General features: G+C 38.0%; 2 protein-coding genes and 1 pseudogene across 7 annotated transcripts in view; 1 reads left to right on the plus strand and 2 right to left on the minus strand.

The window, feature by feature from the left end:
- Nucleotides 1-26,213, plus strand: part of PIK3CA (phosphatidylinositol-4,5-bisphosphate 3-kinase catalytic subunit alpha) — a gene marked incomplete at its 5' end in the record, with an annotated part of 36,147 nt that extends 9,934 nt beyond the window's left edge. Inside the window, 15 exon segments of the mRNA NM_001260668.1 lie at nucleotides 883-988; nucleotides 1,783-1,935; nucleotides 2,046-2,180; nucleotides 9,781-9,905; nucleotides 10,760-10,841; nucleotides 11,143-11,307; nucleotides 11,525-11,628; nucleotides 12,564-12,735; nucleotides 15,641-15,747; nucleotides 16,259-16,380; nucleotides 17,519-17,597; nucleotides 20,829-20,999; nucleotides 21,560-21,677; nucleotides 21,786-21,937; nucleotides 25,655-26,213. Of these exon segments, the coding sequence (NP_001247597.1) occupies nucleotides 883-988; nucleotides 1,783-1,935; nucleotides 2,046-2,180; nucleotides 9,781-9,905; nucleotides 10,760-10,841; nucleotides 11,143-11,307; nucleotides 11,525-11,628; nucleotides 12,564-12,735; nucleotides 15,641-15,747; nucleotides 16,259-16,380; nucleotides 17,519-17,597; nucleotides 20,829-20,999; nucleotides 21,560-21,677; nucleotides 21,786-21,937; nucleotides 25,655-25,925 (2,062 nt within the window). The 3' untranslated portion in view covers nucleotides 25,926-26,213.
- Nucleotides 26,214-31,391: 5,178 nt separating this feature from the next.
- KCNMB3 (potassium calcium-activated channel subfamily M regulatory beta subunit 3) lies at nucleotides 31,392-57,221 on the minus strand. 5 transcript variants are annotated; one of them, XM_001108937.5, is made up of 4 exons: nucleotides 56,751-57,221; nucleotides 41,950-42,141; nucleotides 36,019-36,217; nucleotides 31,392-31,608 (listed from the first exon to the last, which is right to left on the minus strand). In XM_001108937.5, exons 1-4 carry the CDS (start codon nucleotides 56,810-56,812, stop codon nucleotides 31,540-31,542), a joined length of 522 nt encoding a protein of 173 aa, XP_001108937.3. In that variant the 5' UTR covers nucleotides 56,813-57,221; the 3' UTR covers nucleotides 31,392-31,539. The 5 variants fall into 5 exon arrangements, with proteins under 5 accessions (XP_001108937.3, XP_014987056.3, XP_014987057.3 ...); XM_015131570.3 differs by lacking the exon at nucleotides 31,392-31,608 and adding an exon at nucleotides 32,136-34,801; XM_015131571.3 differs by lacking the exons at nucleotides 31,392-31,608; nucleotides 56,751-57,221 and adding exons at nucleotides 32,136-34,801; nucleotides 50,441-52,847.
- On the minus strand, nucleotides 50,512-52,724 carry LOC709765 (leucine-rich repeat flightless-interacting protein 1 pseudogene; annotated as a pseudogene). The gene has a single exon (XR_013626.5). The product of XR_013626.5 is annotated as a leucine-rich repeat flightless-interacting protein 1 pseudogene (transcript).
- Nucleotides 57,222-58,303: the final 1,082 nt, after the last annotated feature.

Below are 58,303 nucleotides of genomic sequence, written 5' to 3' on the forward strand. Positions count from 1 at the left end.
TCATTAAAATTTGAATAATTTTTTTATCTTGTTCACTTTTTGTAGCAGTGTTTTATTCTTCCCTTATGAATGCGAAGTTTTATTACCTTTTATAAAATAATTATTCTTCAATTCAAATACTTTATGTATCCATCACTTTATTTACCTACTGATTTATTTAGATTAGTGGATTCCTTTGGATAAAACTATATTATGTATGAAAGTAACTAAATATAATCATAATAGGAAATCTCATTTTACCTTGTTTAGTTTTCCTTTTCTATTCGACTTTTATGAGCAAAATTACATATATATAAATAATATATATTCATAATATGTATTTATATTATGTATATATTATAAATATAAATAAGTTTTTTAGTGACGTATATAGCACACATGCATAAAAGTATACAAACCATAGTTGTATAGTTCAGTCACAAAGTAAATAAATACCCATGTCTTCTGCTTTTAACAAATGCACACATTTCTGTGGTTTTATTCCTAGAATTGGAGCTGGGTCACAGGGAATACATATGCTCACTTTTATTTGATTATGCTTTCCAAATTGGTTGTAACAAATTATACCCCCATACTCTTTAGTGTATGAAATTTCCTATTACTGCATGACTTTACCACCCCTTGGCATCATCAGTCTTTATAGTTTAGCCATTCTTATGTATAGTGATATCTCCATAAGATTTTCATTTTCTGTATGACTAATAATGACTCCCTTTTCGTGTTTAACTATTTGAATATGATCGTATAAAGTGCCTTTCCAAACAGTCTCTTGCCTGTTTGTCGTTTGGTTGATCTTTTTCTTGGTGATTTGTAGGAGTCATTTATATACTTTGGATGAAGACTTTTTTTGATACATTATTTTTTCTTTAAAATTTTACATAGGTGGAATGAATGGCTGAATTATGATATATACATTCCTGACCTTCCTCGTGCTGCTCGACTTTGCCTTTCCATTTGCTCTGTTAAAGGCCGAAAGGGTGCTAAAGAGGTAAAGTATTTCAAAAGGAACAATTATGTTTACCTTTATCTTTTTTTATTTATTTATTTTTTTTAGGTAAAGATAGATGTTTATTTGACAAATAAAACATGTATAAATAAAGTAAATCTTTTTTTTTCTTTTTTTTATTATACTTTAGTTTCTAGGGTACATGTGTACAACGTGCAGGTTTGTTACATATGTATACATGTGCCATGTTGGTGTGCTGCACCCATTAACTTGTCATTTACATTAGGTATATCTCCTAATGCTATCCCTCCCCGCTCCCCTCAACCACGACAGGTCCCAGTGTGTGATGTTCCCCTTCCCATGAATTATGTTTACCTTTAAAAACTCCTGATTATACCACTGATTGAATTTTTTGACAAAATGGATGTTATTTTTTATTTAAGAAAATATTAATAAATCAAACCTATTTTTAAATTTTTAACAAATATAGAAGAATACCTTGGGAGAGCTTCAGGAATTTATTTATGATGAATATGTTTTGAGTTCTTATTGATACCATTTTTAAAAATGCAAAGTGACTATATAACAGGCATTGTATGCAAATATCTCATGCTTGCTTTGGTTCATATTTTCTGTTTATAATTAAAATACATGTAATTTCAAATGGGGAAAAAGGAAAGAACGGGCTTAAGCTTTGAAAAATCAACTTTTTTTTTTAGATATTATATTCCCATTATTATAGAGATGATTGCTGAATTTTCCTTTCTGGCGAAGAAAAGTGTTTTGAAATGTGTTTTATAATTTAGACTAGTGAGTATTTTTCTTTGTTTTTTAAGGAACACTGTCCATTGGCATGGGGAAATATAAACTTGTTTGATTACACAGACACTCTAGTATCTGGAAAAATGGCTTTGAATCTTTGGCCAGTACCTCATGGATTAGAAGATTTGCTGAACCCTATTGGTGTTACTGGATCAAATCCAAATAAAGTAAGGTTTTTATTGTCATAAATTAGATGACAGTCTAATTTATATTGACTATAGTGGCAGTCAAGCCTTCTCTCTTATGTATATATAATAGCTTTTCTTCCATCTCTTAGGAAACTCCATGCTTAGAGTTGGAGTTTGACTGGTTCAGCAGTGTGGTAAAGTTCCCAGATATGTCAGTGATTGAAGAGCATGCCAATTGGTCTGTGTCCCGAGAAGCAGGATTTAGCTATTCCCACGCAGGACTGGTAAGGCAAATCACTGAGTTTATTAAGTGTCAGTCATAATCTGTGGATTTAGGTACATACTTTCTTTATGGAAAAGGATCCATGTATTTTACTGGCATAGATACTGTGAGCTCTAGGACCAATATTGCAATATAATTAAGTTCTCTGTATGCTAATATTTTACTGCAACTCTGCTTTTTTAAAGCCTTCATTCATTTAATGAACATTTATTGAGTGCCAACTCTGTGTAAAGCACTGGGAAAGGCACTAGGTAATAAAGTCATGAACTAAACAGACTTTCACTGAGTATGCACTCTAATGGTGAAAATAGATATTAAGCAGATAAAAGCAGAAATATAAGATTACGGTTGACCCTTGAACAACGTGGATTTGAACTACACTGATCTACTTATATGTGGATTTTTTTCAATAAATACATTGGAAAATTTTTTGGAGATTTGTGACAATTTGAAAATACTTGGAGACAAACTACATAGCCTAGAAGTATTAAAAAAAAAACTGAAGTTAGGTATGTCATGAATCCATAAAATATATGTAGATACAAGTCTATTTTATCATTTACGACCATAAAATATACACAAATCTATTATAAAAAGTTAAAATTTATCAAAACATACACACACAAACACAGACCATACATGGTACTACTCATAGTCAAGAGAAATGCAGAATACATAAAGATGCAATATTAAATTGTATCTGCATAAAATTAACTGTAGTACATACTGTACTACTGTAATAATTTCATAGCCACCTCCTGTTTCTATTGTAGTAAGCTCAAGCGTTGCAGATATACACTTAAAATGCTATGTAGGCTGGGCGCAGTGGCTCACGCCTATAATCCCACCACTTTGGGAGACCGAGGCAGGTGAATCACCTGAGGTCAGGAGTTCGAGATCAGCCTGGCCAACATGGTGAAATCCCGTCTCTACTAAAAATACAAAAAGCCAGGTGTGGTGGCATGTGTCTGGAATCCCAGCTACTTGGGAGGCTAAGTTAGGAGAATCGCTTGAACCCGGGAGGCAGAGGTTGCATTGAGCCGAGATCACGCCATTGCATTCCAGCCTGGGCAACAGAGCAAGACTCTGTCTGAAAAAACAAAACAAAACAAACAAACAGAAATGCTGTGTAATGCTGATCATCTCTACATGAGCACTTCATCACTTCAGTAAATTGTTTATTGCAGTAAAAAGTGATCTCTCTCAGTTCTTGCATATTTTTCGTCATGGTTAGTGCAATACTGTGAACACTGAATAACACTATGAAGCCTGTGAGGAGAGCCTCTAGTGATGCTGGAGGTGCTCTCAAGAAGCAGAGAAAAGTCATGAGATTACAGGCAAAAAGTTGAATTGCTTGATGTGTACCATATATTGAGGTCTGCAGTTGCAGTTGCCCTTATTTCAGACAGACAACTCATCTTGTAAACAGACAACATACACTTTTGTTTGTTTGTTTTTGTTTTTTTGAGATGGAGTTTTGCTCTTATTGCTCAGGCTAGAGTGCAGTGGAGCGATCTTGGCTCACTGCAACCTCCGCCTCCAGGGTTCAAGCAATTCTCCTGCCTCAGCCTCCTGAGTAGCTGGGATTATAGGCATGCGCCACCATGCCCAGCTAATTTTTGTATTTTTAGTAGGGATGGGGTGTCTCCATGCTGGTCAGGCTGGTCTCGAACTCCTAACCTCAGGTGATCCACCCACCTCAGCCTCCCAAAGTGCTGGGATTACAGGCGTGAGCCACCGCACCCAGCCAAACTTTTTTTTTTTAATAAGAGGTTGGGTAAGTGGCTCATGCCTGTAATCCTAGCATTTTTGGAGGCCGAGGCAGGTGGATCACGAGGTCAGGAGTTCGAGACCAGCCTGGCCAATATGGTGAAACCCCATCTCTACTAAAAATACAAAAATTAGCTAGGCGTTGTGGCATATGCCTGTTACCTACTTGGGAGGCTGAGGCAGGAGAATCGCTTGAACCCGGGAGGCAAATGTTGCAGTGAACCGAGATTGCGCCACTGCATTCCAGCCTGGGCAACAGAGTGAGACTCCATCTCAAAAAACAAAAAACAGGAGAGAGAGATGGGGTCTCACTATGTTGCCTGGGCTGGTCTCGAACTCCTGAGCTCAAGTGATCCTCTCTCCGCTACCTCCCAAAGTGCTAGGATTACAGGTGTGGGCCATTATGCCCGGCCAAAAGACAGCATCAATGTACAGTATCAGTAAACACAGTATAGTACTATAAATGAATTTTCTCTTCCTTATGATTTTCTTAATGACGTTCTCTTTTCACTTTCTATTCCAAGAATATAGTGTATAGTACATATGTACCAAATAAGTGTTAATCAACTGTTTATGTTTCTGTTAAGACTTCCAGTCTACAGTAGGCATTTGTAGTTAAGTTTTTGGGGAGTCAAAATTTATACATGGATTTTCAATTGTACAGGAGATCAGTGCCCCTATCCCCTATATTGTCCAAGGGTCAGCTGTATAAATCATGTTAAGTGCCAGGAAGGAAAAACAATAGTGAGCTAAGAATAACTAACTGAGGATTTGTGGGGAAAAGCAAATATATATATATATATTTCAGGAAAGACCTCTCTGAGATAGTCACCTTGAAGTTGAGACTGAAGTACAGCTATACCTCTGAGGTATTGTGAGTTTGATTCTAGACCACTGTACTAAAGCAAAAATCACAAAAGAGTCACAAATGTTTTGGTTTCCCAGTGCATATAAAAGTTCTGTTCACATTATACTGTCATCTGTAAAGTGTGTGATAGCTTTATGTCTAACACAACAATGTACATACTTTAAAAATACTGCTAAAAAATGCTGATGATCATCCAAGCCTTCAGCAAGTTGTAATCTTTTTGCTGGTGGAGGGTCTTGCCTCAGTGTTGATGACTGCTGACTCATCAAGCTGGTGGTTGCTGAAGTAACGTTAGACTGGCTACAGCAATTTCTTTAAGACGACAATGAAGTTTGCCACATTGATTGACCCTTCCTTTCATGAAAGATTTCTCTGCAGCATGTGATGCTATTTGATAGCATTTTACCCACAATAGAACTTCTTTCAGATTTGGAGTCAGTCCTCTCAAAACCTGCCATTGCAGTTAACCAGCTGTATTAGCTCCTAACAAGAGAGTCAGCCCGAAGCTTTGAAGCCAGGCATTAACTTCTGTTCTCTAGCTGTGAAAGTCCTAAATGGCATCTTCTTCCATTATAAGACTCTTTTGTTTACATTGAAAATCTATTGCTTAGTGTAGCCACCTTCATCAGTTATCTTGGCTAGATCTTCTGGAGAACTTGCAGCAGCTTCTCCATCAGCACTTGCTGCTTCACAGCTTCTTTTTTAAACCTCTTAAACCAACCTCTGCTAGCTTCAAACTTCTCCTCTGCAGCGTCTTTGTCTCTCTCAATATTCATAGAATTGAAAAGAGTTAACGGCCTTGCTCTGGATTAGGCTTTGACTTAAGGAAAAGTTGTGGCTGGTTTGATCTTCTATCTAGACCACTAAAACTTTCTCTATTTCAGCATTAAGGCTGTTTTGTTTTCTTATACTTCATTCACTGAAGTAATACTTTTAGTTTCCTTCAGGAACTTTTCCTTTGCATTCACAACTTGGCTGTTTGGCACCAGAGGCCTAGCCTTTGGCCTGTATGGCTTTTGACATGCATTTCTCACAAAGCTTTATCATTTCTAGCTTTTGATGTGAATGAAGCAAGAGACACGGCACTCTTCCTTTCACTTGAATACTTAGAGGCCATTGTAGGGTTATTAATTGGCCAAATTTCAATATTGTTGTGTCTCAGGGAATAGAGAGTCCTGAGAGGAGGGGGAAAGATGAGCAAGGGTTGGTTGGTGAAGAAGTCGGAACATACAACACTTAATCGAATAAGTTCACCATCTTAATTGGCTCATAGTGCCCCCCAGTTGCATCAATGATCTTTGATCACAGATCATCATAATGTATAATAATAATGAAAAGTTTAAAATATTATAAGAATTACCAAAATGTGACACAGAGATAAAAAATGAATACATGCATTTGGAAAAACAGTGCCAGGAGACTTGCTTTATGTAGGGATACCACCACAAACCTTCAGTTTGTTGGAAATGCAATATCTGTGAGGTATAGTAAAGCAAAGCACAATAATACAGGGTACGCCTGCATAAATACATTGTTAGTTAAGCTTGGAAGCAGAGAAAACAGCAGGTCTTCACCACGTTATCCCAGGTTCCCCAGGAAAGAGTGTATATAAGGTGGAATTTAAATATTGATCTGGTTGTCTAATCTTGGCCATAGCTTTGGAACCACAGTATAACTAGGTTCAGGAACCATTAACTCTCCCTGATTTCTCAAGGGCAAAGGTGTCAATGCCAAGAGAAGATGTTTGTGTTCATTGGTGTTTCCAAATGTATTACTTTTTCTTTGGCCTTGTTGGCTATAGATAAACCAGCCAATTAATTTTGGGCCAAGAAGTCCAAAACACATGTATCCCATTAACAGTAACAGCAGCACCAAGACCTGGTATATTGCACTTAGGAATCCTGATTTATTGATTCATAGCTGTGTTCTCAGTAAGGCGTTTACCACTACTTTTGGGAAAATGAATTATCTTTTCTGCATATATAATTTAAAATATATGACTTTATTTTTTGAACAATTCTAACTCTTTGTAAGGATTGATATTTGATGACTATTCTTTCTTAAAAGAACTTTTATTTCAAAGAAAAGAAATCTGCTTATTTTATAGTAGAATAAAACTTCTATTTTTCAGTTACAATTTGTATCTATTGGAAACTTGTGAATCTAAGATACGACATGGGATCTTAGTTTTTCTGTATCTTAAATATTTTACTATTTCATCATTCTAGAAATTATTTTATCCATATTCATTGTTTCCAACTATGCTAAAAAAAGACTAAAATAATATGAAAATATAAAAGAAGGATAGAATAGCCTAGAAGGATGATAAAATAGTGAAGTAAATCATCACGTTACATCATCCTTCAGTTTTCTTATTGCATTGCCCAGTGTCTTGCATCATCTTTCCAGAAGCATAGAAGAAATCTGCAGACACTGTCTTTGTAATTTTTTTGTTTAGTTGGTTGGTTTCTTTTAGGCTTTCATTGGACACTTGAGAATCAGAATTTTTCACTTTTCACCCAGAATGATGACAGATGAAAACTGATCGAGGAAGATATTTCACAAGCATTAGAGAAATCGTAATATGAATGCAGATAGATAGTAGCAGCCTAGAGCAGTTTCCCAACCTCAGCACTATTGACATTTTGCACCAAATAATTCTTTGTTGTAGGAGCCGTTCTGTGTGTGCAATCCAGGATGTAGCATCCCTGTCCTCTACCCTACTGCAGGCCAGTAGTGCCATCCTGCTAAGTTATGGCCATCAAAAATGTCTCCAGACATTAGCCAAGGTTCCTGGGAGGTCAGGAGGACATAAAATCACCCTAGTTGATAACCACTACTCTAAATGCTAATCATGCTGAAGTTTATTATATAAATGAAATGTCAGATGACAGTACCTAAACTGTCTCTTAGTTATCTTAAGTCTTCTCAAACTCAAGATAATGATGAGTAAAGAATATATTTCTAACAACAAAAAGGAAATTTGGTAGTATTTCTAAAGACAAAAAGGAAATTTGTATTCACATTCAGTTAGTCATTCCACCAGAATGACTTCATCACACAGTATTTTGTGACAAGAACCTGAACAGCCTCATGTTTTACAATATTCTTTTCATCTTTTCCTATATGCACCAAAAATTTTTTTTAATTTTCTTGAACCTCTAAATCTACTTTAACAATTTACCTGATACACTGTTTAAATGGACAAATGCTGAAAGTAGCTGTGTCTACAAATGTGACTAGAAGGAAAAAGATGATGTAGAAATAAAATAACTCCTTGAGCGACGACTCATTCTGATTGGTATTTATAGAGTAGTAATGTTTTGCAGTTACAGAGGAAAAAAGATGGCCCTTCCTTCAACAGTTATGAGCCGTCAAGAGTTTTCAAAAATATTGCATTTTGACAATGTAGTTTCTAGTTTGACAATGATATATTTATCTTCAAAACCAGAAAAATGTAGATAAGAATTTGGTTTTATAATATTTAAATTCTTATTAAAATGTCTAATAAAATTGTTTTCCCCATCACTTTATTCTTTAAGTTATTTTACATTTAAAATGTAAACAAATAAAAATAAGTAAATAAACAGTAGCAACTTCTTTTCCTGGTAAATCGAGGATTGAGTATGTATTCTCTCTTTCCTGGACTATTGCAATAACCTCCTAACTGGTCTCCCTCCTTTCACAGAGAAGCCATAATAATCTTTATGAAGTACAAATCAAATCAAGGTATTCATTCTTTAAATAGCTATCAATAAAAATAAAATCCCAACTTTATACACTGGCCTGCAAATTTTATGTGGTCTGAATTCAGCTTACATTTCTTCTCTCCCTTGTCTATTGCCCATCAGGCTCACTGGCTTTCTTCCTTCACACCAAACTAGTTATTTCTGGGGTGGGAGGAAGGCTTTCAGTGTTTTCTCCATCTGCAATAGTCTTTCCCTAAGTAGTGTGGATAAAGGTTCCTTCTTGTTACTTGAATCACAAATACTGTGTTCTCAATCATTCTCTGTTACATCATCCAGAGTACCTTATATCAATTTTCCAATATTTTTATTTATTTGATTTCCCACTATAACTGAGGCTCTGTAAGTGCAGAGTCTTTTACTGTTTTGTAATCCCAACAGCAAGAACAAAACAAGGTACATAGTACATATTTAATAAATACTTGAACAAATATGTGCCAGTAATATTTCTTCATCCTGCTGAATAAGTTAACAGCATATAAACACATACAAACCAGGTGGCATGGGTGTCTGCTTTCATTTTTAGCTACTTAGAAATATATGTAACCCATCCTAAGGGGTTTATATTTGTTTTGCATAATACATTAATATGTACTCATTGTTCATTACACAGTTAATATATCTATATTTGCAGGGAATATACATTGCTTGGAATTATACAAAAAAAATTATTTTTAATTTTCTAATATTCAGGATACAGTGTTTTAATGGGGGTGTTTTTCATTCTTTTTTTCTTACTGATTTCTACTTTTTAAATTTGAAAGCCTTGCAGTGATCATAAGGATTTGTTTAGGCAAAGGACATGAAAGAGTTTACATTTTTATTATTTTAGTGTTTCTTAGTCTCTTATATCAAAAACATTCACAGATAAGTTAACAAGATCCTCGTCAGGAGGAAAAGTAAATTGTTCACTACCATCCTCTAGTATCCTAATCTGGTCTTGTTGTTGGCTAACTTCAGCAGTTACTATTCTGTGATTGGTGTAATATTAACCAAATAAATTACTGGATTTGTTCCACAAATATTATATCTTGGATTGGCTCTTTCCTGTCTCTGAAAATAAAGTCTTGCAATGAGAATAAATTATTTTACAACAGTTAATTAGCGATGTAAAGTTTATTGAAAATTTATTTGCTTTTTTTGTAAATCATCCGTGAATCCAGAGGGGGAAAATATGACAAAAAAAAAACTACATAAGATATAATTTTATTTTACAGAGTAACAGGCTAGCTAGAGACAATGAATTAAGGGAAAATGACAAAGAACAGCTCAAAGCAATTTCTACACGAGATCCTCTCTCTGAAATCACTGAGCAGGAGAAAGATTTTCTGTGGAGCCACAGGTAAGTGCTGAAATGGAGATTCTCTGTTTCTTTTTCTTTATTGCAGAAAAAATAACTGACTTTGCTGATCTCGGTATATTTTTACCATACCTATTAGAATAAATAAAGTAGAATTTACATGATTTTTAAACTATAAACATTGCCTTTTTAAACACAATGGCTGTAAATTGATACTTGTAGAAAATCATACTACATTGGTAGTTGGCACATTAAATGCTTTTTCTTACTCTGAATTCCTGATACGACTTTCTTTAGGATTGTTAAAATAGTAGTTTTAGGTCAATTTAGATATGATTTAGTTGGTCTAGATATTATAATTTTTAGGGTTTCCCTTTCATTTTTCTTTTTTCTTACGTTTCTTCAAATAGTATAATGCCTTATTTTCATTTATGAAGAAACTACCCTGCTGTTGGTGATACTGGTATACTTAAATAAACCAGTTGCAGTGCATTTCTGCAGAAAGTCCATTAAGACATAAATTTTGTCCAGTAATCATAGTAGAAGTGGTGACTCTATGATTCATTCATATTGCATAAGTAGATGAAAAATATGAACTATATGAAGAGTGGTATAACATATATTCATAATTTTTCTTAACTATTAACTAAATTTAAGTACTTTATAATCCATTTGCATTTTCCTTTTGTGTTCTTTGCCATTATAACTGTGCCTAAGTATGTATGTAAATATATTTCCAACTGTAGTGTTAAGCACTGATGTCCTTTGAATTTTAAAAAGGCTAGTAATGTAAGAAGTTTGGGACTTCTTACAGATTGCATATTGAGAAGTTAGACATGTAAACCTTTTGAATAGCATGCAAGAGTGTTTATTTTTATTTTGTTTCTCCCACACAGACACTATTGTGTAACTATCCCCGAAATTCTACCCAAATTGCTTCTGTCTGTTAAATGGAATTCTAGAGATGAAGTAGCCCAGGTAAATGTATGTTTGAGAATACTAGATAACTGTTGTACAAATTGGTATGTCACTTAAAATTGTTTTCTCTCAGAAAGTCTGCATAAATAAAAGAAATGAAATAGACTAATAATAGTAATATAGTGTAGAAAAAATACCCTTAACATTATTTCCACAGATAAAACTAATTAGAACTGTAAATTCTAAGGAGGTTATTTATCTAAACTAATTTTAAAATCAGAAGTTAAGGCAGTGTTTTAGATGGCTCATTCACAACTGTCTTTCCCCTTTAAATATGATTTATTGTCTTTCTCATATACAGATGTATTGCTTGGTAAAAGACTGGCCTCCAATCAAACCTGAACAGGCTATGGAACTTCTGGACTGTAATTACCCAGATCCTATGGTTCGAGGTTTTGCTGTTCGGTGCTTGGAAAAATATTTAACAGATGACAAACTTTCTCAGTATTTAATTCAGCTAGTACAGGTAAAATAATGTAAAATAGTAAATAATGTTTAATTAAAATAGTAATTTATTCTAGATCCATACAACTTCCTTTTTAAAAACCTGCACTAACTAGTTTTATGCTTTAGAAAAAAAAAATTTATGACCAGTAATAGCCACTTTCTTTCTGAAAAAATTTTCTTTAGCTCAGCCATGCAGAAACTGACCCTGATTTGTTTTTTGTTTTTGAAACACCTAGGTCCTAAAATATGAACAATATTTGGATAACTTGCTTGTGAGATTTTTACTGAAGAAAGCATTGACTAATCAAAGGATTGGGCACTTTTTCTTTTGGCATTTAAAGTAAGTCTAATTATTTTCCCATTAAATTCTTAAGGTACATATTACTTGCTTTCTTAATAGACTTACAAATATGTATTACTTGTATACTTTTGTTTATGTTTGGCTGGAAGAGTTTTCCATACTAAAAGTATTTTGTACCAGTGATGAGCTTCTCAACTTTTGCTCTTTGAAATTTAAAAAGTAATAAATTCAAAACTAAATTTTAGTCATGAATGAGAGCTGAAATATTTTTAAAGATTTTTGTTCTACTTAAGTAAAATTTTCTAGGTCCAGATGAGTATTGCTGTAGGTTTCACTGCGTGTGTGGATTAAAATATCCCAAAAAAAAGAAAAAAATGTTTTACCTTGAAATTCAGAAAAATAATGTCAAACTCCTATGGTTCTTATTGAAAAACAAGCTAATTAAGAATAAAAAATATTTTGTAGAATGTGATATATCTAGTACTCAAAAGTTACAGATCATAAACCATATAATTTTGCATAAATTTAGAAAGATTTATATCTAATATGATTTTTTAAGTGTTAAAATTTAAAAATGGAACCCAGAAGTTAAGTTGAAAACAAGAAGCATAGGCGTGTGTCAGAAGAATCAAATAGCATTCATTGAGCGCTTTGTTCCCTCCCTCTTCATTTGATTATTTTTGTACTCAATTTCCTTTTTTCATGTTTTTATATCTTGTACTGAGATTAGTAAATGAAAACTAGTTGAAATAAATCTAAAAACTAGATGTTTATTTAATCACATATTCAGGAACTACCTGAAACTCATACTGGTTTTGCTTCTAAATTACAGGTTTTGAATAATTTTGTTATTAGTGTGATTGCAACATTTATTGGATTTCGAAAATGAGTGTTTAAATTGTTCAGCAAATATTATTTGTATACTCAGTTAAGACTATTATATATATATTTTTAATTTTGCATGATTCTTTTAGATCTGAGATGCACAATAAAACAGTTAGCCAGAGGTTTGGCCTGCTTTTGGAGTCCTATTGTCGTGCATGTGGGATGTATTTGAAGCACCTGAATAGGCAAGTCGAGGCAATGGAAAAGCTCATTAACTTAACTGACATTCTCAAACAGGAGAAAAAGGATGAAACACAAAAGGTGTGTACTCTAGTTTGTGTTTGAGACTCTTTTCATTGCAATGGGGCAGAGTTGTTTAGAAGCTCAGTGTATATACAGATCATGGTCCTTGGAATCAAGCATATTAGGATTTGGAACCAAGTTCCACTGCCTTTCAGCTGTGTAGTGTTAGACACATTATGTAGGCTCTCAAGACTCATTTTCTTTGTCTGTAAAATGGGAATAGTACCTGCTTCGTAAGGCCATTGTGAGAATTAAATTACATGAGTTATGCAAAGAACCTTTCACAATCCTTGGAACATAGAAAGTGCCCAATAAATGTTAGATCCCTTTACTTTCCCTTCCTTTCTCTTATTCAGGTCCCTAAGTATTTACAGTGATTATTTCCTTATTCTGTCATTTATTGTCTCTCAGTAATGACCCTGAAAATGAGTGGAAAGAAGTTAGTTTTTACATTTCCAAGTTTAAAATGGATTTCGAGTCACTCAGTAAATATATCACACACTCTAGTCATCTGCAGTCTAGCTTAGTATAACTAAGAGTAGGAAATATAACGTAAACTTTTTTTTTTTTTGAGACAGAGTCTGGCTCTTTTGCCCAGCCTGGAATGCAGTGGTGCAATTTCGGCTCACTGCAGCCTTGACCTCCTGGGTTCAGGCCATCCTACCACCTCAGCCTCCCGAGTAGCTGGGACTATAGGAGCATGCCACCACTCCCAGCTAATTTTTTTATTTTTAGTAGAGACAGCGTTTCGCCTTGTTGCCCAGGCTGGTCTCCAACTCCTGGACTCAAGCAGTCCGCCCACCTCGGCCTCCCAAAGTGCTGGAATTACAGGCATGAGCCACTGTGTCTAGCCCAATGTAAACTTTTTTATGACCTTTTCCTACACCCTAATCTTTATTCAATCCAATCCACCACATCCTAAATTCACCACCTCTTACACTTAAAAGGAAGCTCATTCCTCACCTCTAGTGAAATGAAAACAAAAAAAAATCGTTTATTAGTGAGTCCCCAAAGGACAGAGAATGTAAGTTAGCAGTACTGAATGAATTTTTCCAACATCTTCATTACTAGTACTTGAAGGAAAAAAAAAATTTAAAAGAAAGTTACTGTATTAATGTAAATGTCATACAGTGTATGAGTTGATTTTATTGAAGTGTGATATATAAATTCAAATATAGGATGTTAGAAAATAATTGTACTCTTTCTGATACTGGAATTTGTGGGCAAGAAGGGACTAGATTGCCTTGGAAGAACAAAATTTATTGTATTTATATATTGTAACTGAGCTAAGAAAAAAGAAACTAAATTTTAGATACATTTGTAAATACAGATGTCCCTCGACTTATAATAGGGTTATATCCTGATAAACACATCATAAGTTGAAAATATCTTAAAGGCAAAAATGGGCATTTTGTAGATGTGTTGGGATGCGAAAACACAAAACACAGTATCCAAAATATGCTGGCCACACAGTACACTGTAGAGTATTGGTCAATTACCCTCATGACTGCATGGCTGACCGGGAGCTGCGGCTGGCTGCTGCTACCCAGCATCTCAAGAAAATACTGTGTTGCATATCACTAGCGTAGGAAGAGATAAAAGTTCAAAATTTGACATATAGTTTCTACTGAATGCATGTAGGTAGAGATAAAAGTTCAAAATTTGAGGTATAATTTCTACTGAATGCATGTTGCTTTCACACCATCACAAAGTTGAAAAATCGTTAAGTTGGAGACCATCTGTATAGGCATTTCCTCTAAGCTGGAGTTTTTATGTCACAAATTGGCTATGATACAGTGGATTAATTAGGAACATGAAATTCATTACTCAGATCATTATTGGCTTAAATGAGATTTTCATAGGGAGCCAAGATTGCAGTCATAGAAACAAGAGCAGTTACTTTGAGTGGCTTTGTGTTTTGTCCTAACAATGAGTGATAAAATACATGAAGCACTGTGCTATTAGAGTTGTCAGTGATAGAAATGCCTTTACATGAACAAGAGCTATCTAGTCAGTGATGACTAGATTTTCTAACCATTTATATGTAACAAGAAGAAAAATAAACCTTATTATTTAAATTCCAGCATGAAAATTAATTTATTATTAATTCCTGGCTCCTAACCACTTTTTCCCCCTACTCACATTTTATATTTTCAAAAGGTGAAGGTTTCCTAAAATAAAATCCCAGCTATTGCGTGATAATTCAGCAGTCTGGGCTCTGATTTGAATTGATTAAAAAGAGATATTGTTTTGTAGCCACATACTAAAACCTGATTATAATATGAGACTCCATGTAACAAATGTTTTTATAAGTCCTTTTCCCAACAATTTCTTTTAGCCTCACTAGACCACTTTTACCTAACAATGAGAGTATGAATGCTGTGTTTTCTTAAAAGCCTAAAAGTAAGGTTATTAAGCTAATACAACATGGTCTCCTTAGTTTTTCCTCGAGAACACAGATCAGCAAATTTTCTTAAAGGGCCAGATAGTAACTGTTTTAGACTTTGCAGGCCCATGTGGTCTCTGTCTTAACTATTCAACTCTTGCTATTCTCGTAAAAGTAGCCAATATGTAATGAATGGGTATAGCTGTATTCTAATACAACTTAACTTACAAAAACTGGCAGCTGACCTGCCGGCCATAATTGACTAGCCCTGCTCTACAGCCAAAAGCATTGCCACTATCACCAAGTAGATTTCATCTTCTTACAGGAAGGGGTACACAGTGCTGCCAGTCTTGCTTCTGTCTCTGAGTGTTGCTGCTCTGTTGTTATAGAAACCCTCTTAATTAGAAGGCAGCCAGTCTAGGATGTAGATTCAGAGACTGTACAGTACTGAGGTTCTCATGTATAAAAGAGATTAGCAGTTAGTTTTACCTTTTATTAAGTCAGTTTCTTACTGTTACTATCCTTTTTTTAAATCAGGTACAGATGAAGTTTTTAGTTGAGCAAATGAGGCGACCAGATTTCATGGATGCTCTGCAGGGCTTTCTATCTCCTCTAAACCCTGCTCATCAACTAGGAAATCTCAGGTACTTTCTTGGGGGTTTCATTGATATATTTAAATAAATACCTTTTCTGGATAAAATCTTGAGAAAAGTCAAAATGTCTATTATAATTAGAATGTTCAATAATCTATGCTTCTCGCTGTCATTCTCCTACCCTCAAAATAAGAGTAGTAAATTATCTTAAGTTCAGTACTGCCTTTATTCAGAATGAGTTTTTACTACTTAAATAATAGAATTTAAAACCTTCTATGGCCAGAATTTCTGTTATCATAGGATAAGAAATGGAAATGTAATATCTGTAAAACTAATGGTATATTTCCATATATTTGTTGGAAATTCATATGCAATTATATAACTTCTAAAACTTAGTATTTTTTTATACTCCTTAGAAATGGATTCCTAAATAAAAATTGAGAAAGTTTTAAATCTTTATAACACTTCAAAAAGCTGTATGGTATTTATATTTTAAAATAAATTTGAGGGTAAAGGAATAATAAAGCAAAGGTGCCTAATAAAGTTTTTAAATATTTTAAAGGCTTGAAGAGTGTCGAATTATGTCCTCTGCAAAAAGGCCACTGTGGTTGAATTGGGAGAACCCAGACATCATGTCAGAGTTACTGTTTCAGAACAATGAGATCATCTTTAAAAATGGGGATGGTAAGGAAGAGTATTAATGAGCTTACGATGCATGAATTTAGCTATCTTTTTATACCCAGGATATTTATGAACCATGAAAACTATTGAAAGCCATTTAAGGAATACATACATGTGATAAAATACATAATATTAATCAGATATCTTGACCTTTGAAATATGCATATATAATCAATGAAAAGAAGAGAAGTACTAGGCTTAGATCAGAAGTCCTGAAATCAGTTTTTTGTTTTTTCTTTTTCCTATTCCCTGCCTCAACCCCCCTCTCGTGGACCTGTGTAGAGAAGTATTTTTTGTTGTTGTTTTGGTTTTTTTTTTTTTTAATCAGTTTCTAATTATCATTTGCTTAGCTGTGTGAGTATCCATTCATTCCATAAATATTCTATGTGCTAGGCCCTGGGGTTTTAGCAGTGAAGAAAACAGAATCCCTGCCCTCTTGGAGCTTACAGCCTAACAGAGAAAAGAGGGACATTAAATAAATAATTATAAAAATGAAATTACAAGCATGGTACAAAGGAAAAGTGTAATCTGCTTAGGAACCATATAAAAGAAGGTACTTATTTGGAGGAAAAGGCTATCGGGGGAGTGAAGGAGGATCCATGGATGGGTTTTCAATAGGAAATGACATTTCAGCAGTGAATTCTGTTGATCCCAATATTTTAATGTAAACATATGTTCAAATTTAAGGATTCAGAAAAATAATTACTATAAATGCTTTAATTAAAAATTTTTATGAGATACATGCTCACTTATCCTACATTGTTATTCAAATATGTTTATGCAAAGACTTTAAAAGTGGATTTAAGAATCAGAATATTAAGAGCCATTTGTAGTGGTGCATGCTTGTGATCCCAGCTACTCTGGAGGATTACTTGAGCCCAGGAGTTCGAGACCAGCCTGGGCAATGTAGCAAGACCCCATCTCAAAAAATTATAAATTAATAAAGCTATGTAAAGGCTTTGAGTGGACATACACACTCATTTATACATTTTTTTAAAAGAATCAGAATATTGCTTTCCTGTAGTTTCTTTTGAAGATAAATATAGCTGTATTTGTTTTTCATTTGAAAACTATGTGATGGCGTGATCCCCAAATTTGCATCTGTGGCATTAAATGGTGATACATATTATTTGAATTTCAGATTTACGGCAAGATATGCTAACACTTCAAATTATTCGTATTATGGAAAATATCTGGCAAAATCAAGGTCTTGATCTTCGGTAGGTAACCAGTAAGGCAACCTGTATGTTGAAAGTTATCCTGAAAAAGTGAACTATTAATAATTACAGAAGCATATAGAGTCATATATCTAAAAAGAAATGTATGCAGTAGTAATTATCAATAGTTGATTACACTATAGTACTTTGACATATCCTCCTCTTACTTGACTTAGAATAGCTAAATTATATTCAGCTAAGTAAAAAGAGCTAAGAAGCTAATAAACACTCTGCAACTGCCTCTGGAGTGTGACCATTAGGAACAAGACAAAGGAGACACACAAGACCCCTGGTTTCATTCAGAAGTTAAGAGTTTAAAAGAAAGTTTCATAATAGAAATTTTCTAATTCTAAAGTTGTATAAATCCTCAAATACTGGAATCAGTTTTTCAGCAAAATTATGCAACCAGCTAATCTTAGAGTTTTTACCAGTCTGTTGGTTTCTACCCAACTTTCCACAGTATCAGTATTATCACCAAGTTTTCTGTTGTGCTTCATCTTCTCCTAGTCATTGTTGCTTCTAAAATGTTCTTCCTTATCTTACTTGTCTTTTTGCAAATCCATAGTCATTCAGGCAAAGCCCGCTCTCTCCAAAGTACTTTGGCCTATAAGTGGACATAGAGTCAAGTCTAGCTGCGACAACAGGGTACATTTAGTAGGAATTGCAGGTAACACCAGACAAGGGCTTATTTGTTTGCCTCTTATAAATTTTAAGAGTAGCTAGTATACAAAAATGTGTCACTGACAAATAGTAGTACCTTTGTATTGGAAAGAAGAAAGTGGACATTTCAAGTGATATGCTAAGGCACAAAACTGTTATCAACTTCAGATTCGTAACTCGTGATACATTGCTTAACCCTTGCTGCTTTCCAAAGACGGTTAAGGTTATATGAATCTAATTTCATTTTTTGGTATTATTTCCTGTGTCGTGAGAGATCCACATTCCACTACTACCACGTCCCCCAAAGGAATAGACTGTAAAAAAGATTGTAGAGCCAAGAAAGAGTAAAGGAGGTAACTATGTAACCCTAGTTAATTACATTAATTGTAAATTAGTGACTTTGCAAAAAAGATTCTAAAGTTAAGATGATTAGAATTATTAACGGTTTTTTAGTCTTATATTTTCTGAATATTTTTTAACAAGTAAATGTAAGTAAAAATTTTATTTCAAGTTTAACTTGAGATTAAAATTATTTAAGTAAAATCATAACAGCATTTTTATTTATACTTGGCAAAACTATAATTCATAATCGGGTTAATTTTAACCCTGCTTTTTTTTTTTAATAACAGGACTTGGAAGACAATTGAATTCTTTGAACTATGAGCATGTTCAACAGTGATAAAAACATAAAATAAGAAAGAATGAGCAGGAGTACAACCTTAAGAAATTTCCCTATTTACCAGGGCAGGTAGAAGAAAAGATTGTGTAAGAGAAGTCATCAAAAGAAGTAGGAGTACTAGAGGAAGTGATTGACAATTTGTAGGGCCAAGGGCTTCAAGGGGTTTAAAAGAATGAGGTCTGTGAAAAAGCACTTGAATTTAATGACTCATGATTATCTTTAAGAGTTTACTCACTAGAATGGTAGGTGTAGAAGCTAGGCTACAAGGAATTAAGTAAGAAAATGAAAATAAGTATAGACTGTATTAGGAATTTAAGAAGTAAAGGAAAGGTGGAAAGAGTGGAAAGTAGCTTATGAGAAGAACAGAGCAAGGAAAACCAAACTTTGGATACTCACGTGTCAATCTGAATGTTAGGCGCTTTTTTTCATTGTCTCTTTAAATCCTCACATCTGCACCCTTGACTACATGTCCTATTTAATTTTCTATGTTAATAAGTGAGAGGTATCCTAAAAAGCATTTGTGTCACATCCCCAAGTATTATAGTTGTATCAAAGGGAAACATTTGTGAGATTATTTGAGTTGTGAGCTGAACTAGCTGCTGTTTTGATGGAACACGATTTTTACTTAAAAAATAACTAGTAGGCAAGCTATGGTTATTCAGACATGGATATTTGGCAGACATTTTCTTAAAAATGAACAATATGTGCCTGTCTCTTTGACGAAAACAACTGTGACAGTATTTGTTGCCAATGATAAAATTCAAGCTTGCAACAAAAATTTCATTAGAAATTCAAACTTAGAATTTTGAAAATTCTAATTTTCAGTATCTGCCACTGAACCTAATAGAGTCCCTAAACTTAACATCTTTCTAATGAGATTCTTGGTTATATTAACAATTGTGGTTTTCAGTATGGTATAATGAAAAGTATCAACATTTGGAACATCTACAAATGGCCATGCGCAGGATACTATAAAATCATGTATGGGTAAAAGATCCATTAAAAGGCAAGAAAGACAAATTGATTTTAATGTAACTGAGTATGAAAAGTTTATTGATATGGTTTTAGATTACATATTGCAACTTAAGAAACTTACCAAGTTTTGGAATAGTATCAAAGAAAAATACCACAATTATCTGAAAAGTCTATTGTAATACTCCTTTTTCTACCTACCTATCTTTGTGAGGCCAGATTTTCTTTATATACTTCAATTAAAACATTGCATTAGATTGCATACAAAAGCATATATGAGAATCCAGCTGTGTACTATGAAACCAGACATTTAAAAAAATGTTTAAATGTGAAAGAATGTCACTCTTCTCACTACATTTTTTAAATGCATTTTCTTGTTTCATGAAATACGTTATTTATATTAACATGTCATGGTTTGTTGCTTTTAAATGAATTAGTAACTATTTAAAATTGTTACTTTCCCTATTTCAATTTCTAATATCAGTAGTTGTAATTCACATAACTAAAAGCTCTTTGGAGTCCTCAGTAATTTCTACAAGTGTAAAGGAGTCCTGAGACCAAAAATTTGAGATCTCCTGCCCTATAGTTTTATTTCGATGTCAATTAAACATCTTTAAATTCACCCATATTTTTAAAGTCATAAATGTAAAATTTTAATTGCCACAATAATTTTCTTAATGCTTTTCTGATAAAAGTTCAGCACCTTCTCAGTTGAAGGTTATAATAAATGATGACAGGTAATTTTGAGGATTATTCCAGGAGTATATTTATCACACCATAAAAAAGAAAATTAAAATTGGGGAAAGGCAGTAAAGGTCATGCATGACAAATTTACTAATAAAATACTCATGTTTTGGCCTATTAAAATATTTGCTATTTTAAAATTCCATCATTTAATTGTAAATGTGTTGCTCCTCTTTCAGAATGTTACCTTATGGTTGTCTGTCAATCGGTGACTGTGTGGGACTTATTGAGGTGGTGCGAAATTCTCACACTATTATGCAAATTCAGTGCAAAGGCGGCTTGAAAGGTGCACTGCAGTTCAACAGCCACACTCTACATCAGTGGCTCAAAGACAAGAACAAAGGAGAAATGTGAGTTGTATTATTCTTTCTTCCTATGTTAGTCTAAGTTTTTGTTAGATGAGTCTGTCAGTGTTTGTGTATTCCTCTGACTTAGACCAGAGAAAACAATTGTACTTTCTATGGAAAAAACTATGCTCAGCCTTTGCAATATTTGACATTAATGGATTTAAATGATTATAATTACTTTTGATTTGGTAAAATCTTAAACATTCATTTTATGTATTATCTAAAATGTATTGTTACTGCTTATTCTTTTTAAACAAATGAATATTGCACATTCAAAATTTTATTTCTAATTCATTGTTAAAATGATTAGAAAAAAATAATTTTAATGAGATGGTATTTTTTCACTATAATAAGAATTACGCTTTGGTCAGGGAACATCTGGAAATTTCCTTAGAAACCCATGAAAACTTCACAATCTCAAAATCTTTCGACATAATTACCTTATTCCCTGTTAGTGATTGTTTTCATTGTTTAAATAGACGCTTGTACCCTTTTTTCTCAAGTTGGCCTGAAGCACTCTATATTTCCGTACTACTCATGAGGTGTTTACTTCTTCTTTGTAGATATGATGCAGCCATTGACCTGTTTACACGTTCATGTGCTGGATATTGTGTCGCTACCTTCATTCTGGGAATTGGAGATCGTCACAATAGTAACATCATGGTGAAAGACGATGGACAAGTAATGGTTTTCTCTGTTTAAAATGTTTTTGGTGTTCTTAATTTATTAATTCAAGACATTTTGTATCTGAATATGTCAAACTATAACATAATTTCTTATTTTTGAAAGCTGTTTCATATAGATTTTGGACACTTTTTGGATCACAAGAAGAAAAAATTTGGCTATAAACGAGAACGTGTGCCATTTGTTTTGACACAGGATTTCTTAATAGTGATTAGTAAAGGAGCCCAAGAATGCACAAAGACAAGAGAATTTGAGAGGTGAGCTTGAGAAATTAAAAACACAAAATAAAGAGTTCTGGCTGCTCTATTAGAAACAATCAATATTTTTCAAGCAATTTCAAAATAATAAATGTTGGCCGGGTGTGGCAGTTCATGCCTGTAATCCCACTCTTTGGGAGGCCGAGGCTGGAGGATCATTTGAGCTCAGCAGTTGAAACCAGCCTGGGTAACACAGTGAGAACTCATGTCTACAAAAAAAATTTTAAAAATAGCCAGGCGTGGTGGCATGCACTGTAGTCCCAGCTAGTCAGGAGGCTGAGATGGGAGGATCACTTGAGGCCAGGAGGTTGAGGTTGCAGTGAGCCATGATCACGCCACTGTACTCCAACCTGGGCAACAGAGTGAGACCCTGTATCAAAATAAATAAAATAAAAGAAGTTATTTTACCACTTTAACAAAAACTATTTTTTGTTTGTTTTTTATTTTATTTTATTTCAATAGCTTTTGGGGTACACGTGGTTTTTGGTTACATGGATGAATTAAATAGTGGTAAAGTCTGAGATTTTAGCGTACCTGTAACCCAAGTAGTGTGCTTTGCCCCCAATATGTACTTTTTTATCCCTTACCATTCTTCCCATCTTCTCCCTTCTGAGTCTCCATAGTCCATTATATCACTCTGTACGCCTTTGTGTACCCATAGCTTAGCTCCCACTTACAAGTGAGAACATAGTGTATTTTCAGGTTTTCCATTCCTGGGCTCCAGCTCCATCCCAGTTGCTGCAAAAGACATTATTTCATTCTTTTCTGTGGTGTAGTAGTATTCCGTGGTGTAAATGTACACTTTCTTTATCCACTCATTGGTCAGTGGGTACTTATGTTGGTTTCATATCTTTGCAATTGTGAATTGTGCTGCAATAAACATACGATATGCATGCAGATGCCTTTTTGATATAATGACTTCTTTTCCTCTGGGTAGAGGGATTGCTGGACCAAATGGTAGATCTACATTTAGTTCTTTAAGAAATCTCCATACTGTTTTCCATAGAGGCTGTACTAATTTACATTCCCACCAGGAGTGTATAAGCGTTCCCTTTCACCACATCCATGTCAACATCTGTTGTTTTTTAAGACTTTTTAATTACAGCCATTCTTGCAGGAGTAAGGTGGTATATCATTAATCATCAGGGAAATCATCAGCATTTCCCTGATGATTAATGTTGTTGAGCATTTTTTTCATGTTTTCATGTTGTTACATATCTTCTTTTGAGAATTGTCTATTCGTGTCCTTAGCCCACTTTTTTTGTTTTCATTTTTGTTTTTGTTTTGAGACGGAGTCTCACTCTGTCGCCCAGGCTGGAGTACAATGGCATGATCTCAGCTCACTGCAACCTCTACCTCCTGGGTTCAAGCGATTCTCCTGCCTCAGCCTCCCAAGTAGCTGGAACTACAGGCACACACCACCACGCACGGCTAATTTTTGTATTTTTAGTAGAGACGGAGTTTCACCATGTTGGTCAGCCTGGTCTTGAATTCCTGACCTCAGGTGACCCACCCGCCTCAGCCTCCCTAAGTACTAGGATTATAGGCTTGAGCCACTGCGCCCGGCTTTAACCCACTTTTTGATGGGATTCTTTGTTTCTTGCTGATTTGAGTTCCTTATAGATTCTGGAAATTAGTCCTTTGTTGGATGCATAGTTTGCGAATATTTTCTCCCATTCTATGGGTTATCTATTTACTTTGATGATTATTTCTTTTGTTGTGCAAAGGCTTTATAGTTTAATTAGGTCCCATTTATTTTGTTTGTTTTTGTCGTATTTGCTTTTGGGGTCTTAGTCATTTATTATTTGCCTAGGCCAGTGTCCAAAAGAGTTTTTCCTAGTTTATCTTCTAGAATTTTTATGGTTTCAGGTCTTAGATTTAAGTCTTGGATCCATCTTGAGTTGATTTTTATATAAGGTGAGAGACAGGGATCCAGTTTCATTCTTTTACATGTGGCTAGGTGGTTTTCCCAGCACCATTTATTAAATAGGATGTCCTTTCTCCAATTTATGTTTTTGTATGTCTAAAATCAGTTGGTTGTAAGTTTTTGGCTTTATTTCTGGGTTCTCCATTCTGTTCCATTGGTCTATGTGTCTACTTTTGTGTGTATCTGCTGTTTTGGTAATTATAGTTTTCTAGTATAATTTGAAGTCCAGTAATGTGATGCCTCCAGATTTATTCTTTTTGCTTAGCCTTGCTTTGGCTATTCAGACTCTTTTTGGTGGATTTTATATGAATTTTAGGATTTTTTTTCTAATTCTGTGAAAAATGATGTTGGCAGTGTTTTGTAGTTTTCCTTGAATAGGAAAGATACCCCCTTGGTTAGGTATATTCCTAGGTATTTTTTTGAAGCTAAAAGGGCTTGTGTTCTTAATTTGATTCTTTGCTTGGTTGGTGGTGGTGTATAGCAGTGCTACTGATTTGTGTACAGTGATTTTGTAACCTGAGACTTTACTGAATTCATTTATCAAATCTAGGAGTCTTTTTTTTTGTTTTTTTTTTTTGAGAGAGAGAGACAAAGAGTCTTGCTCTGTCGCCCAGGCTAGAGTGCAGTGGTGCAATCTCAGCTCACTACAACCTCCATCTCCTGGGTTTAAGCAATTCTCCTGCCTCAGCTTTCCAAGTAGCAGGCGTGCACCACCATGCTCAGCTAATTTTTGTATTTTTTAGTAGAGATGGGGTTTCACTTTGTTGGCCAGGTTGGTCTTGAACTCCTGACCTCAGGTGATCCTCCCGCCTCGGCCTCCCAAAGTGCTGGGATTATAGGAGTGAGCCACCACACCCAGCTGAAATCTAGGAGTCTTTTGGAGAACTCTGGGGTTTTCTAGGTATATGATTATGTCATTGGTAAACAGTGATAGTTTGACTTCTTTTCCAATTTGGATGCCAATGTGGGCTTCCTTGTCTTGTTCTAGTTCTCAGGGGGAGTGCTTTCAGCTTTTCCCCACATTCAGTATGATATTGGCCATGGGTTTGTCATATGACTTTTATTATTTTGAGGTAAGTCCCTTCTATGCCTACTTTGTTGAGTGACAAACTATTTTAATGTTTTTATTTTTTTGTGTTTATTTGTGTGATGCTGTGAAGGAAGATGGAAAGGGAATACAATTTAATTTGTTGAGCTAATTAAGGTCTAAAAAGAAAGTAACCCTTAAACTTCATAACACATTAAATGTTTTTATTTACTGAGCTTTAAATAGTTGGACTCCACCTCTATATTGATAAATAATGTATAGTGCTTAGTACGACATTTTTTGCTCATACAATTTGATGAAAGTCCGTCAACCATAATCACCTTGTTTATTCATAACTCACCTTATGGTATCTCATTAGACTATATCAGACTTTAAAGTACTTTTTACAACCTTCTATAAAATTCTGCTTTGTCTATAACTCAGTCCTGACTCTAGCTTAAGCACAAAAGGATTTAGTATGGACCAATTCATACATTTAATACTTATTAAACTGCTGACATGCCAGGCATTGTTGTAGGTGCTGGTAATAAAGCAGTTTTTAAAAAGTCTTTATTCTCATGAAGTTTATATTCTAGTGGGGTAAAGGGAATCAAAAGATGTTGGTAAGGTAAGTGAGAGAGGAATGCTATTTTTTATAGCTTTGTCTACGAAAGCCTCTCTAATTGTGTGACATTTGAGCAAAGACCTGAAGGTATTAACATCATTTGCTCCATACTAATCAAACTGTTCTTATTACTTATAGGTTTCAGGAGATGTGTTACAAGGCTTATCTAGCTATTCGACAGCATGCCAATCTCTTCATAAATCTTTTCTCAATGATGCTTGGCTCTGGAATGCCAGAACTACAATCTTTTGATGACATTGCATACATTCGAAAGACCCTAGCCTTAGATAAAACTGAGCAAGAGGCTTTGGAATATTTCATGAAACAAATGAATGATGCACATCATGGTGGCTGGACAACAAAAATGGATTGGATCTTCCACACAATTAAACAGCATGCATTGAACTGAAAAGATAACTGAGAAAATGAAAGCTCACTCTCTGGATTCCACACTGCACTGTTAATAACTATCAGCAGGCAAAGACCGATTGCATAGGAATTGCACAATCCATGAACAGCATTAGAATTTACAGCAAGAACAGAAATAAAATACTATATAATTTAATGTAAACGCAAACAGGGTTTGATAGCACTTAAACTAGTTCATTTCACAATTAAGCTTTAGAATAATGCGCAATTTCATGTTATGCCTTAAGTCCAAAAAGGTAAACTTTGAAGATTGTTTGTATCTTTTTTTAAAAAACAAAACAAAACAAAAATCCCCAAAATATATAGAAATGATGGAGAAGGAAAAATGATGTTTTTTTTTGTCTTGCAAATGTTCTATGTTTTGAAATGTGGACACAACAAAAGCTGTTATTGTTTTAGGTGTAAGTAAACTGGAGTTTATGTTAAATTACATTAAGATTGGAAAAGAATGAAAATTTCTTATTTTTCCATTGCTGTTCAATTTATAGTTTGAGTGGGTTTTTGACTCCTTGTTTAATGAAGAAAAATGCTTGGGGTGGAAGGGACTCTTGAGATTTCACCAGAGACTTTTTCTTTTTAATAAATCAAACCTTTTGATGATTTGAGGTCTTATCTGCAGTTTTGGAAGCAGTCACAAATGAGACCTGTTATAAGGTGGTATTTTTTTTTTTTTTCTGGACAGTATTTAAAGGATTTTATTTCCCAGGGAAATTCTGGGCTCCCACAGAGTTTAAAAAAAAAAAAAAAAAAAAATCATAGAAAAAGAATGAACAGGAATAGTTCTTATTCCAGAATTGTACAGTATTCACCTTAAGTTGATTTTTTTCTCCTTTTGCAGTTGAACTGAATACATTTTTCATGCATGTTTTCCAGAAAATAGAAGTATTAATGTTATTAAAAAGATTATTTTTTTTATTAAAGGCTATTTATATTATAGAAACTATCATTAATATATATTCTTTATTTACATGATCTGTCCCATAGTCATGCATTGTTTTGCACCCCAAATTTTTTATTGTTCATAGCAGCATGGTCAGCTTTCTTCTTGGTCTGTAGATGAGGCTCAGGCACTATCCCATTTATGCCAATACCCAGTGTATAACTACTTAAGGAAAACATAAAACTTCATCTTTCCTTTTATTTCTTATGTGAATCCCCCGTCTTCCATTCTCTTTTGTAGTTGAGAATGTCTCAATCATATGAAATTAGTTACCAAAATTAACACAATTTAGACTATCTTCCTGATTCCTTAAACCCCTTTACTGAAGTATACTCATGAATGATACTTTAAAATATGGGGGAATAGAAACCATGAAATTTTTACCTTTTTAAACTATTTATCCATATCTCCAAAGTAGAACATTAAACCATTTTAAGATCATGTCTCATTCCCAAGTAGTCAGAGTCAGAGTTAACTCTCCAACTTTATTAAATACTATTTGAGCACAGGACATATCTTAAACATTTTGAAAAACATTAACCCAAGATGTAGAGGCTACTGCTAGTCATCATTCTAGAATCTGATATTTTACTCTGTATTTGAAATGAATGATTAATGTCCTAGGAAATTAGCTTTAGATGTTCAGGTGCCACATCAAAAAAGTGCAATAATTATTGACAGTTTTTTATATTAGGCATATTATTGGAAAACAACTTTATAAAGAGTGAACATTGTATACTGTAGTAAAACAACATCACTTTAAAAATATTCATTTATGAAATCTGTTACCTATAGTTGAAGTCTTGAGTAGTGAACAAGGGACTCTAATACCAATACTCTTAATATCTGGCTATTTTAGATCCCTTAAAGGGCATAATTATTGGAAATTTAGGTATTTCACTAAAGCATGTATATAATATTGCCAACAAGAAAAATAAATTTGAAGATTAAGGGAACTTACTTCTGCAAACTGTCTTGCAGTAGTTAAGCAGAATTTAAACTCTGTTTTAAGCAGGCAACCAGAAAGATTATTTTGCAGTTATAGAAGATTTCATAACTTATTAAAACTTACTAACATTTTGTGTTGTTTAGATATAGGCAGTTGATACTAACATCCCAGCCTTTTCAATATCAGGGTTAAATTATAGGAAAACTCAGTAAAATGGTACAAATCTGAAACTTTGATGGTAGAAACTGAAGATTTAACAGAGAACTGTGTTTTACCCGAGTGCCAAAAATGCCTTGAGCCTCCTTGCACAAAATTTATACCATTTTTTACATTTTTATCACATCAGTCCAGATACTTGTCTCCCCTCCTTCTCCCAGAACCTCTCCACTATTAACACGCACAAACCATATGGCCGATTTCATCATTTATATTTATTTTCAAAAGTTATTACAACCAAATTATATTAGAAGAAATGTAGACAAATTCTATAAAGACTATAGATTGTGATCTAAGAAAGAAATGAGGCAAAGAACCAAACATTGAATTAAATGCTACATGGGTGACTAAGATCTGTTTCAAGTCAGCGATAATGTAGCCAATTCTGGGTACTTCAGTATCAGAGATCAGTTCCCACGGTTTAGACAGTTCCTATCTATAGCTGACTATCCTTGTCCTTGAATATGGTGTAACTGACTGTTGGCTCTGCAGTTTTATTGGGCCACTTAAGAAATATTTCCTTGAATAATTGTTTTGAGAAAAAGTCTAAAGAAAATAATAAAAATAATTTTAAACACACTATAGTAAGAAATGACTGTTCGAAAATTATGCTTTCACTTTCTACCATATTCTCAGCTATACAAAACCATTTATTTTGAAGATTTTTAGACTACTGTTAATTTGAAATCTGTTACTCTTATTGTGGAATTTGTTTTTTTAAAAAAGATGTTTCTAATTGGATTTTTAAAAGAAGAATGGAATTTGGTTGCTATTTTACAACAGAACCTAAGCTTTTTGTGGTTCTTAGTGTCCTATGTAAAACTTAGTGTCAAAGTAATCAACTTTGAGATTTTTCCCTTCTATTCTGCTTTATATTAAAAGCCTATTAGAAAATGGGAACCTGGTGAATATATAATGAATTGTAAAATATTTTAATGTGTAACTTTTTCAACTGTGAAACTATTGATTTTTTTGATGAAAACAGCTGCTGATAAAGTATTTTGTGTAAAGTGTAGTTCTTATTAACCAGGAAAATGATGACTTGATTAGACTGTATATGCCCTCTTGGATTTTATTTTAAATGGATTGGTGATTTTCACATAGGTAAAACACAGTCCATCTGTATTCTTTTTTCCATCAAAAATCGAGTGATTTGGAATTATAAAAAAAAATTGTGAGCAGCCTATTTGAAAGGCATCATGGAAATTTCACAGCACATAACATGGATTTATTTTTTTCTTGATGTAAATCCGCTTAATTCATATTTTGATCAATAGCCCATGCTTGCCAACTCTGAAGAAATTTAATTTCCAGCAGTATTTTAAAGCTAGCCTGTTAACTTTTTCTGAATATTTAAAGTTCCTCTTTTTTCTATGTCTGCACAAACTGCAGACCTGGGCTGGACCCACATACTCAGAGTCCACCTTAAGAAATTATTTTGATGTCCAAGACATCACTAAAATATTTAAGTTTAAAGATAATATGTGGTGTTAATAGATTGTGGTGCTTTACTATTTAAAGACAACTTTCATACTTCAGATGTTTTTGAGAAGAGGGGAATGTGAGGGGAGGGGGCAGAACAGGGAGGAGCTGTTTGAATGAATTACATTCTTTATATCCATCCTGCTCATTTGGGGCATGTCTAAGAGAAGGCTGAAAGTTGTGAGAGTATATTGTATACCGTAAGAGAATTAACTCTTCATCATGGATGGGATTGTGAAGCTGAACTATAAAATTCAGCATTGACAGCATCCTCAATTAATAATTCTTGGTGACAGAATAATACAGCTGGGCTGTTTTTTAAAATACAAACTCAATACCATTTTTAATTATTACATTAAAAATTGTAAATATATCTATGTGCCATGGCCTGGGAAGCCTGTTTTCTTTTTTCATAAAAATTATTTTTACTCTATGAAAAGATTATGGGGTTTAGCTCAAAATATCTATGGTCGTGATAAAATTGGATTGGTAACTCTACCTCAGAAGGAAAATGGGGGAAAAATAGATGAGTCACAATTCAATACTTCAGGCTCAGAAATTGTGCAGATCACTGAATTTTAGATTTATAAAGTGAGAGTTGGCATGCGTTGTTTTTAATGATATGGAAGACCTTAAGAAAAAAACTTGGCTGAAGTTTAATCGTTGGTCCAGCCATTTGAAAAAAGCAATAGTTCGAGGAGGTTCCCGAATTCGGCGTTTGAAATTCATTTTGTTCTCTTTTCTTCATTATTAGTGCATTTGGTGTGTGTATACTTGCACACAATTCTGTCTGTATACACACTGCTTGCTTAGCCCTAGTCAAAAGGCATCTTTTATAAAAGGTGTAAAGAAATATCAAGGTTCTATAATTCTGAAGAGTTTAGAATTTATTAGGAGTTTCCCAAGTTGGGATGTTAGTCTTTAAATAAACTTACTTCATTCATGTATTCCACTTACGGTTTTGCACCTCCTTTTTATTAGTGCAGCGCCATTTATTTTGCTTGATTTTAGGTATGTTAATATTCCAGCCTTGCTAGTTAGCATAAAGTGACAGGTGTGAGCCATGAGGAAATTTTCTGACTTAATTTTTACACAACTACATATAAGAGTTTTAGTGGAGAAAAAAAATTAGTCCCTTGTGCATATATAGTAGTTAGATAAATGATTTTTCTACCAACAGTATACTACACTCATGTAGGTAAGTACAGAAAAGGTTTCAAAATATATTTTGTTAGCCAGTTAAAGTCTATGAATTATCTGCAACCTATTTAATCTGTCACTACAGTAATTTTGTGGTTATGCCAAGAACCGTGTATACTTTTAGGTTTTCTTAGTTTTTCTAGGTTAGCAAGGAGGCAGCAAACTTTCATTGTTTCATATTAAAATATAATTAGACTAAACTTAATTCTAGTATGAATTTCCAAAATCGTTATCTATTTATTTCATTTTTATTTAATTTTGTTTTTATTTCACTTTTAAAAGTCCCTTGTTCGATGTAATTTATGTTCCTAAGAGTGGTTGGAGAACTTGGCCTTCATCTGATTTCAAAAGTGTTTTTGGCTATGGAACCCAAGTTTCAAATGAAGTTGATGGTTTCAGTGTGATTCAGTCTTCAGACCTAATTGGGTTGAATAAAATCTAAAAGAATATACCCTTTTGGAGCATAACACTTTAATACTTTGGGGAATGTGGCACTACCAAAAGAAGACTACTAACATGTCAAATGTTCACCTGGAAGAAATTCGAACCACCCTTTTGGCCCCATTAATTGTAGCAAGTTTATTTCTCTATATTTTGTCATTCAATGAATTGAAGTCCTGTGGTATACTGCATTCATTAGAAGAAAAACGTTTTTAATGTCCTTTTAATGATGGCCCAAAAAGCATTTGACACAGCAAGATGCATGTGTTATTATATTGAGAATATAGAATAATAACAGTACCACTAAATTTAAGACCTCTTCCCAGTCTTGCTGTTCCTAGCAAGAAGTGTGGCCTGTGACTGCACTTACTGTTTGTGCTCATCAGAAACTGTCAATGTCTGCTTTTCTTTAACTCTGCAGTCTGTAACATCACGCTGTTTATTAAAAAAAAAGAAAAATTACTTTGACTTGTGTCCAAACAATCCTTAGTGTACTATATAAGCAAAAAACTGTGATAATTCTTTTGCCATTCCTTTTGAAAAGCCAGTGCTGCTAATAATCAAAATTTAGCTGAATTTGAGTTCTTTTCAGTAATGACTAAGAATACTTGATTGAAAATCTGAAACTATTATACCTTAAAAGCCAATTTTTCTGCCCCAGTAAAGTGATGAATATTAAAGAAATGTATGTTTAAATATTTACTTCCTTTAAGCATAAAGAATTATATGCTTTTAAGAAATATATGTATATACATATATGTATGAATGTATGTATGTATATGTAATAGGTAAGTGGACTTTTTCCAAGTCCTTTGAAGATCAGAACCTAGAAATGAAGTTAGGCCAGAAGCAAACTGGTTTTGCTTTCAGTTCTCATAAACATTGCAAAAGTTAAGTGTGGGCTTTGACCACTAATGCACATAGGCATTAACAACTTAGTAAAGCAATTAAGCAAATAATTACTTAAATTGTATTTATTTGCCAAATGGTTTAAATAATTTTGAATTGACTTTGTTCTCCAGGGATAATACCTCTCTTTGCTGGAATGAATCAGGTAGCTCCTATCTAAATAGAAAACTGGTAATTGAAACACACACTTTACATTTTAAATTAGCAGTTTTGAATTTTTAGGGAAAAAAAAATCCCAATAATTGCATATTGTTAGGTAGAAGTCAAATTTACAAAGAAATGGAATAGGGATGTGCCCTTAAGAAAAGTATAGACTCTCAATTTGCAGAATGATTTAAAATGTGCATGCATATAAAATGTTCATGTGTACGTATATATTTTATTACAGAGAAGTCTTTGGTATACAAAATAGTTTACCACAACCTTTTAAACAGCAGGTTCTGGGCCTTAAATGCATATCACAGTTAGCCAAGAGAACTGGGGTGAGGGGCAGGGAAAATGAACTGCAGTTCCCTATCCCTAGCCTCTATACCAGCTGTCCAATGAAAAGTACCAAGGCTCACTGAATGTTACAACCCAGCAGATTTTTAAATAAATTATCTAACATTTTGAGTGCCCCTACTAGATGCTAGAAGCTATGCTAAAGTGTTTCACATGCCCTACTTTGCTGCTTCTATAAAATAACTGCGTGAAAGAACAGGTTATCCCCATTTTATAGATGAGAAAAGAGAGGTTTAGACCGGTTAGCTGATTTGCCCAAAGTTGTAATTATGGCCTACAAAGTCAAATAAATCCTAATCTGAGACACATGTTCTTTCCACCACTGCACACTTGAAAGAGGAAAACACCAAGATTATTCATTACTAATCAAGTCAATATTGCTCTATTCAGCTGAATTAGTAATGTGTGTCTTGAAATTGCTAAAAGGCATTAAACTGACTTAGAATCAGTTTTTTTATTACATCTACATATAAAAGTAGCTTCAAATGTCTCATTCTACTGTCCATAATTGAAGATTTTTTAGTATAATAAAATTTTAAAGATACTTGGAGGCACTTTGGAAAATCAGACCAAACTCTCTTTTCCACTCATAGATTCGGCATAACCAATCTGGAAAGCATTTGTTGAGAGCCTTATGACATCACTTAATAACCATGGTTGATTCATCAATTAAAGTACAGACAATTGTTGACTAAACTTGTGGGACTTTGCTATTAGGTTGATGCAAAAGTAATTGCAGTTTTTCTCCATTAAAAGTAACGGCAAAAACTGGAATTACTTTTGCACCAACCTAATACGATGTGGATCATCTGAGATGAATGTTGAAATCCAGTATAGCTTCTTCATATTTCTGGCCCATTTTTCCCACCAGAAAGTACACAGAGTGAAATGAGCTTATGAAAAGCATAATTAACTAGAAAAATGTTACTGAAAGAAAAATTACATGGTACATGCCAAGGTTAAATACTAGTAACTCTAAACTCAGTGAATTTTCTAGGCAGCAGCTTTCCTCTGCTGTGTAGACTGGTAAAGAACAAACCAAGGCTGGGTGCAGTGGCTCATGCCTGTAATCCCAGCACTTTGGGAGGCTGAGGCGGGCAAATCACCTGAGGTCAGGCAAGACCAGCCTGACCAACATAGTGAAACCCTGTCTATGCTAAAAATACAAAAATTAGCTGGGCGGGTGGCACACGCCTGTAATCCCAGCTACTTGGGAGGCTGAAGCAGGAGAACTGCTGGAACCCAGGAGGCAGAGGTCGCAGTGAACCCAGATCACATCACTGCACTCCAGGCTGGGCAACAAGAGCAAAATTCCATCTCAAAAAGGAAAAAGAAAAGAAAAAAACTATAATTAATATGTTAGGTCCACGTTTTCTTAAGTTTTCTACCAGATTTTTATCTTCGTATAGTGAACAAACTGTTAAGAACTTTTTTATGAAAAATATTTTAGTGTGACTATATTGCATAGTTAGGCTGATGGTTCAGTGTTCGGTAGGTTAGATACCGTCATTGTTTATTTCCATATTGACTGGTTCTAGCTAGAGCTGAAATTAGGTAAAGAATATCTTGAACTATCTTGCTACACAGGAAAAAAAAAGTGCTTCCTTAGCTCACTTGGAAAGAGATTGGGATTAGAAAAGATAGTGAATTTGTATGTATTTATAGAAATAAATAGAATACAAAATGAGGCTTTTAAATTTTTTTCCCACATGAAAATATGATACTTAACTTTAATTATTACCTTTTACATTGTTAGTTTGCAGACGGGCATAATTAGGTCCTCAGTTGCAGAAATCACAGACATCTGAAGGCCAGCACTTTAATTTGGCCACAGTCTAAAGATTTCTCTGCTCCTTCCTTTGCTCCTCCTCATACTCCACAGTTTGAACTGATGCTGTTCTATATACGGTAATTTTCCACCTACCTCATCTCTGACTACAGTGCTATATTTTTCACACAGTAAGGACAGATGTTGTGTTAATCTCACCATGCCAACAATCAGGGCACCACCTAGCAGAGTCAGTGAAGGCCAAAATAAACAGTGGAAGATAGCCATTTGGTCATACTTTTTTATAAGAATGACATCTTCAGATTGGCTGTCTGGACTGTAGAAGCATGAAAAGGGGGTTCCATTTTTGTGATCGAAGAATTCCTTTATGTCCAGAGCACTGTTGAGCAAATCATTTCTATCTTGGTGGCACTTAGGTGTGTAAAAGCACTAGGAATATGGAGGAGGGAAAAAGATAAAGGCACTGTCACCAATACCAAATACTTAACAGTTTTTATTATGAAATAGCTTCAGGTTGAAGTTATTAGTGGGCAGTTTCAATCTTAGAAGGTGGTAAAATATTACATAGCTCATGGGAAAAGGTTGATTGGAGGGCCACAGTGAAATGGCCATTTCCAGTCATTAAGCAAGGATGTGGAAGGGAATTCTTAGTTTATATGACATTGCAGGAGAGTCAGTGACCAACTTCATAAGGAATATGACTCCTCCCCACATGCAGGTTCTTGGTCTCTTGGACAGTATGAATCCATTTGTCCACTGAACAAAAATGTATTGAGCCTATGAACTTTCAACGCCTAGTAATGTCTCTGTTGTCTCTGTCTTGATCTCCTGTAGCAAAATATTACCCTGAAGAAAAGCACATGGAGGCTTTTGCTCTAGACTCACAGAGAGGGAGCCCCACCTGGACTTTGGTTTCTGAGAGACAGAACCAGTGGAGAAGGGACCTCTGTCAGCTGGTGACTTTTTTCAAAAAAGCTTGAGGTTTATTACCATATCCATTAGGTACTTGAGGTACTGTGCTAAAGGCCTACAAAATGTTTGAAATGTTAAAAATCATTGCATCCAAAACAGAAAACAAAAGTCATCAGATTGAAATTGATGCTTAAAGACAATAAAGTGTAACACGTCAACTAATCTAACACAACTCAACTTTTTATAGTTAGGTATAAATACAAATTTTAAATCATATGAAAGACTATACTTTCAGGGATCATTTCTATAATTTGTTAAATCATAAGAACCCATTATGTAATTTATTAAAAATGATAATCTTTACATTTATTTGATAAGAAAAATTACTCGCTTGATTCAAGGGAGACTGTGAGTACACTGTAGCATTTTGATATGATGGGGAGTGGAATCTCCAAAAGAAACACTCCCCACAAATGACAACTCATTGGCTTAGCGTATAAATTCCAGACACCAAATTGTGAAATTGGAATAATTTATCTCCTTTCTATATACCCCATTTCTCCACCAAGAAGAAAGCTTCATTTATCCTGATTTGATCACTATAAAAATATTTACTAAAAAAAAATAAAACAGATCTATCCCTAAAGACAGCCCTGGGTTATTTATGTACCCTGCTAGGGACAGTCTGGCAGGGAAGGGTTGCTGTCATAAGAACTCTTTAAACTTTACAATACCTTGGGATTCATCTGGACAGCCTCTTCATTATAATGTAGGAGAGCTTTCTGACCTGAATGGGTGAGGTTCACCAACACCTGAAGACACGGGTACTTCCCCTGACCGCGGCAGTGCACACCACAGGTGAAGGTACAGTCCAGCCAGTGGTCCATGATATCTGTGTGGATGGCAGTGCAGGTCGATTCTTCTCTCTGAGCACTTCAATTTGAAAAAAATAAATGTTCTTCACTTACTAGAAAATTTCGTTCTACATTTCAGTGTGGTTATGAGCTTATGTATACAATGCCCAAGGCATCTGTGAACAAGGCATTTGTGTATTTTGAGGTGGCACAGGATCCTTACAGCAGGCACCTAATAATCAGGGAGCACAGAAGACAAAGAGTTGGGGTAAAGAGCCGCGAAGTCCCAAGTTCCACCTCACTTCTGATGATCCTACTGGCATATTTCTCACTGTAACAATGGTTTTCAAACTTCAGAATCACCTGTGAGTTTGTTAGAATGAAGAATTTGTTAAACTGTGGATTCCAGCGCTTCATTCCAGAGATTCTGGTTTGGTAGGTCTGACTTGAGGCCCAGGAATCTTTATATTCAACAGTATTTAAGATGCAGGTATTTGGAGAAGCACAGTGTAAACAGTGTTAGCATTACCATAATACTGTAACCACCAAGATTCACACTCACTCAGGAATCTCATCATCTCTCATGCTTCATCATCTCAAGATGCACTGGCTTGTCCTGATGAAAATGTGCCTTTGGAAGGAGTCCAACTACGGGGTCGTTGGTCAACATAGCCTATACAATTGCTAGCAACAAGGTACAATTCCACATACCCACTACTTCCAAAGAGGCAAGTGCAAATCATACGTGGAATCTCTCGTAGAATACTTACAATATTTTTGCTATCAGTTAAGTTCCTTGAGGTCAGGAGCTACGTCCAGTTCATCTGTGTGTTCCTCAAAGCATGAAACAGAATGCCTCTCACTGAGTAGATGTTCAGTAAGTGCTGTACTGAATTATATTTTTTTTTTGGAGGTGGGGACGGAGTTTCGCTCTTGTTGCCCAGGCTGGAATGGCACGATCTCGGCTCACTGCAACCTCCACCTTCTGGTTTCAAGTGATTCTCCTGCCTCAGCCTCCTGAGTAGCTGGGATTACAGGTGTGCACCATCATGCCCAGCTAATTTTTTGTATTTTTAGTAGAGATGGGGTTTCACCACATTGGCCAGGCTGGTCTTGAATTCCTGACCTCGTGATCCTCCCGCCTTGGCCTCCCAAAGTGCTGGGATTACAGGCATGAGCTACCACTCCTGGCCTGAATTAAATTCTACTTGGAAAAAATTTATTGAGAATTTCCACACGTACTACATATGCAAAACATCCTAGGTGCTATGAGAAATTACAAACAAAATTCCTGCCATGAAGATCTTGTGGTGATGTTGAAAAGAAAGGACATGTGTATATGTATGAAATAATTTGAAAACAAGTCCAAGACAAAGTAAACGAGGGGAAGAGGAAATGTTTTGATTTAATGTATGGGACCGGCTCTTTATATACCCTCACACTCACATGTAGGGGGACCCCTGTGTTTACTTACTGCTTCCTTAAACATAATAAGTCAGATTAGCAAGCTCTAAAGTCAGAATGTTTGAAAAGCAGGGCCAGGCACAGTGGCTCATGCCTATAATCCCAGCACTTTGGGAGGCCGAGGTGGGCGGATCACTTGAGGCCAGGAGTTTGAGACTAGCCTGGCCAAATGGCAAAACCACATCTTCACTGAAAATACAAAAATTAGCTGGGTGTGGTGGCGGGTACCTGTAATCCCAGATACTCGGGAGGCTGAGGCAGGAGAATTGCTTAAACCCGGGAGGCAGAGGTTGCAGTGAGCCAAGATTGTGCCACTGCACTCCAGCCTGGGCAACAGAGCCAGACTCTGTCCTACCCCCCCTCAAAAAAAAAAAAAAAAGTAAGAATGTTTTAAAGGCAATATTTAGCTAGGTTCATAATGCACTCTCATTAATCTCTTTGACCAAAATAATCATTCTCCCTTATTAATACAACAAACTTGAGACACGCCATGCAGTTTAACATAACCTCAAGGTCCAGGGTATAAAAACCACTAGATGTGGCCTAAGAAAAAATATTGGGCAAGTGAAAATACAAAAATGGAAAATAAGATTCTTTCATAGATTTAGCACTGGTCTGCTTTTTCACTAAAGTAATTTATATACTTATTTTAACTAGGCATCTTGAAATAATAATTTAGAGTTACCTTTTTATCTGTTAGAACTTGAGCTCTCTAAATCTTGACCAAGTACTGAACTGAGTATGATTTGAATTTTCCTTGAAGATTTTAGAAAGCTCCAAAATAGAGTAGGACATGCTGTCCTTTGCACAAGGCCCCAGTCAGAGCCTTTCAGGTGGAACCAGGGATGTATTCAGGGCTCAAAAATGAGCATGTTCCTTCAATAGCATCGGGTGTGTATTTGGCTACAGCTGTGACAAAATTCACCATTTGACTGAGAGATGAGAGGCTGAGGGAGTAGGATAGGTATGAGCTACCCAGGCCTTTTTAACTTAATACCACCCTTTATGGAACAAACCTACTCTCTGAGATGGCACAAGACGTAAGTTGAGAGAGATTAGAACTCACCACTCTTAGGCACTCACTTAATTTAACCAAATAATTTCCAGGAATGCTTAGAAAAGTGAAACTTAATTATGAGCAACAGTTTGGTACCAGCTTGCAGAAGGTACCCTCAAGCCATCTCCCAAATATGTCACATTTTTAAAAATAATCTGATCTGCCTGTGCACACACATGCACATTTACTCAACATTCCCATACATTCAAACATTCAATCACATTGTATAGACATGTAATGCAGATATATATATATATATATAAAGGATGAGGGGAAAAGGAGTAAATGAAAAAGAGGAAAAAAAGACAGATTGAAGTCAGAAGTGAGGTACAGCCAAGACAGGAGAATTGCTTGAGCCTAGGAGTTTGAGACTAGCCTGGACAACATAGTGAGATCCCATCTCAAAAAAAAAAGTTTAAAAAAAAGTGAGGTACAAACATGTAACCTGCAGACCATAAGATCCCTTGTAGTTATGAGAACTGAGCTACAAATTTGCCTCTGGGCTTCCTAGCAGCCAAAGCAATGAAGGAAATACAACCAGATACAAGATTCCTGGTGTCCATTAAATGAAAGTAAGCTGCTTGATCAGGAGCAGCACAACTTCTCCTAGTGCTAATACCAGAGAGAAGGTTCTTCTGGAATTCTTCCAATAGTGGCACTGTATGCTGTAGTAAATGGTGACCTCTGTATCTTTCCCCTAACAATGGTAACCTAGGAATGGCAGGAGATGAATCATAAATAACAGAAGTAGACCACTCTCTTCCTTTTTATGACCCCTTTCCCTCACTGAACTCCTAGGCCTTCCTCTTCTACTCCCCCTGGGCCTTCTGTTGCTCTTTGGCTGTCAAAAACAAAAGTGGGGGCTGTTCAAAAATAAAGCACTGTCCAAAAAGCACCCCTTGCCTTCCTTTTACCCTGAACTGACCTGGCCCCAAAGTACCATATGTTGTATGGGCCATCCTACAAAATTAAATAGCTCCTCCCCTTCCCTAATCAGAACCCCTATTCCCCTTATTTCAGCAAACTTCATTTAGGTATTAAGAAGCAAGTCTTATGTCAGAATGACAGGCATATTATTTACTGGCTATGTGAACTTGGGCAAGTTACTTGGCCTTTCTGAGCCTCAGCACTTCTATCATGGGCTGCTGTAGGTTTAAGTAGGATAAAATATAGTATGTACTGAGCATACAGCATATACTTAATAAGTAGCAACTAAAGTTGACCCTTGAACAATTCAGAGTTTAGGGATGCCAACATCACACCCCCAACCCTGCAGTCGAAAATCTGCATGTAACTTTTGACTCCTCAAAAACTTAACTACTGGTCAGGCATAGTGGCTCATGCCTATAATTCCAGCACTTTGGGAGGCAAAGGTGGAAGGATGACTTGAGCCTAGGAGGTCACGACCAGCCTGCGCAACATAGGGGGACCCCATCTCTACAAATACTTTAAAAATTAGCCAAGTGTGGTGGCACACACCTGTGGTCCCAGCTACTTGGGAGGCTGAGGCAGGAGGATCGCCTGAGCCCAGGTGGTCTAGGCTGCAGTGAGCCATGATTGCACCACTGTACTTCAGCCTGGGTGACAGAGTGAGACCGTGCATCAAAAAAAACCAAAAAACAAAAACAAAAAAAAAAAAACAACCTTAACTACTAATAGCCTACTGTTGACAGGAAGCTTTACCAATAAATAGTTGATTAAGACATATGTTGTGTTTATATGTGTTATATACTGAATTCTTACAATAAAATAAGCTAGAATAGCCAGGCACAGTAGCTCATACCTGTAATCCCACTGACTCAGGAAGCTGAGATGGGAAGATTGCTTGAGCCCAGGAGTTCAAGACTGCAATGAGCTATGATCATACCACTGCACTCCAGCGTGACAGAGCAAGACCCCTTCTCTAAAAAATAAACAAATAAATAAGCTAGAGAAAAGAAAATGTTATTAAGAAAATCATGGCCAGGCATGGTGGCTCACGCCTGTAATCCCGGCACTTTGGGAGGCCGAGGCAGGCAGATCACAAGGTCAGGAGTTCAAGACCAGCCTGGCCAACATGATGAAACCCCATCTCTACTAAAAATACAAAAATTAGTGGGTGCGGTGGCAGGTGCCTGCAGTCCCAGCTACTCAGGAGGCTGAGGCAGGAGAATTGCTTGAACTCAGGAGGCGGAAGTTGCGGTGAGCCAAGATCGTGCCATTGCACTCCAGCCGGGCAACAGAGCAAGACTCTGTCTCAGAAAAAAGAAAAGAAAAGAAAATCATAAGGAAGAACAAGATCATGTCATTTGCGGGAACATGTATGAAATGAAGCTGGAAGCCATTATTCTCAGCAAACTAATGCAGAAACAGAGAACCGAACACTGAATGTTCTCACTTAGTGGGAACTGAATGATAAGAACACATGGACACATAGCGGGGAGCTACACATACTGGGGCCTCTCAGTGGGCAGGGGGAGGGAGAGCATCAGGAAGAATAGCTAACGCATGCTGGGCTTAATACCCAGGTGATGGGTTGATATGTGCTGCAAACCACCATGGCACACGTTTACCTTTATAACAAACCTGCACATTCTGCACATGTTCCCCAGAACTTAAAATAAAAGTTGAAGAAAAAAATCATAAGGAAGAGAAAACATGTTTACTGTTCACTAAATGGAAGTGGATCATCATCCTCTTCATGTTGAGTAGGCTGAGGAGGAGGAGAAAGAGGAGGGATTGGTCTTACTGTCTCGGGGTGGCACGCACAGAAGAAAATTCATTTATAAGTGAATTCTCGAAGTTCAAACCCATGTTGTTCAAGGGTCAACTGTATCACTACATGCACTGAATAAAGAACCTAATTAAAAGAAAACGAAGGAAACGAATATGTATTGAGCAACTACTATGTGCCAGGTAGACACTGTCAAACTCAAAAAATCAGACTCAAAAAACTTTTATTTTGCTTGCATACAAGGTTTAACTCTCTCCTGGAATACTAACATTTTAAGGTGAGGATTTATGACCTAAATGAATAAACTATAATTTGTGGATTACATGTTTGGAGGTATATATAGATTATGAGAACGGAGGAGGCAGTGCAGGGGAATATCTTTGACCTTCTCACCACCTCTTCCGCCACACCCAGCTGCCCCCAGCACTGAGAGAGGAAGAGGAATTGCGTTTTTCTTTTTCTAGACCACGTCAGAGAGTCACAGATTGAGAAACCAAAGCCAGCCTCTCCTCCTTTACCGTTGTGCCTGGATCTTATCTGAATCGGAAACTCTAGATTTCCTTCCTCTGTTTCTTACCTGAGCATAAAAGGCTTTAGAATGGTTGTTCCAAGCAAGAAGAACATTAGGACTGAGAAGCCCATCATGGCAAACCCCAGCAGCACGGCTCGGTCCTCTCCAGCACTGGACGACAGCCTCTTGTGCACATCCAGTGGGTCTCCATCACTGTAGTCTGTCTCTCTCTTCTTCCCTGAGGCAGGAAAGGCTGTCCTTTGGGAAAAGGGAGAAGGAGATACTGCAGTGGGCTCATAAACAAGTGGCAACATTTCCAATCATGGGGAATGGAGGGATAATCTCATTTGCTGCCCACCTGTGTCTCGTGAGCAGCATGAATGCAACACAGTGAAATCCCAGTTCAGAGCTTGGTGACAAGTCCATCTAAACAAGCTAAAGTGATGTGTAAGCAAGTATTTTTAAATATATTGTGGCAAATAAGACTAAGGAATGTTGCCTCATGCAAGTCTGTAGTGATCTATTTAATCAATGACTAGAGAATGTTGCATGTAAATAAGTGTTATGAACTTTGTTACCTTTCAGGGATATTGCACTTTCCTCCTGAAATTCTTTTTACATTCTCCTTTGAATTCCACATGGAAAGAATGACTCAAAAAGTTCACATCTGGAATTAACAGCATCCTGAACAGGGCTTGACTTGTTCTTTCATATTCACCTGTTGGAAAGGCAGCATATCCACCACCAGGATTTCTGGCCACTGCCCAGTCCACTCAGAATTATGAAGTTGTCATGGCTTCTTTGCTCCACTCACCCTCCTTCTCCTCTCTGGCCACTTACGGTTCTGCATAAGTGTCCCTGCATTTCTTCTCTCCCTCTCCTCCCTGTGCCTGCAAACCCGCTCCAGCAGAGGATGAGATACATTCTCGCAGGGCAGGGTGTCTGGTGAACAGAAGAGCCCAACACAAAGGTCGCAAACCGGTGGGCATGGAGGCATCCGGTCCACAGATGTGCTTTGTTTGGCCTTCTCTGTCGTTTTTTTTTTTTTTTTTTTTGTGTGTGTGTGTGTGTGTGTGTGTGTGTGTGTGTGGGTGTGTGTTTGAGATGGAGCCTCGCACTGTTGCCCAGGCTGGGCACGATCTCTGCTCACGGCAACCTCCTCCACCTCCCAGGTTCAAGAAATCCTCCTGCCTCGGCCTCCCAAGGAGCTGGGATTACAGGCTCCCGCCACCACGCCCAGCTAATTGTTGTGTGTTAAGTAGAGACAGGGTTTCACCATGTTGGCCATAATGGCCTCCAACGCCTGACCTCATGATCCACCCACCTCAGCCTCCCAAAGTGTTGGGATTACAGGCGGGAGCCACCGCGCCCAGCCCGGCTTATTATTTTTTAATGTGGGATAACTTGTTAAGACCTTAAAAATCATGACATTTCTCATAAAAATGCTGAGTCCTGACTTCGGAAATAATCTCAAGATGCACGTCCCTGCAGATGAACAGCGGGCCCAGCCAAGCAGTGGCTGCCCCTGTGGAAGGTGTGTTCTCTAGTTTGCCACAATCCCTCCACTTCCTATAGTGTCACTGATTTGCCATTCCCTGCTCAGTAGCCACTTGAGTTCCAGAAGTATCTCTATTTTAAGAAGGTTAATGAAATCTTAAGTCAAACAAATGCAGCACTAATGGTAGAAGCACAGGCTCTATCAAGCTTCCTAAAAGCTTTCTACATTTTAAAGCCAAGCACAAACTCCATCAAGGAAATTACTGGGGTTTTTTTCCCCAAAAGCACAGTTTATGCCTATCCCACATCTTTCCCCTTCCCTCTCCCTAGCTCCCTTTTCCCCCAGCAGCATCTTTCGGTTCTAAAGCAAGTAAGAGGAATGTCAGACAGTCCAGAATGTTCCGAGAGCCTATACCGGGAAGCACCAACCTCAGAAGATGGCGGCACTCCATGGTTAATACTTCTTTAGGAGCCGAGGATCTAGTTTAGGAAATTTTAGTTGTCTTTGATATTTTACTCATCCTCTATCATCCTACCAGCAGAGAAGGGGCATGGAAAAAAAATTTAATGAAATTTGAACCTGCACTTTTTTTTTGAGATGGAGTCTCGCTCTGTCCTCCAGGCTGGAGTGCAGTGGCGTGATCTCAGTTCACTGCAACCTCCGTCTCCCGGGTGCCAGCGATTCTCCTGCCTTGGCCTCCCAAGCAGCTGGGATTGCAGGCACAGGCCACCACGTGGAGCTATTTTTTGTATTTTTAGTAGAGACGGGTTTAAACTGTTAGCCAGGATGGTCTCGATCTCCTAACCTCGTGATCCACCCATCTTGGCCTCCCAAACTGTTGGGATTACAGGCGTGAGCCACTGCACCTGGCCACATTTTCTAGTTTATCAATAAATATGACAGATTGATTAAAGAAAGTTTTAGCCCTAAAGCAGAGTTTGGTGGTTTTTGTAGTTTCCAGGACCCAATATCCTGCATTTCCCTTGTGCTCTAAAGCTGGACTTTAGTTGCTCTGTAGCATAAGGTATCCCAGAGATTTATTGTAAGATATCCTTGGAATCCATGGGTAAAGAGGCTTATAATGAGGTTACTATGGGATTTCTAATACATTCTTTAACATACCCAATTATAAATGGTATGTTATAAAAAACTGGCATAACCTGATTCTAATTTAGGAATAAGACAGACCTGTAGTACCCCAGACAAGACTTTTTATTTATAATTTTTCTGCCCACTTTGTTCCAAGGCTTTATGAAAAGTTGACAACCTCATAAGTCACTTGGAAAGAAGTTATTTCATGTGTGGGGAAGGGATAATATAAAATAATCATAAAAAATTAAAACATAGATATGTTTGGCTGGCCGCAGTGGCTCAACGCTTGTAATCCCAGCACTTTGGGAGGACAAGGTGGGCAGATCACCTGAGCTCAGGAGTTTGAGACCAGCCTGACCAAATGGTGACACCCTGTCTCTACCAAAAATACAAAATTTAGCCAGTCATGGTGGCATGTGTCTGTAATCCCAGCTACTCGGGAGGCTGAGGCAGGAAAATCGCTTGAACCCGGGAGGCCGAGGTTGCAGTGAGCCAAGATCGCGCCACTGCATTCCATCCAGCCTGGGCGACAGAATGAGACTCCATCTCAAAAAAAAAGTAAATAAATAAATTAAAAATTTAAAAAAAAAACCACATAGACATGTTTTTATTATTGTAAAAGTACCAGGCTTCTGTTTCAGTGGTATGGTACACTAGACACCCACTGTAACTACAGACAACTAAAACTTCTGGCCAAAGCTTAAAAAGAATTGGAAATACTCAAAAGACAAAACTATGTGAAAGTAGGAACCCAGAGAGGAAGGTGGACAGAAGTAAAGTTTTAACTTGAGGGCATTTGCGGAACTTGGTGAACTTGAGCTTTTGTTTCACCGTTTTTAGGGTCACGGGGACAGGAGACAATGTCCAAGGTCTATCCGAGGTATGCAGTTTAATATACCATCCAACTAGAGCTGGAACCCCAAAGGACTTAAAAGTCAGTGTTGGGTTGAACTGGAAATAGCCCCTCCCCCTTAACTCCCACTGCACCACTCCATAGGAAATGGCAAGGAAAATGCCTTTCTCAAACCTTAACACTGACTAAGGGAGGAAAACTACAATCTCCCCTGAAATTTTAGATAATCCTCAAGGTGATCCTCAAGGGAATTTACAGCCTGAATTCGTACTACCTGGGTAATACAACAATCTCAAACTAAGAATTTCGTGTAATGTTGTTTAAGTACATGGTGCCCTCTGCAAACTGGCAAATTTAAATACATATGTTCTCTGTAGGCACACACCTTTAACTTAGGCCTTAAAATAATTCTATAGGCCAGGTGCAATGGCTCATGCCTGTAATCCCAGCACTTTTGGAGGCCGAGGTGGGCGAATCATGAGGTCAGGAGATTGAAACCATCCTGGCCCACATGGTGAGAAACCCCATCTCTACTAAAAATACAAAAAATTAGCTGGGTGTGGTGGCATGTGCCTGTAATTCTAGCTGCTGCAGCAGGAGAATCACTTAAACAAGGAGTCGGAGGTTGCAGTGAGCCAAGATCACGCCACTGCACTCCAGCCTAGCAAAAGAGCGAGACTCTGTCTCAAAAACAAACAAACAAAAAGTATATAAATGTCCAAGGAGTATATCCACTCATTTAAAAATCATAAAACACACAACAGCCAGGCGTGGTGGCTCACGCCTATAATCCCAGCACTTTCAGAGGCTGACGCAGGTGGATCACCTGAGGTCAGGGGTTTGAGATGAGCCTGGCCAACATGGCAAAGCCCTGTCTCTACTAAAGACACAAAAATTAGCCAGGTGTAGTGATGGGCACCTGTAATCCCAGCTACTCGGGAGGCTAAGGTGGGAGAATTACTTGAACCCAGGAGGTGGATGTTGCAGTGAGCTGAGATCGTGCCACTGCACTCCAGCCTGGGCAACAGAGTAAGACTTCATCTCAAAGGAAAAAAAAAAGATATTAATTCTATAAAGTAATAATAATTGTAATTATCCTATTACTATTATGTCTTGTGGGGTTAAAAGAAAAGATAAATACATGACAAGAGGATATAATTTAGAGGGGGTAACAGTGGTAATTTTTCCATGGGGAAAGATAGACATTAATTTCATGTTGAAAAGTTCAAATATGCATGCTACATAGAAATATCACCTTTCTCTACTCTTTTAGGTGACACTCCAGAAATTCCAAACTAGTAGAGAGACAAAGAAGGGAAGGGGAAGAAATCAATCCAAAAGAAGGCAATAAAGAAGAGGGAAAAACTCATGAAAAAGTCAGGACAAATAGCACAAAATAACATGATAGAATAATGTTATTGCATCATTACTATAAAACTAAATGGAGTAAATCATCCAGTTAAAAGATAGAGATTAGGGCTGGCTGTGGTGGCTCATGCCTATAGTCCTAACACTTTGGGAAACCAAGGTGGGAGGATCACTTGAACAGAGGATCACTTGAACCCAGGAGTTCGAGACCAGCCTGGGCAACATAGCGAGACCCTGTCTCTACACAATAAAAATTAAAACACCATCCAGTTGTAGCAGCACACTTATAGTCCTAGCTATTCAGGAGGCTGAGCCAGGAGGATTCCTTGAGCCCAGGTGTTTGAGGCTGCAGTAAGCTGTTGAGAGGTGACAATGTGCTAGCAGCCCTCATTCGCTCTCAGCACCTCCTCAGGCCAGGACGTTCACTCTGCCCACACATGAGGAACCCTTCAGCCTGCCGCTGCACTGTGGGAGCCCCTCTCTGGGCTGGCAGAGGCCCAAGCCAGCTCCCTCTGCTTGTGCGGAGGTGCGGAGGGAGAGGCGTGGGCGGGAACTGGGGCTGCCAAGCGCTCCTGGGCCAGCACAAGTTCCAGGTTGGCACAAGTTCCGGGTTGGTGCAGGCTCAGGAGGCCCCGCACTCGTTGCAGCTGGCCAGCGCCACTGGCCACGGGCAGTGAGGGGCTTAGGACCCGGGCCAGCAGCTGTGGAGGGGGCGCCGGGTCCCCCAACACTGCCTGCCTGCTGTGCTCCAATTCTCACCGGGCCTCAACCGCCTCCTGGTGGGGCAGGGTTCAGGACCTGCAGCTCGCCATGCCTGAACCCCCGGGCAGTGGGTTCCAGCACTACCGAGCCTCTCTGACGGGCGCCACCCCCTGCTCTGTGGTGCCCCATCCCATCCACTGCCCAAGGGCTGAAGAGTGCAGTGGTGTGGGGCAGGACTAGCGGGTGACTCTGCCCATGGTCCTGGCACGGGATCCACTAGGCAAAGTCACCTGGGTGGGTACTTGAAGAACTTTTATGTCTAGCTGGAGGATTGTATATGCACCAATCAGCACTCTGTGTCTAGCTGAAGGTTTATAAACACACCAGTCAGTGCTCTGTGTCTAGCTAATCTAGTGGGGAGGTGGAGAACTTTTGTGTCTAGCTGAAGGATTGTAAATGCACCAATCAGCAATCTGTGTCTAGCTCAAGGTTTGTAAACACACCAATCAGCACTCCGTGTCTAGCTCAAGGTTTGTAAATGCACCAATCAGTGCTCTGTGTCTAGCTAATATGTTGGGGACTTGGAGAACTTTTATGTCTAGCTAAAGGATTGTAAATGCACCAATCAGCACTCTGTGTCTAGCTCAGGGATTGTAAACGCACCAATCAACACTCTGTCAAAATGGACCAATCAGCGCTCTATAAAACCGACCAATCAGCTTTCTGTAAAATGGACCAATCAGCAGAATGTGGGTGGGGTCAGATAAGGGAATAAAAGCAGGCCTCCCAAGCCAGCAGTGGCAATCTGCTGGAGTCTCCTTCCATGCTGTGGAAGATTTGTCCTTTTGCTCTTTGCAATAAATGTTGCTGCTGCTCACTCTTTGGGTCGGCACTGTGTTTATTAGGTGTAACACCGCAAAGGTCTATAGCTTCACTCCTGAGGCCAGCAAGACCGCGAACCCACTGGGAGGGATGAATAACTCCAGACACACTGCCTTAAGAGCTGTAACACTCACTACGAAGGTCTGCAGCTTCACTCCTGAAGCTAGTGAGACTATGAACCAACAAGAAGGAAGAAACTCTGAACATGGCCGAACATCAGAAAGAGCAAAATCCGGACACACCATCTTTAAGAACTGTAACGCTCACCACGAAGGTCTGCGGCTTCATTTTTGAAGTCAGCGAGACTGAGAACCCACCAATTCCAGACATACTATGATTGTGCTACCGCACTCCAGCCTCGGTGACAGGTGAGACCCTGTCTCCAAAAAAATTTTTTTCAAATATAAAGATTGTCAGACTAGATTTAAATACATATAGGTGGTTCCCCAACTTAAGATGGTTCCACTTGCAATTTTTTTTTTTTACAATTATAAAATGTCTTTATTTCAATTACATTACACATTTTCCTCAAATTTTATAGAGGTTTTGGTCTTTTTGCATTCAATTCTGTCTTGTAACAGTAATATGAATCCACATAATTTCATAAAATGTCAACAACATTCATAAGGTACATTCCTTTGTGATTTTATATTTTCCAATTATATCTAACTTTACAATTATTTTTTAAATGTGTCTTTATATAGAAAACAGATATTTTCTTCAGGCAGATCAAAACAAGAATTTTCCAATAAGAATATACTGGGAAATAACAAATGAAAATATTTATACCAAAATACCAAAAGTGATTCAGCTCTTCAAAATATCCTACTATAGTCTAATTAGTAGTTTGCACAAGAACAAGTAACCTTTTTTTTTTACTGCTCTTGTGAATGATGATTAGAAATTCAAACAAAGAGAAGTAATTTTAAGGTTCAAAATCTTTTTTTTTTTTTTTTAGAGACAGGGTCTCACTCTATCTCCCAGGCTAGAGTACAGTGGTGCAATCATAGCTCACTGCAGCCTTGAACTCCTGGCCTCAAGTGATCCTCCCACCTTGGCTTCCCAATGTGCTAGGGTTACAGGCGTGAAAACATTGTTTTTTGTGTGTGTGTGTGTGTGGTTTTTTTTTTTAGAGTTTCGCTCTTGTTGTCCAGGCTAGAGTACAATGGCTCGGTCTCAGCTGACTGCAATCTCCGCCTCATAGGTTCAGGCGTGCCTCAGCCTCCGGAGTGGCTGGGATTACAGGCGCCCACCAGCACGCACGGCCAATTTTTTGTATTTTTAGTGGAGACAGGGTTTCACCATGTTGGCCAGGCTGGCCTGAAACTCCTGACCTCAGGTGATCCACCCACCTCGGCCTCCCAATGTGCTGACATTACAGGTGTGAGCCACCATGCCCAGCTAAAAACATTTAAAAAAATGACTGTCCCCGCTCAAATACTGCAGTAGGAAATGTAATTTGACATATATCACTTCCAGAAAAAATCTTCAAATCTTCGTATAAAATGAATTCGATACATCATCAGCATGAAGTTAAAATCTCCTACAAAGTAAATTCAGGTATCATCAACAATGAGATCCAAAAGCATTGGTTCAAGATCAAAGACTTACATGAGGGTGAAGGCAAATAAAGTCCCTCGTGCTTTCAGACGTTTACTTGTTATCCTTAAAATGATTATTGTTCTAAGGTGCAAATCTTATTCAGTGACCTATTTGCTATTTGGCTATCTCCTTTAAATAAAATACCTTACAAGTTATAATGTACATTTTAAAATCAAATATGAAAGTACACATATGTGAAAAAGACATTAATTTAAATATCAATTTTATTCATAATACAGAAATCTAAGAATGCTGTTTGGTCATTTCACTTAGATGCTGATATATTTTGTCAAGAATATCCATATTCCTATCAGCCTAAGGCAAATGGTAAATGCTTCTATTTTTATTAAGTGGACTATAAACAGTAGACATTATTGTTTGATACTACTGGAATACTCTCAATTAGAACGCACACTAATAACAAATATGTCTTTCTAATCTGGGTGATAACCTCAATGATTACATGGAAATCTACAAGTAACAGTCTATAACTTAAAGCAGTAGATCACCTGGTAATTGGCATACAGTGCACCTCTGTGAATTTAGAACATTCTACTTACATTGGCAGTGGAGAGAAAAGAGCCCCTCACGCTCAGACTTCCTGTGCACCATGCCTGCCGCCTGCCTCAGCTTAGGAGATGGTACAGTCTTCTTTGCCTTTGCCCTTCTCGTTCCCTCCTCTGGTATCTTCTCTGCTTTCTGGATTGAAGTCCCCCGGCTCTCCTCCTGGTGCCAAGTCATCGTTTTCTAGGCTATTGCTGTCTAAAGCTTTCCTGACGGTCTGACTTGGATGTCCTGACTTCCCACACCTCTCTGTACTTTCTGCTTCACAGGCATCACTAATGTCCTGTGAGGGACTTTCATTTTTGGGCAGCGTGCAGCAATCTGTGTCTTCGCTCTCCAGTTCTACAGGACTGCTTTGAGTGGCACCATCTATTTTGGCATTATCTTTTGCAACACTTTCATCTGATTCTTCACCACCAGCCCTCCGGCCTGATGACTGAACTGTGACATCCTCAAAATCTAGTGTGTCTCCATCAGCTAGTACCTCCTCAGCTGCAGCTTTTACATCATCGCCTTCTTGGTCAAGTTTTCCGTCCAACTTAATTTTAGGATTCTCCAGACAATCAACATTTTCACTGCTTTCTGCTGCAATTTTCTATTTTGGATTTTCAGTAACCTCATTTTGGGCTTCCACTGCTGACTTTGTCAGTAGACTTTACCTGCTCTTCCTTAATTTCGTTTAAATCTGTATTCTTTAAGGATTTCTACGGGTACTGGGGATTTTTTCTTCTTGTTTTTCTTTCTCTTGTCCTTTGTCTTCTGCGATGAGTCCAATGCGTCTCCCTTTTGGTCAGTCTTTTCTTCGTCAGACTCTTTCATATCTAAGGGTTTGAGTGTCTACTGTACTTGGACCTGTCGCTTCCTGACCATTGCTCTCAGTTCCTGCTGGAGAGCCAGGAACTTCTGTCTTGATTGGTTTCTCATCCCTTAATCCTGTTTCTTTACCCTCTTCTTCGTTGTGATCCCTACCTACTTCTGTACTATGCACTGGAAACTCCTTGGGCTCCGCTACTTCCTGGTTGGTGAATTCTTTATCTAAACTATGCCCTGTGCTTGTCTCTAACTCTGGGGGACCTCTACCGTACATCTGTCATCATGATAAACTGTGTCATCACTATGCTTTAAAGGGCACGAGGCCACTGTGCCTGCCTGCTCTCCAACCTGAGTCACCGTTGACTTTCCCACATTCTCTATGTGGCTCCCACCATCTAAGTCACTCCAACAGTTCGATGGCTCAAGGGGAGTTCTGGTCCCGTCATCTGGTGCACCCATGACCTCATTTGACTCAACCTGTGCTGTGTTTTCAGGGAGAGAAACGCTCTCAAGAATTTGGCTTTGAACCTGTTCCTCATAGGTAGCTCCTGCTAAGGTTCCTAGGAATGGGGCAGTGTCTTCAGAAGATTTCTGGTCCTCGGTATTCTCACCAGCAGGGAATACCTCTATATCCACACAGTCCTTCACTATGTCCTCTGTGTGTTATTCTTTCTCAGTATTGTTCAAGATTTCTCTTTTCCCCACATTCACCACGATTTCATTTTTCACCTCCACTTCACTGGCTCTTCCTAGGGTCCCATCCCCTGTCGACTTGAGGGCATTTAACCCTTCTTTCGTCATCTTGGTAGGACCTTGGTATCCAACATTATTGAGAGTGTCGGAAGTCTCTCCATTGGTAGCTATTTCTGAATTTAGGATTATTCCATGTTTCTCGAGCATTTCCTCTCTTTGCTTCAGGGCCTCCTTGACTTCAGCAAACTGAAATTGCAGTATACTGTGGGCATGTTTTTCCCTTTCAAATTCTTTTTCTCTTTGTACTGCTGCCTGGATTCAGTCAGCTGTTCTTCAAGCTCCAGCAACGTATCTTTCAAGGTATCAACCCGGTACATGAAGTTTGTCTTTTCATTGTATAGCTGAGCATTGGAAACCATAGCCTTCTTATATTTCTCTTCAACTTCTGCTAGAGAGTTCTTTATTTCCCTGATGGAGGCCTTAGTGTGGATGGAGATGGAGGTGTCTCCAGCTGCCTCTCTGAGAGGAACTCCCAACCAGAGAGGCCAGCGTGGCTGCAGACAGGCCTGGCGTGTTACCAGACCCCTTCTCAGTAAAATCTTTTTCTGGTCCCTCTTCTACCTCCTTCTGCTGCCGCTCCAGCTCCTTCATGCGGATCTCACGAGCCTCCGCCCCGGCCGCCAGTGTTGCCGCGAGCCGGGCCTCCGCCAGCCTCTGCCCTTCCGGTCTCAAACAGTCGATCTCCTGGCTCTGCGCGGCTGCGGGGCTGGTCATCCTGCTGGGCTCGGCCAGCTCCACCCAGCGGGAAACTCTCGGGGACCTCGCCGGGAGCCCCTCGCGGGCCGGGCCTGGGGGCGCGCGCTCTGTCCGCGGAGACGGGGCCACTCGCCGCGGAGTGAACGCTCGCGCTTCCGGGGCCAGGGGCCAGCCTGCCGGGGAGCGGCTCGCGAGACTGGGCTCGGGCTTGGAATCGGCCAGCAGGGGCGGGGCGCAGGTGGCCGCGGGCTGAGCCGGCCGGGGGTGGGAGGGCACCGGGGAAGCCGAGCTTGGGCGCCTCCGCCCGCCCCATGACCCGCCCCGCCCCGCCGCCCACTTGCAATTTTTTTACTTTACTGTGGTGTGAAAGCAATAGGCATTCAGTAGAAACTGTACCTCAAATTTTGAATTTGCATTATTTCCTGGACTAGCGATATGCAGTACCCTACTCTCTTGAGATGCTGGGCAGTGGCAGCCAGCCACAGTTCCCAGTCTGCCACACAATCATGAGGGTAAATAGATAATACTCTTAAGTTTTCAACTTCCAGTATTTTCAACTTATGATGGATTTTTCAGGATGTAATCCCACTGTAAATGGAGGACTATATGTATGTTTTTACAAAAGATACATCTAAAACACAGATACATAAAGGGTGAAATTTATGGGCAAAATGTAACAGAAAGCAAACATGAATGTTAAGAATCAAAAGCTTTACTAGAAATTTAAGTATCAGGGTTTTAACACTGATCAAAGGTTCAATTCACACGGAAGATATAACAATGCTAATTTGTATGTACCTTAATAGCATTGTTTCACTGATCAAACTACAAGAAGAAATAGACAAAATCCACTATCAGATTATGAGGTACTTTTATACACTCCCTCAGTAATTTAGATAGCTCGACCTGAACAAATCAGTAGGGTAATAGATTTAAGTAAATCAATTAACAAGTTTTATCTAAATGATAAATATAGAACACTGACTCCTATAGAATATATATTATTCTCAAGCATGTATGGAACATTTATGAGACCTGACTACAAACTTAGCCACAAAGAATTCCTCAACAAATATCAAATGATTCATGAAAGTAATATATTTTTATATGCTCATTGTACGAAACTTGAAAAATCCAAAAACCATAGAGAAGAGAACAAAAACTCACCCACAGTTCTAACACTTAAAGGTAAGTATTGTGCACTTGGTTGCTGGGTTAATCACCTCATGCTCTATATTAGGTTTTTGTTTTCTGGGTTTTTGTTTTGTTTTTTGTGTTTTTTGTTTTTTGTTTTTTTTGAGATGGAGTCTCATTCTGTCATCTACGCTGGAGTGCAGTGGCGTGACCTCAGCTCACTACAACCTCTGCTTCCCGGGTTCAATCAATGCTCCTGCCTCAGCCTCCCGAGTAGCTGGGATTGCAGGTGCCTGCTACCACGCCCAGCTAATTATTTTATTTTTAGTAGAAATGGGGTTTCACCATGTTGGCCAGGCTGGTCTCGAAATCTTGACTTCAAGTGATCCACCTGCCTTGGCCTCCCAAAGTGCTGGGATTATAGGCATAATCCACCGCACCCCACCTATATTATTTTAAACAGAATGAGATCACATTAGATATGATTTGAGATTTTTTTTGTTAATCTTATCTTTTTCACTTAACATAATAAGCACTTTCACATATCATTAACAATTCTTTGTAATCCCATTGGCTACATAATGTTCCATTAATTAGATATGCCATATTTCCTTAACCCTTTCCTTATTATTGAATATTATTAGATTGTTTCCAGTTTTCTCAGACCATAAACAGCCTTGTAATTAACTTTGTTGTATTTACAAGCATCTTTCATTCGAGGACCTCAAAGCACTTAGGTATGATTTAGTTTGCTTTCTAGTCAGAAGATGGACAAAAAGCATATTGATTCCTTTTTCTGCCAGTAATACATGTCCACTTCTAACCAGTGTATTACCTTGAGCTGTTTTATTCATAATCAAGGCAATATCTACCACTTTCTGTTTCTTCACTGCAGGTAGGACTGACTTTCCCACCCAGCCCAAGTAGGACACACAGCTACAGGCAGCTTCTGGCTTAGCCTGAGGCAAACTCAATTACAAACAGCCTGAACACGCTCACCTGGGTGTGATCCCCACAGAAGCCAGCAGCCTCTCCCTCCAGCACTGAAACTTGTGCAAGAAGTATTCCTTAGAAAGATGCTGTGGCTCATCAAAACTTCGCAATTCATCTAACATTCATTTCACTGATGTATGTGAAATGAATTTCTAAACATGAAGTACATTATATTAGTATTTCCCTGTAATTTGTTTTGGTTACAGAGGAGACCCTTGGTAATTATTTTTACTCTTCTGTTTTTTAATTAACACATTATTTAACAACTTATTTTGAAACAGCATATAAGGTTAAGTCAACATAGTTCATCAAGTTCAGCAAGAGGAAATAGCGATAATTCAGTTGTGCATTTCAGAAATGAAAATGGGATATACTAGGTTGCTTTGATGACAACACAACTGCCTTTATATCTAGTTAATTGTGTGACGAATGGGACACTAAAACTTATTTGCTTGCATGTTTGTATTTGATCTTTTGCCATACAGTGATTCATTTTAATTGTCTGTTCACAAAAGAATTGGTTCAGGTCTAGCAGAGAAGAACGCCTTTCTTTCCTCTGTAGCCTGTCTGGTCCTTCCTCCCTGAACCCCCATCCTATCCAAACTCCTGTATCTCACTCTCCTTATGCAGTCTCTCAAATACCCCTGAGTGCAGTTAAAAGATAATGGAAGTGAGTAACATGATGACCATTACCATCTTTAATGTTTTCCAATTCTCAGCTCCCAACTCCACTAGAGCCAATAATAAATCATGCATATTTCCAGACAGTGAGTGAACCTCGCTGTGAAATGTACCCCTCCCAAAAAGTTTTGCTTGTTTGTTTGAGACAGAGTTTGGCTCTTGTCATCCAGGCTGGAGTGCAATGGCGCGATCTCTGCTCACTGCAACCTCTGCCTCCCAGGTTCAAGCAATTCTCCAGCCTCAGCCTCCTGAGTAGCTGGGATTACAGGCGCGCCACCACCATGCCCAGTTAATTTTTGTATTTTTAGTAGAGATGGGGTTTCACCATGTTGGCCAGGCTGGTCTCAAACTCCTGACCTCAGGTGATCCACTCACCTCGGCCTCCCAAAGTGCTGGGATTACAGGTGTGAGCCACCGCACCCAGCCCAAAAGATTTTAATATCCCATTTGTCCAACACCCTCAGGCATCACTCTTCTCTCCATTTTGGTTCCCACGTTGACTGCCCCATGCCCCAATCCTGGGGCAGGCAAAAGGGGTGCAGCTCACTAGAGGCTTTCAGCTCCTCTGGTTTGCATTTCACTGGGGAGAAAATGGGTCCTGAAGATAATCTCTTACTTTCCCGTTTAAGGAGAAGAGTAGGGTGGGTAATAACAATAGCTAAAAGGCTAGAGTTTAGAGAGGTGTAGAGCATGTACGTGGTATAACAGTATAGTTTAGAGAGGATGTGGTATACTGTGCTGAGGCACGCAGGAGCTCGTACTATCTGCATTTCACAGATAAGGAGATGAGGCAAACAGAAGTTAAGTGACTTGCCCAATCATATGGCTGATTAAGTGGTGAGCTGGGTTTGAATCCAAGGGCTGTGACTCCAAGGCTTCACCAATGGGACCGAATGCTGGTGTAATTTCTTCATTCCTCATTCAACCAAGATACAATTATTGAGCACCAACTATGGGCTAGGCTATGATCTAGTGCTGGGGAGCCACAGGTGAGTTTCAAAGGTCTCCAGTCTCCAAGAACTGGCAACCTGGAGGACAGAGCCAACAGGAAAGGCTGCAGCCCCGTGATGTGAGTGCTGCTGGGGAAGCCTCCTGGGGACCCTGGGAGGCATGGCAAGTGGGCATCCTCAGAGAACAAGGAAACACTCACTCCCCAAGCTCGAGATGTCCCCTCTTCTTCCAATTGCTTATTCAGCCCGATTCCCACTACCAGCCGAGCTTCTGGAGGTAACTTACCTCCCCTGGCGCCTCCGGCTGCCCTGGAGTGTGATTTGCACGGGGATGCTGAAGGGCTGCATGAGGCCAGGGGCCTGAGGAAATGACCTCCTTTCACCTGAGTCATGCCCCTGCGGGCGCGGGAAAGGTGAAGCTTAGGCATCCACGGAAGCCGAGTCCCAGCGGGAGCCCCCAGCCCCCAGCGCGGCTGCAGCCATGAGAAGCCCCGAGCCTCCGGCGCTGCCGCCTGCCGCGCCTTCCTGGAGAGGGGGTAACTCCGGGGAGGCCAGCCGCGTGGTTCTGCAGACTCCTGGCAAGGCGGAGCCGTCAGTTCTAGACGATCAAGAAGGACCTGCGTGGTTTGCTGCAGCCAAAGCTCCTTCTCTCTCTTTAACCTGTGCTTGCCGCCACCTTATCGCCTGTGTTTCCGCTTCGGCAGCCGGGAGCATCGCCATAGAGACCTCAACGCTTGTGGAAAGTTCTGAGGCCCAAGGGACACTCTATAATTGGTGAGGGACATACTCAGTTCAAGGTTTATAAGAAGAGGAAATGTTTTGCCCTGGCCGCGTTTCCTTTTCCACGTATTGTCTGTTAGAGTGCAAGCTGAAATAATGGGTTTTCTAGTTAATAGCATGTTCCAATTAAGAGAATTCGCTTTTAAACCATATGTGATTTCCCAATTTTTCACGATACAGGGCCATAAAATAACTCGCCATTAAAACTATCTCACATTAAAAAAAGCTATATCATATATTATTTTATCTTTCTCTGATGATCTAAAAGACATTTGAGGATCTTTCCACACTCCCAAATTAGGAACATCAATTACCATTATATTATTGTACCTCACATTGCTACAGGCACCTGTAGATGTGGATGATAGAATGCCAAATAGACCACATTTGCTGTATGTTTTTCAGTCAAGGCGATATTATCTTAACATCTTCCAAGATGGTGTGGGCAAGAATGTAAGCATAATCTCATCTATAAATATCCATGTAAATATAGCTATATAAACTCTTACTTGCAGCCATTTTAATATTGCTTAATAAAAATATATACTTAATACACTTTTCATTTGTATTATTTTTCTATTTCTATCTTATAAAATATTTTTTTGGGTTTTCTTGAGACAGAGTCTCCCTCTGTCATCCAGGCTGGAGTGCAGTGGCTCGGTCTCAGCTTACTGCAACCTCTACCTCCTGGGTTCAAGCTATTCTCCTGCCTCAGCCTCCCGAGTAGCTGGGATTACAGGCATGTGCCACCACAACTGGCTAATTTTTATATTTTTAGTAAAGACAGGGTTTCACCATGTTGACCAGGCTGGTCTCGAACTCCTGACCTCAAGTGATCTGCCTGCCTCAGCCTCCCAAAGTGCTAGGATTATAGGTGTAAGCCACTGCACCCAGTCCAAAATATTTGTTTTTAGTGAACAGATGCAATTTGGAATTTAAAAAAAAGGTAACAACTGGAATTTCTTCCTTCTGCCTCCTTCTTCCAACTTAACCTCATATATATGAGATAGCTTTTCCTTTTCAGACTTAGATGTGCTAATAAATTTCCCCTGCAACTTG

This window comes from Macaca mulatta, chromosome 2 (assembly GCF_049350105.2).
Source record: "Macaca mulatta isolate MMU2019108-1 chromosome 2, T2T-MMU8v2.0, whole genome shotgun sequence".
Classification (NCBI taxonomy): Eukaryota; Metazoa; Chordata; class Mammalia; order Primates; family Cercopithecidae; genus Macaca; species Macaca mulatta.

What these genes read in the sequence shown, in the direction of transcription:
- KCNMB3 (XM_015131572.3), bottom strand. Translation starts at nt 42,309, where the DNA reads ATGGACTTGTCACCAAGCTCTGAACTGGGATTTCACTGTGTTGCATTC. An exon ending in CTAAAGCCTTTTATGCTCAG is followed by an intron (nt 36,218 to 41,949) that starts GTAAGAAACAGA and finishes TTCAAATTGAAG; the next exon opens with TGCTCAGAGAGAAGAATCGA. An exon ending in CTGTCCAGATGAATCCCAAG is followed by an intron (nt 34,802 to 36,018) that starts GTATTGTAAAGT and finishes CCATATTCCTAG; the next exon opens with TGCTTTTACACACCTAAGTG.